Source organism: Mustela nivalis, assembly GCF_964662115.1.
Source record: "Mustela nivalis genome assembly, chromosome: 14".
NCBI classification, from domain to species: domain Eukaryota; kingdom Metazoa; phylum Chordata; class Mammalia; order Carnivora; family Mustelidae; genus Mustela; species Mustela nivalis.
Window position 1 is genome coordinate 38950949 of NC_139033.1, and position 72089 is coordinate 39023037.

A 72089-nucleotide genomic window follows, 5' to 3' on the forward strand; every position below is an offset into this window, starting at 1 on the left:
GCACACAGAAAACATCACTGCAGTATATAGAAATTGCATGGCATATAGATATTTGTACATCCATGCTTGGATCATAGGACTGCAGCATTGACCTCTACTTGTGACTTCCTGCCCCGGCCCCCTTTCTCGTTCTTCCCTCATAGGCAGCAGAGTTCTCTGGAATCACGCTGGGCATGTTCCCAGAATCAACTACGACTTCTCACTTTCTCTTGCTCTTAATGAAACTCCTAGCTAGCTAGTGTTAGAAAACTCTGGAAACAGAAGGAGCTATCCTACAGGGAGTGTGTCCAAGCAGAGCTTCAACTTAGTGGCGGCTCTTTTTCCAAAATGATGACACTTCCACAGACACGATTTCATGAAACCTCGTGGTAACCCTAAAAAATCAGCGTTACCATCCACATCTTAAAAAGAGAGGGAGCAAGGCTCTGAGGGTTGTGGGGAGGGTGCAAGTAACCCGGGGCAAAGTTATCACAGGCAAATCTGGGTCTGCTTGATGTCAAAGGCCAAAGACATTTCACCAGCCCACAGCGGCTGGAATTGTCTGGAGCTGGGATGGGTTTATTGGCTGAATCACAGTGTGTCGAATGCCCTTTCGAATGAGGAACATGGCTCCACTGTGGAATTACAGGCCCACCGCCGTGTTTTCTACTGATGTTCTTCTGCTCTATTCAGCTTCTGTAGGCTTTACGCCAATCAGCTGGCCTAGAACCCCCCGAAGCTGGCACATCCCTGAGCCTCTACTCATCCCAGGGCTCCTTCTCTTTGTCTTTAATTCAAACACATCATTTCCATTGTCTGGATTCTTCTTAAGATCATCCTATTAACTTAAAAAAAATTTTTTTTAATGAACATCTGGGGATCATAGATCAAAATGACTCTGTTGGGTCCTGGGAGGAAAGCAAACTTGTTAGCACAAGAACCTTAAAATCTCTTGCAGAGATAAAGCATACAAACAAACATAAATGGAAAGGGAAACGTTGGAACCTTTGAACACTTCCTGGAGACCAGAATGTGCATCAAAAAACACATATTTCAACAATTTATTATTTAGTTTAATAATAAAAAATAACACTTCTCTCCTCCCAAACCGGTTGGTGGTTGTTTTTTTTTTTTTTTTGTTTTGTTTTTTTTAATCCACATAACTCTGTAACCTGGGTATTATTATTACCCCAGGTGACAGATGAGGACACTGAGGCCAGGAGGCACTGTTAGGTAAACGACAGGTGGACAATATTGGGAGCCAGACCACCCGACTCCTCATCCTGAAATCAGCCCAAATTTTGCTGTGTGATGTGGTTGCTGGAATGAGTAAGCGACTTAACTCTCACAGTCATTCAGTGAGGTTTACAGAGAAACACAAAGCCCACGGGCCTTAGATCAAGTTACGAAGATCCTGCTTCCAGGAAGTGACCAAGACGGGATTAAAGGCAGAACACCTGACACCAAATCAGCACTCAGTGCCCTAGACCACACTTGTCTGTCTAGAGGGAAGCCTGAGGCAAAGAGAGCAGGTACCAAAGTTGGTAGCCCAAGGAGAACATCACTTAGGTGAAGAGATCACAGGGAGTGAATCCTCTGAAGCCTCCAGGGCAAGAGGGTGTCAATCAAAACGAGTCCATTCATCTCTCTGCCAGCACTTAGAACTGCGCCAAAGCTCCTCTGTGAATCGCTGGAGGCCAGACAGATAATGGCTCAGCCTGGCGGAAAGGCAGGTCACATCTTTGCCGGGGAACTTTCCAAGGGTCTTTCATTAGGTGTCCCATTATCATCGTATTTTAAGAGGTCATTGCAACTGGAACCAGACAGAGCAAATTTTATTCATTCCTCAAAGCTCTGGCGAGCACCTGCCGAGTGTTAGGTGTGCAACAGGGATCAAGGGATAACCCTCCCCTAGAGACTGATAGGCAGGAGGAGAGATGCCAGGGAAGGGTCACAGACAGGGGGGTGGGGGGGCGGGGAAGATGCTGGGGTAGGGGTCAAGGGACAGAAGGGAGAAAGAAGGGAGATGTGGGATAGTGGAGACACACCTGGAGTGCTTGAAGAGTGCAGAAGAGGGGCTGGGGGACTGAGAAAGCAGGAGAAAGTCATTCGAGAAGATTTCCCTTGTAGATACCTGGAACCGACAGAAGGCAGACTGCGTGGTTACTGCCATAAAACATTTTAGTCGAAATCAGGAGTCTAATGGGATTAGTTGTTTGTTTCTAACTGTGCTAGAGAACTTGGGAAAAGAAACGGAAGAACTAAGGGCTTTCAATGCCCGGCTCAACATCTACATAAGGGATCTGAAAGCTTTTTCTGCTGTCCTGAAAGATATGCTTTCTTCTTCTGGAGCCCAAGATTCCATTGGAAAAACAAACGGAAGTCTAATCCTTCAGGTAGCTGAAATGAAAGCGAATGAATATCCAACCTCCAGCCAGGGATCTCTTGGTAAAGTTAGGGCATTAACTGAGAAGGATTTGGATCCTGGAGACTGGGATGGAGAGACACTGGGATGTGGGGATAGAAACCTCCCTTGAGGGAGATGACTTCAAGGCACTGCCAATACTCAGAACCTAACTGTACCACCTGTTTTGCTTCAAAACATACACATAGACTCAAACTCCAGGTGGCCCCAAGGGTATACTGTGACCCATTAGTCAGTGGAATACACACCAAAGGGATGTTATGATTTTGCCAAACCATATTGACAGAAACCCATGTGTAGGAATGGGTCTTGAGAGTGCGGCATCAAGGAAGAAGGAATATATAATCAGGCCAAATTTATTGCTCTGGGCTCAGTAAGCAGAGAATCCAAATTCAGTGTTAAGTTCTAGGAAGGCTAGGAAGGGCTCTCGTTTGGCTGGCGGACTAAAGCACGGACCCAGAGCAGCCGACACGAAACGATGTGCAAATGGCAAAACTTCCTTGGCCTCCTGCAGAGGGAGGTATCCAAACGCTTAGGGAGATTGGAAAGCTAGTGTGGGTTACATCATGTCAAATCTGTCTGTTCACCTCCTCTGGGAGGGTCCAAAGGACATGAGCTTCACCATGGCATTAAGAAATACATTTCTGGGACCTGTACCCCAGCATCGTTCCAAGAATGGGGATGACAGGATCCAGGGGTGGCCAGGGCCAGATGGCAGTCATTCATCTCCAAAAATGAGGTGAGCCTGGTCACCGTGACGGACAGTAGAGTCAAGGCAGCAATCAGAGCAGTCTGACTCCCGGAGACCCAAGGTACCGGTAGGTGATTGTGCTGCCCTTGGGAGGGAAGTAGCCGGGGAGCCTGCCGGATTTGGACGTGATCTGTGTAAGAGGGAACGTGCAGGTTCTGGAGGACTCAAGCCTGTGCTGAGTCACCAGGATAGTCCCAGTCGCTCAGTCACATCCCAGATTCAAGCCCGTCCAGCGACCCGGAGCCAGAGGAGGGGCCCGCCACCCTGCCAAGATTCATATGGTCGCTCTTCCCCCAAACCTTTTGCAAAGGAACCTGGTGACATTTAACGGAGGGATCGTGCCTTGAGGAAGGAGAAATGGACTTTTTGGAGGTTACCCACACTGGCTCTGAACTGATACTAATTCCTGGAAACCCAAGAGTGTCATAAAATAACGCTGTGGAACTGGGGGAGATTTACCGATTGCTGTGAGCTTGCCAGCTTCCCCGTAGCTGAAGGCTTTTCTGAGGAATTCAGTGGTGATATGAACCTATGTGGGTTTTCTTGTATAGTGTAATCTGTTATTATTTGGAAGATCTTCATGGTGTAAAAAAACCAATAAATCAAATGACTGATGCATGATGTTACACATTCATGAATGAGTAAAAGATTTGTTCAAAGTACAAGACAGACCCCTGGGTTTTAATGTAACAGAGTATAGAAGTTCATTGATATGGTTCCAGAATCCATAAAGCAGCTAACTGTAAGATCTACTACTTGCCAAGTTTTGGTATAGTACCAAAAGCGAATATGCACAATCATTTGAGAAGGCTTTAAGTACCCTGCCCTTTTAAAATTCTGTATCTGTGAGGCTGGGTTTTCAACCAAAAGCAAAAGCCTGCAACACACTGAAATCAGAAGCAGACACGAGAATCCAGCTGTCTTCCATTAAGCCCGAAATTAATGAGATTTCCAAATATGTAAAATAATACTGCTCTTCTGTATTTTTTGTTTTGTAAAATGTTATTTTCCATTTAAAACTTGGCTGCTTTAGAGATTTTAAAAATTCTTAGCTTTAATTTCTAATATGGTAAATATATTAAAAGTTATTATAATCCCTGCGAATGAAAGCGCCTTGGGGTCCTCGGTCATCTCGAAAAGTGATTGTGAAGAGTGATTGGACGCCTGGGTGGTGCAGTGGGTTAAGTGTCTGACTCTTGGTTTTGACTCAGGTCATGATTCTCAGGGTCCTGATCTTCCGGTCACGGTATCAGGGTGGGGCGATGGAGCCCCTCTGCAGGCTCACGCCCAGTCTGCTTGAGATTCTCTGCCTCGCTCTCTGCCCCTCCCCCTGCCCAAGCACTCTCCTGCACATAAATAAAATAATATAAAATGTAAATACATACATACAATCTTTAAAAAAAAAAAAACATGTGCGGAGTGCTGCTCTGGATCGCCAGCCCTCATTTAAGTATATAAAATAACTGAAGACCAATGGCCAACTGGGCAGCTCCTAATTTAAGGAGCGCAGCTCATTTCTCATGCCAGAAATGTTCCTGTATCAGTCTGCTTGGGCTGCTGCGATACTGTGATCTATAACTAGAAATATATATTTGGTCTTTGTGTTTCTGACACGGAGCTCCAAAAACCCTTGGAATTTCCTAAGGGATGAGCGTGGTGAAAGTACCTTTTGTTTTGTTCTTGAGGTGACTTTGGGAATGCCCCCTGGTTGCCTGGGGGTGGTTGCCAGCGCCGTCAAGCCTGTGATTGGAAGGTTGGAACTTTTGGTCCCACCCCTAGCATCGCAGGAGAGCAGGGGAACTGGAGAGTGCATCAGTCCCCTGTGGCCAATTATTTAATCAATAATACCTCTGTAATGAGCCCTCCACAAAACCCCGAAAGGACAGGCTTTGGGCAACTTCCAGGTTGGTGAGCATAGGGTGATTCGGGGACAATGGCGCCCTTGGAGCCGGCCTGGAAGCTCCGAGCTCCTTCCCCACATACCTTGCCCATACCTTGCCTCCCACATTTCTCCCATCTGTCTTCCATCTGGTTCCTGAGCTATAGCCTTTTGTAATAAACCAGTAATCTAGTCAGTAAGACATTTCTCAGAGTTGCATGAGCTGCTCTAGCGAATGGACCCTGAAGAGGTCCTCTTATAGCCAGCGGGTCTGCCGCTCAAGTGACAACACGGGCTTGTTGTGACTGGCCTCTGAAGGGTGAATGTGAGGGGCAGGCAGTCTTGCAGGGCCGAGCCCATCACCTGTGGAATCTGTGGCTCTCTCCACGTGGTGCTCAGATTGAGCTGAATTGTAGGACATGAGGAGTAGTGAACAGCCAACACCCACTTCTAGAAATGGAAATGAGGTCAGGTCAGACCATACAGCAGCCAGATACCTGCGCGGTCTGCGTGATCCCGGATGAGACCAGCACGACGACCCATGACCAGCTGAAACTACTGACCCACAGAATTAGGGCAAATAAAATGATTGTCTTGTTAAACATAAAGGAGGAGAGTGGTTTCTTACGTAGCCATTAATTCTGAGACAACACCTTTGCCGGTCTTTTTAAGGCTACATCTTTAATTTTGCATCATAAATTTAAAATAGTGCAAAAGCATAAAATTTCTGGCCTATCAGAAACACGGACATTTCAAAGTAAAACAATTTTATCATTCTTTTAAATGTATCTAACAGAATTTAAAGGCAATAGCAATTTAATATCCATACCGAGCCTCTAAAAATTATTCAACAAGCTTTATTTAACAGGAGGTAATTTTATGTCCTACTTTTTCCTCCTTAAACTCCTATTTCCATTCCACTTCTGCTCCATAACTTTTTCCTAATTTAACATATTTTTATACTTAAAAGTCTTTATCACCCTGTCAAACACATCTGCATCAGAAATGTGTATAAAATTGAAGTTTATTTTTATTTCCTGTAACCAGAATGTTCTAATAGTTTAATAAAATTATTCTAGACTGAGCTATTATTACAATTATTGTTAGTGCACAGCTAAGCGAACTATCACAAATATTGATAAATAATTATTAGACATAAAAAGGAAAACCCAGAATCCATGGGGAAAGCATCTTTCATGAAGTAGGAGGAAGTTGCTTTTTCTCCTCTAGGTATTCTGGGTCTGAGGATGACCTTCTTGCTTTATCAGACAGGTCTTAGCATTGATTCCATCCCTACATTTTTGTCTTGGACTCGTGGGAACCAGGAAATCTTGTTTACCTGAAAGCCTGGGTGGGACTGGGAGGCCTTCTAGCGTGGCAGCCTCCCTCTGTCTCTGAGCTCCTTTGACGTCACGTGAGCATCTGTCACCAAAAATTACATCTAACGATCTCTCAGCTGACAATTCGATTAGGTCTCCTTCAGCGGGGATGAAGGCACAGAACCGGAGGCCAGCTGATTTGTCAAAGCATTTGGTACCCACTCGTTAGCATCTTTCATAATTCTCGTTTCTGGGAAAAAGGCTTTACCAAGTCTTACGGAACATCTCCCAGTAATTATACCCGCTCCTCTGCTTATCTTCAGAACAAGTTGAGAAAATAGAAATGTTAATGTCAATACACCTTAGTCCATACAATCTTGTTGACTGAAAAAATGCTCATATTTTAAAAAATGGTTTAAGTATCTTTTCACCAGGACCCTGGAGTTCAGAGGAAGGAAGGAAGGAAAGAATTGACCATGAGAGCTAATAAAATCTACCTTTCTTGTAAAATTCCATCAGCCAAACCAAACATATTTTCAGAGAAGATTTTTTTTTATTTCATTTTTCAACTCAAATAAAAGTGTCCCCATAACAACCATCTATCTCTCTTGAATTTTAATTCGAAGAAGAAAGACAGGCACAATCTTGCTACGAGGCTTCAGGATTTATTTCTCCCACACCCTGTGCTCGCCCTCATAAAACATTCTCTCCATGCATTGTCCATTCGTCCCTTCGCTGATTCAGGCTCTGAAGGGACTTACACTCTAGGGTCACGCACCAAGGTAAGACCTGACGGGTGAATGGTCCACTTCATTCCGTGAACGGTAAGAATCGAGCTGGGAAATGATTGCCGGCAGACAGGCGCGTGCTCAGCGTGGACACAGAGCAAATCGGAGGATCTGGGAATCCTCTCCCATGGCCCTGCCCGCATGCCTGTGCCTTGGCAAGTTTCCATAGACTTGAGTAAACTTGTAGAGCGAGTCCAGCACATCTTGGTTCAAACGTGTCTGTTGAGCCGATTATCGGCCAGAGACAGTGTTTTAAAAACAAATGTGCAAAGGTAGACAGGTGTCTTTGTTTTGGGTCTTCCTGGAGTAATATGAGAGCACCAAAGAGAGGCCTCAAAAATCAGGGAAAACTGCCTGGAGGAGGCAGGCGCTCAGCTGATTCTGGGATTCTAAGGCTTTAATGCTCACAGCTGATTCTTCTGCTCACTGAAATTGGAGAGCTGTTGCTATTGGCTTCAAGACCTTGAAATGAAGGGAGAAGTCAGTTCTGCTGTTACTAACATCCACATTTCCTGTGACCCTGCGTGGGATAAGTGATTTCCAGCCTGACTCCAAGGCAGAGGTCAGTACAATTCGACTTTAATGTGTTTTTCTTTTCTGTTTGATTTAAATGACGAGGATACCAGCCTTGTCAGTGGGGTCCCACCATTAACCACACAATCCCTGGGTACCGTAAGTGACAGCATTTATACTTATCACCTGTTTATGGGGGCTTGTGGGCTGATCCCCTAAATTCTGGTCTTTCTTCCTGAAAGGAATTCCAAACCTTGGGATCTCTTAAAAATCGAACACATAATCTCAGCCTCCAGAGGGGGGGGGTATGAAAATGCCAAACTATTTACCTCCTTTCTTTCCCTGTGGATCCTTGCCCCTACCCACCCGGGAACGCCTTTTCAATTTGTCCTAACTAGACGCCTTGGAAATGGGGCTTTGGCTTCTGCTGGAAGAGAGTTTCAAACCCCAGACCCAGCTATCACATGCTTCCCCAATTAAAAGCTGTCCCCGGGAGCACCTTGCCAGAACCCCCTAAGATAACGAGCCCCTGCCTCGTTACAACTCACACCCTCTCCTACACGAGGAGATAAGGAGATGTGTTGCTTGAGCCATATTTTTGGAAATTGCTAGTTAGTTGCAAAATGTTTCCTGAGGTAGGAAAAAAAAGCACCGAGGACTGTAATTATTGGATTGTTTCACTTTTGAGGCCAAGAAGCAGATGCTCCACTTTTAAGACTTGGACAAGTATTGTCACAAGTTAACTCCTCTCCTTGCCACCCTGAGCGTCCTGGTTCACTGACTTCCTTGAAGAGGCCCGCTTGGGAGACCGGTTGAACCACTGCCGAGGATTTGGTTCGCAAGGCTCTTTAAAAAGCTGCCCCGTACTGTAATCTGGTGCTAATCAGATTTCAGCGCGATGTCGCCAGGAAAAATTGGTATATATAATGCTAGACTAGAAAGGTTTAGGACCAAGTTCCAAAGATGAAATTCATTCTCCAAATTACATGCCTTAAAAAAAAAAAATCTTAGTTTGGGTAAAATAGAGACTTTGCTCCATGTCTGTACTCTCATGCTCTTCCATGTTTTATTCCAGAACTGGAAAATGACTTCCTGGGAGGAGAGCTAGTCCTCGAGTTACAAGGGGATATAGGTGCTATGGTAGGATGTGAAAACGCCCCCCACAGTTGGAAGAGATTGACTAAAAAATCATTCATTGAATGCATTTCCTTCCTACTTCTGGTATACATGTATTTGAGTGTCTAGTTCATGCTAGTCTCCGGGAATTAATTGTAAAAGAGCCCATTTTGTTGCCATCCACTTGGAGTTTGTTATCTATGGGAGTGACCTAGTATGAGCCAATCCATGCAGTCCCATGTCCGATGGTTTGTGCTGCTGCATGAAATATTCCATAGACTGGGTGGTTTGGACAAGACTGTTATATTTCACTGTTCTGGAGGTCGGGAAGTCCAAGATCGAGGTGTTGGCAGATCCCGTGTCTCGTGAGACCCACTGCCTGGATTGCAGACTGTTGCCTCATTGTCTCCTGACATGACAGAGAGCAGAGAAAGAGGAAGCAAGCTCTCCTGTGTGTCCCTTATTGTAAGAGTGTTAATTCTTTTCTGGAAGGCTCCACCCTCCACGCTTAATTGACTCTCAAAGACCCCACCTTCAGATGTCATTACTGTGGGGATCGGGCTTCCACACAAGAATTATGGGGGACTCACAAACATTCAGTCCATAGCAAGTAGTACATGAGGCCGTGGGACAGCCTGGGGGCAGGTATCTCTCGGGGAAGACTATGGGTAGGGTAGTAATGCTTAACGGGAAACCTGGAACTCTAGCAATTATCGGCCAAGCTGATGGGCCAGGAGTCAAAGGCATGCGGGTAAAGGTCAGGCATCCGAGGTCGAGGGCCCCAGGTGGAGTGGATCACCCCCCAGATTGTGCATTGTCCGAGGGTGACGGAGTGCAATGTTGGGGAACTGAAATAAAAATAGTCCTAATTCCTTCATTCATTCAGTGCTTATCACATGCCAGCCCTGTTGCTATTCCAGAGAATAAAATCACAAACAAGGCAGAATTATTCTAATTGTTATAACAAGAACCGATTACTCTTATTGAACTCTTGATATGTGCCAGGCACCTGAAATGCTTCGCCAGCATTATGTCATCTCATTCGACAACAGCCATATGAAATGGGTCCTTTTTGAAGTGTCACTTTACAGATAGGTAAACTGAGGCACAGATGACTTCAGTGACTTGCCCAAGGTCACCCTGCTTGTGGGTGGAGGAGCCTGAATACAGGCTGCCAGCAAGGAAAACTCCCTCTTGGTTCCTAATCACGGCTGGATTACATGCAAAACCTGGCACCCCAGGATTTGCAGAGATGTGGGACTTTTAAGTGCTAAAACCTGGAGAGTGCTGGCTACACCAGTATACTGGTTATCCTAGCTGAACAGGGACGATGGCCATAAACTGTGGGGCCTAATACGCTTGCTAAAGAATTGGGAATTTTTACCAGAGGCAATGGACATCGTCATGTAGGAAGATGACTCTAATAGTTTCTATTCTGGTGGGTTATACTCCGAGGGTTCCAACCTTCAGTGGTACAAATGCAGCCTGAGTTCCCCAACAGGTGCCCACCCATCATTCCTTGCAGTTAGCAATGTTAGTACTCAAAAATGTATTAGCTGCAGCCGTGGTATTTAGTCCGTTCGGTTCATCTGCTCTTGCCAGTGTAGAAGGCTGACTCCCCAAATATCACCAGTATAACCTATTGATAAGACAATGCTAAGTTTATGACTTAGCGTGGTAAGGGAGAACACTGCTTTAAGAAGCTTTGGTAGCATCTTGGAGGGGGGAGATAAGGTCAGAATGTTAGTGAGAATTGGAAGTTTAGTTTAGGTCTTTCAAACTGGGGGCTTCATTGGCATTGGGTAATGATCACCGTGTAACAGTCCGGGCTTTGTAAGGAATAACAGGGGGAGTATGTTGAGGAATGGGAGTCAAAGAATCTTAGGCTATAGACTCTTGAAATTTTCCATTAAAGATCTTAAGAGTCTTTCAGGACCCTTTTGGGAAATTTCTTGAATGAACAATCAAATAACTTGCCCAGAGAGGAGACTCCTGGAAAAGTAAAGCCATGCTAATGATGAAGAAATAGAAAACCATGTTACTGTGGGCTGTGAGGAACGGTTTCTGTCCCATGTCTAGGCGGCTCATTCTGAGCTGTGAGCACCTAATGTCTTTCACTACCCCTCCACCCCATGTTGGAGAATCTTCACGATGGACCGTTCCTTGATGAGACTCCCCTCCCCCACCCCAATATCTACTCCATGTGCTGAACTAAGGCTCCCAAAGATTCTCATGCTTAGAACCCAGCACAGGTGACATAGGCGGGGCTTCCCCCCTACATTGTACTGCACCCTCTCACCAGAGCTGGCAAAGCAGCTGCACCTGACTCAATATCCCCAAAGTCTCTTGATGGCGATTTCATCAGCTTCTGCTTCTCAAACTCTCCCTAGAGGGCCCCAAACCACCTCAAGCTTTTCTTTCTCTGCTTCCCAGTTCCTTTACTCTTTGAACCCTCTCTCTCCTCACCCAGGCACAGAAAAAGCAAATCTCCTATGCATATGACTGGGGGACTACTCCCATGTGGACACTGGTGTGTTTGTGTTGTGTGTTGCTGTGTAGGTGGGTGTATAGGTAGGAATCGGTGGGGAGGTGGACCATTATCTACACCAGCAAGTAGCCACCAGATGGACCCTCCGGTACTTATGCCACTCAGTGTTCTTGGAAAACCTCCCACTTCTCTCTAATTCAGCCAACACACTTTGAATCCTTCCCACCTCTCCTATTTCATGAGATGATTAGTATCAGCTTGAGTCTCTATTAATCTTGCTCCAAATAAACCTCCATTGTTCTATATGCTTTCTACAATCTCTTTGGAAACGTCCTTCTATTCAGGTTGGTTTCAATCATATTTTATCTTAAATTGTTCTCTACTCCCCCTCAACATCTTACTATATAAATTTTCAAACATATAAAAAGGTGAAAGAAATTATGTAGTCATACCCATATACCCATTGCCTGGGACAGAGGTCAGCAAACTTTTTTAAGGAAAAGATTGGAGAGTAAATATTTTAGACTTTGCAGGACATATGGTCTCTGACAACGACTCAGCTCTGCTAATGTAGTGCAAAAACAACCATAGACAATATGTAAATGGATGGGTATGGCTGTGTTCCAATAAAACTTTATTTATAAAACAGGCTGTCCTGATCCTTGACCTAGAATGTACTATAAATATTTTGCTACTTGTTTCATCACATGTGTATCTGTTTCTTTATCCATCTTTTTGTGATGCATTTCAAATTAAGTTTCAGGCATCAGTACACATCTCCCCTATCAGTTTTCATATGTAATGTTTCACACATATAATCTTTTTCTCCAAAAGGCTGTAATTTCTCAGTGACAAAAAGCACTCTTTTTAAAATCCATCTCAAAGTCTGAAGCCTTTCCTTATTTTCTGTAGTCTGGAGTAATTGTGCCTTTTCACCTTAATTCATTAATTCAGCAAACATTTATCTACTGTTTGCCAAGTCCATGAATGAGACTCAAAATAAAGGTAGACACTTATTATCTAATAGGAAAACAGATATGGATACAAACAAATACAAGCAATTAATTGACTTAAGAGAGTATGTGAACTAAAGCCTGGGGAAGTTGGGAGAGGCTTCTCAAGAAGTTCATGGTTCATGGTGGGATTCAAGAAAGAGTTGTGGGCACCTGGGTGGCTCAGTTGGCTGGGCAACTGCCTTTGGCTCGGGTCATGATGCTGAAGTCCAGGGATCAAGTCCAGCATCGGGCTCCCTTCTCAGCAGGGAGTCTGCTTCTCTCTCTGACCCTCCCCTCCCATACTCCCTCCCTCTCTCATTCTCAAATAAGTAAGTCAATAAATAAAATCTTAAAAAAATAAAGAGGGAGTTGTGCTTCCCCATAACACAGCATTGCTAGATCTATGACTGGGCTGATGCTTCATTAGGAAACCTCCCATAGGTCACTGTTGGGGATAATATTTATCTCTCACTCCTCATTTACCCACGCTGAAGGATCTCCCCCAGAAGGCTTGGGCCTGGTCTTCTGCTTCTTTTTCTACACTGGTAGTTCGCAAATTTGGGCACACATGGGAATCACGTGAAGGGTCTGTTAAATTACCAATGACTGAACCCAACTCCAGATATTCAGATTCTGCAGGTCTCAAGTGGAGCCCTAGAATCTGCATTTGTAACAATATTTCAGATGATACTCATCCAGGGACCACACTCTGAGATGCAGAAATAAGTTAAAATTTATTTAACATATGTTGCTTGGTTTAAAAAACCTCTTAGCATATCAAGAATCTATAAAAGGGATAAATGGATGAGTCATTCTTAATGGTGAACTGTAGAGGCGTGCCCATAAACGTTAGGAACAAAGGAAGGATAAGCATTATCACTGTTTCAGCTTAATAAAATAATGGAGATCTTAGCTCATGCAATAAAAGAAAGAAAACAAAATTTAAAAATTCAAGAAAACAAAAAGCTATAAATATAGCATTTGACAGAGGAGATCTGCAATAAATAAAAGTTTTTTTTTCAGATGATGCAATTTTCTGCATAGAAAATCCAAGAGCTTTTAAATTTTAAGAGTTCTGCAAGGTGGCATATTACAAGACTAATCTATAGAAATTGCTAGGATTTTGATTTAAAAATCTTATGGGAGAGGGGTGCTTGGGTGGCTTAGTTGGTTAAGGGATCAAGTCTTGATTTCAGCTCAGGACATGATCTCAGGGTTATGAGACGGAGCCCCCAGGGCAGGACTCTGTGCATGGCTGAGAGTTTGCTTGAGGATTCATGCTCTCTCTGTGTCTCTCAAATAAATAAATAAATCTTAAAAAAAAAAAAAGTCTTATGGGAGAAAATGTATTTGTAAAACAACAAACCGAACAGACCCATATATGCTTCACTAAAACCACTGAGGTACCTCCCCTTGTTCTGTCCATAGTGGGGGAAACATATCAGGCAATAAGGAGTAATTTGTAAATCTAATAAAATATGAATAGCAACTTTATGGAAAAAATAAAAAATAAAGGTTATTGAAGAATATAAATGAAGAAAGAAAAAGAGAAATATATCATGTCTACAGATAGGTAAGTTGACTATCATAAACATAGCTGTTTCCCCTTAATTACCAATGAATTTCAGTGTACTACAAGAAAAAATTCTGGTTTTTTTTTTTTTTTTTTGGTAGAACTTGAAAAATAAGTCCTAAATTATTATGGATGAAGAAACAGAAAATAGCTAAAACAAATTTGAAGAAAACTCATAGAAGATGCTTTATCAGGTGTAAAAATTCATTGTAAGTATTTTAGAGGACGTACTAAAATGCTCAGAGAGATTTTTAGAAAAATGGAACAGGATAAGAAAAAAAATTAGATACATGCATATATAAGCCTTCTATATCACAGAATTTATATTTTCTAACCAAAGGTACAACAATAAACAATTCAACAAACAGTTCTAGAACACTTGGATAGCTCTGTGGCAGGAAAGTCACATCTATCTAACACCACATACAAAAATAAATGCATTTATTTATTTAAAGACCTAAAACTGAAAAGAAAAACTTCATAAAGCTTTAAGAAAAAAATAAAAATCTATAAAAAATCTGAAATCCAATAACAGTAAGGCAACTCAGTAGAAAAATGGAAAATAATAACAGTTCACAGAAAAAACCCAAATAGTCAAAAAACCCAAGTAGTTAATAAACCCAAATAGTCAAGAAACTTGATTCACAATTTCACTAGGAATCAGAGAAATCTTCCTTAAATACACAATGAAATACTAAAGCAAACCCATGTAATAAAAATATATTAGTTAGGATACAGAATAATTGAAGTTTTCATACTCAGTAATAATGGAAATTGATATTACTTTGGTGGCCAATTTGTTGCTATTAGTAAAGGTAAGGAGAGGCCAGAGAAATTCTTGGGGGTCAACTTAAAGATGCTTAAGGGACTGTGTGCTTGTGTCTCTCTCAAATCCTAATGTTGACACCCTAATCCACAATGTGAGGGTAATAGGAGAAGGGGGCCTTATGGAGATTGTGTACTTATAAGGAAAGATACAAGACCTTGTTTTTCTCTGCTCTCTGCCACCTTAGGCTACAACAAGAAAGGCTACCATCTGGAAACCAGGAAGAGGATGGTCATTAAGAATCTGCCAGCCATTGTATGTTGAACGTCCAGTGTCCACGACTGTGAGACATAAACTTTTGTTATGTAAACCACCTTGTCTATGGTAATCTGTTATAACAGCTAGAGTAGACTAAGACAAGAATGTTCACTGTATCGTTGTTTATAGTAACCTATGGTAACAAATTAATTTTAACCAATAAGAAAGATGGGTAAGTAAATTATATTATAATCATATAATAGAATATTATATAACAGTTAAAATGCAATCACTGGTGACATATATCTTAATAGTTATGCTTCAACATTATGATACTGAATGAATAATCCATATAAATTATATGAATTAATATATAATTAGAAATTCATATATAATTATAGATATGAATTTCTAATTATATATTATATTCATATATAATTATATACATATATGTTTATAAATTCGTAAAAATGAAAAATCATATAAATAAATTCATATTTATACATTAGGATTTATACATTAGGACACCATCAAGGTAAAACTTAGAAATATTCAGAACAATATTATGTACTTTCCACTATTATGTACACATGTAGTATTTTTATAAACATGCACCAAAGGATAAATATCAAACTCAGGATAGTGGGTCCACTGGGGCAGAAAAAAAGAGAATGGGGTAAAAGAAGAAAACAGAGCATTTCAACAGCATCAGTAGTATTACTTCTTTTGAACCACTCTGAAGTAAATAGAGCAAAATGTTAAGATTTAAGCAAAATGTTAAGCCTCGAAAAGAAGAGGCAAATAAAGTAAAATGTTAAGCAAATACAGTAAAATGTTAAGCTGGCTAGTGGGTGCTCCTTAAATTATTTTCTACACTTCTCTTATGTTTAAAATATTACATAAAAATTTACAGGGGAGTCTGCTATATATATATTTTTTTAATTACTGAAGAGTGCTTGACAGTGTTATCATAGTTTCCGGTGTACAACATACTGATTTGACAATTCCGTACATTGTTCAGTGCTCCCACAATAAGTGTGGTCACCATCTGTCACCACACAATGTTATTGCAATGTTATTGGCTATATTCCCTATGCTGTACTTTTCACCTCCCTGACTTATTTGTTTTATCACTGAAAGTTGGTACCTCTTAATCCCCTTCACCTATTTGGCTCCACCCCCCGCCCCCCCAGAATCCAACACCCCTCTGACATCGTCAGTTTGTTCTCTGTATGTAAATGCATCTCTGCTCATTGCTCACTGCTCTTCACAGGTCATCCCAGTGCGGCCTGGTTTCCTCTCCTAGCAGTTGCTCGAACCTTCTCTCTCCTTAGGTCACCTGTGACTTCTGTGCTGCCAAAGTCCACAGATGTCTTTCTACTCTGGTCTTCCTGGACCTGTCTGTGGTATTTGACACTGATGCCATCCCTTTTCCTTCTCATATTTGCTCCTCCTCTTCCCCTCAGAGTTTGGGTTTCTTCCTAACCCTACTTTTTTCCTTCAAGTGCCTTTGGCAAGTGTCTCCTCTTCTCCTTGCCACGTAAATACCACTGTCCACCAGGACTCTGAGCTCAGTCCTCCACGACCCATGTACGCCCTCATGCAAACTCTGATACTCAGTCACAGACCAGACATTTTTACTCAGACATCCTCGGAGAGACAGACTACCTTACAGGGTGACAAGGACTTTGCAGATATGGTTAAAACTCTTGAGATGGGAGGATTATCTTGGATTATCTAGGTGGGCCCAATGCCATCAGTGAATTCTGTCATGTAATCACAAGAGAATCAGAGCCAGAGAAGGGGAAACAGAGATAAGAACAGGTGTAGGGCTTAGGGCCCTAAGCCCCAAAATGCAAGAGCTTCTAGATGCTGCAGGCAAGGTAACAGATTCTTTTCTAGAGCCTCTAGAAAGAACACATCCCTGTGGACCATCTTGGAATCCTGAACCCCGGATCAGTAAGGTGATGTGTATGTTGTTTTAAGCCTCTAAGTTCGACATGATTTGTTACACAGGAAAAAAGGAAACCATGTGCACCGACACTGGTTCTTCTCCACCATACCCTTAGTGAAGGGGTTCTAGGTCCCACCTTTTCACCACTTACATCCAAGGAGAAAGCAGGTCCCATCACTGTCACTTCTTCCTGGCTGTTCTCACCACTCCCTGCCTAGCTCCCTGAAGTGACCTCCTGGACTCCTGTGTGTGGCCAGTGCCGCCTTTGTCCGGTTCCCCCTGGATGCCCATACCATATCCATTCTGCCCAGGCTGCCAAAGCAGTGTTTCTGAACCATGCATCTGATCACAGGACATGTCGATTAAAACCCTTTCATGCTTCTCCGTTACTTTGAGGGGAAGGGTCACGTTCCTGAGGGGTGCGCACAAAAGCAGGATTTTCTAATCTCCTCTCAGATGGGTGTCTGTAGCCACTCCCTTTGCTCTAGCCAAACAGCAGCCTTAGCTGCTGTTAGCTAAGCTCTCAGCCAGAAGTTTGCATTAGAATCACCTAGAGAGCATGTAAAAACTGCACAGGCAGAGTGGTGAGTTCAAGCCCCACGTTGGGGGTAGAGATAACTTAAAATATTTGGGAAAAAAACCCCACAAAAATCTGTACAGGCACGGCCACTGCTTTAAGAGATTCTTGTTCCATAGATCTGGGGGCACAGAAGACCAGCTGTGTCTTTAGCAAAGCCCAGGGGCTCTTTGGATTAAAATGTATCGCCTGAGTGCATCCAGCTGTTTCCAGCACCACGTTCTCTCTCACTGTGCTCTCCACCCGGAGCCTCCCCTTTGGTCTCAGGACTCAGTATTTAAACCCAAGCGTTCTCCTTCTGCAGAACTTTCCAGTCTGTTCAGGTGCCCTTCTGAGTGCACTTTTGGAAATCATACTTGTGAGTTACCCGTTGCCCCCTGCCCCCCCCCCCCCACCTCACTCCTAGTCACGCCTCCTCACCAGCGTCTCAAGAGCAAAAATTGGGCAATCCCTAGTGCCTAGCACAGGAACGCCCCGGCCACCGCAGCCATGACCGCCTCGTCCCGCACCCTCCACCTGAAGTGCTTCCGCACGGACTGCACTTCTCATTTCCGGTCCCTCCTGTTCTGTTCAGATCCACTGCCTCACACCCCCGGGGCTGGCTTCTGATACTTCTCATCACACAGTAAGTCACGTCAAGCCCGAGGTTCAGCAAAGGCCAGAGGATTTAGTCAGATGAAATAGGTCAGCATGACTTGGCTCTTGTTTTCCATCAGCCAGACAGCCAGTCATTGCCAGTAAGCTGGGTTGGCCTTTTGGAGATGGGGCACTGGGGTAAGGGTAGTCCAACTGCCCTACTGGCTGCCCTCCCCCCGGCATCTGAGAGACGACCCAAGAATCTGCCAGTGAGTCATACTGAACGTTTTGCTGTCTACACACGGTGAGTAGAGGCAAAGGCTTAAGAGAGGGGCTAATCTGTAGACACTTAAGCAACTTTTTCTCTCTCAAGTCCCCTTTGCACCAATCTACAAGCTGTTGCTCTTCTGTTATATGCCCCCCCTCTTCCACAGATATGTTACTCAGGCTGTAAAATTAAAACACATAAATTATTGAACATAGTTTTATGATATTGGGTTAATTAGATAAAGCTTCCTCCTGAAAACACTCAGCAAATAACGCAGGGTTCTTTCTGTTATTATCTATTGAATGTGTAAAACACAAGTCCCCATTCAGCCTTGTAAGTCTGGACAGAGAAAGAACACTCCAGGGCCATTAGATTTAGAAATCCAGACCCTGGGGTCATTCTGACCATGTGTACAAGCAGTCCTACAATAATAAAACAGGCAGGCATTTAAGGGGAGAAAGCACATTGCGATGTGGAATAGTTTCCATTGCAAGTTGCCAATTTGAAATGATCTTTCTCTGACACGATTTAATTTGAGAACTACTGAGGTCATTTCCTTTTAACTCAGTTCTACATAAGCAAAACTACGTTAACCAGTTAATTCAATGAAACAAATAGTTGAATCGATTTTTTTTTTTAAAGAATGGAATTGACTAGTTATTTTCAATTAGCTGGCCTACTTTCTTCAAAGGGGCATGTAGGTAGGTAGAGTCCAGTGCTAATGGATATGGAGGGCACGGAACAGAGTAGCCAGCAAATCCTGTCTCTTGCCTCCGAGGGGCCCCACGCACTATGCAGGATTCAGAGTTACAGGATATGGGACTCTGTGCTAGGAGTGAGCTTGCGATCTACTTGGAAAGATGAGCCACCAGAGGATAACTAACGTGCAAGGCAGGAGAGGGAGAAGGAGCTCAGGCAATTTATAATTTAGAATGTTCTAGAAAAGAGCTCATGACTGGGAAGACTTTATGGATCAATTAGGACTGAGCGATAAAGTTTGGGCAGAAGTTGTGGACAGTGAGAAAAGAGAATGCAACCAGGGATAGGCTGGAGGATGGCCAGTATTGGCTCAAATGGTGGAGAAATAGGATAAATAAAAACGCATTTGAGGGGCGCCCGGGTGGCTCAGTGGGTTAAAGCCTCTGCCTTTGGCTTGGGTCGTGATCTCAGGGTCCTGGGATTGAGCCCCGCATCGGGCTCTCTGCTTAGCAGGGAGCTTGCTTCCTCCTCTCTCTCTGCCTGCCTCTCTGCTTATGCTCTCTCTGTCAAATAAATAAAATCTTAAAAAAAAAAAGAAAGCAATTGCATAAAATGAAGGCAAAACCCAAAGGGCCTTATTTCCCAAATTAGGCTTCAATATGGATAAGAGGTGCCCTCAGAGAGCACAGAATGAAGGCAAAGCTAGGGACATGTGCAGGGGTAGGTTTGTGGTAAGACCAACCACAATTCCTACTTGGTGAAATGTACCTCCGCCACTGGTCTGCCTCTTCATTTGCATCTCATTCCCAACCAACTGCTGCTTATCAGCTACACAAGTAAGAGGAACATTTTTACTTCTCTTAGATAACTGCCTTACAATTGTTCTTCCTTATGAGATACCCTCCTATACCCTACCAAGATAGAGATTAAAGAGAAAATTGACCAAAAAAAAAAATCCAGAAATTTAAACTTAAAGAATAGCATGAACATAGTGATGCTGACTCTTCATATCCCTATATTAATTTATACGTTTCCAGTTCTTCTCCAGGTGGTTCAGAATAATATCGTCTCTAAGAGTTGTCATGAGGATTAAGTGTAATGTTGATGAAAATGGATCTAACTTTAAACTAGGTACATACCACGTACCCAGAAGGTATCAGCTGACTTTTATCATAGATTGATGGGTCTTTGTAGTTACCTTTGCCAAGCTGTAATTTTTTTTTTAGTAGCAGCTTCTCAGATATCTATGGTAGATTTCTCATACTCCATTCCTCCACACACTTATCTATCCAGAAATGAACATAGTTACTTAGGCCTAGCCACTTAGTATATTCTGTCTTCCCAAACAGAATGTGTAAGTGAAGGCTGGACATGATCCAAGCCAATCAGGGATACCCAATTCTAGGATTTGAACTGGCATCGTTGGGGAGAAGAATCTCTTTTCCTCTGACCTTACTAATTGTATGGAAAACTTAAATTAGACTTGCTATGGGTCCCAATATATAGAATAATCCTGAGAATAAAGGTAATAAATACAGAACGGGGGGGTGGAGAGAAAGAGAAAGAGAGAGAAGGAGGGAATTTATGATATCTTTGGAGATTTTTTTATGAATCAGAGCAACTTTTGGGCTTTACATCTTTACTGGAACCAATAATTTTTCTCTCTGCCTAAACCAGTTAGAGATGCTTCCCTTGCAGTTTAAAGAATGCTGGCCATTGGAGAAAGACACCATGACCTCACTGTTCAAAGAAAGAAACTGAAGCCTTGAGATCATAAAGATGTATTCAAAGCCAGATGGCTGGTTAATGGCACAGAGATGAGACCAACCACCTCAAAGTTTTCATCTATAACATGGGCTCATGAGTCAGCCCTTTCCCTCTGGGGTGTGGCTGGCCATCCTCAATCCTTTAATCTTAGCAAGTTCCCCATTGCCATAATATCTCCAGCTGCAGATAAGACAAGACAATGCCCTAAATCTTCACTTTCCCAAGCTTTCAGTTTTCACTTGTCCAGGAAACACTCTCAGTATGACTTCTACCCTACTCTACAATTAACCTCAGAATTCCAAACTTCCTGTAATGTTCATCATCACGTCTCAGTATCCTGATTTTTTTGTAACCCCATGAATCTGACTCTTCCTCCTGAATATACCTCCAGAAACCCAGATACTCTCTCTATGATGCTCATTTCATCTGGAGGTCTCTAGGCAGTCTTAACTTCCTGGGACAACACGTCGAGGTCTTTGATCTGGACTTCTCCCCTGAGCTCAGCTGCCTAGTCAGTGGCTCAGTCTGGATGTCCACATACCCCACGGTGGCTTCTGTTCGGAATGAAATTCTTCCACATAGAGATAACTGTCTTCTTTTCATCAGTTAAATCTCAGCACAAATGCCATTTCATCTCGAGGGCCTCCCCCTCTACCTCGACCAAATGATCACTATACAGCTCCTACCCTCACTCTCAGATATTCCATTTTATTTATACTATTTCATTTATTCTAGAATAGGTATGATTTATTAATTTGTCTACACACTAACTGTGTTTCCCCCTTGTGCTAGTTAGATATTTCATGGAGCTAGGCACTCACTGACTTTTATCCGTACACATTTCTTATCATGTGTTCTCTAGGGCTCCAAAAGTCTCTGGGTCAGCAGGGTAGTTCTGGCTTGGCTGGGCTCACTCACATAGCAGCCCCTAGAGGTAACCTGGCTTTCAGCTGAGACACCTGGGCTCCCCTCTATATTCTCTTTCATCCTCCAGCAGGCAAGTCCATCCAGTCTCATTCACAAGGCGACAATAGAGTTCTGAGAGAGAGAGTAAAAGTGTGCAAAGCTTTGTGTCATTTCTGCCATAGTCTATTAGCCAAAATTAATTGCCAGGAAAAATTGCCAGTGTGTGAGTATACTACCAGAGGGCACAGACAGTGTAAAAACCTGAAGCCACGGGCAGTGTGCCATGTCCTTTAGCAGAATCTAAGCCCCTTGAGGGAAAGTATCTTGTCTCCTTAGCTGTATCCTCAGCACTTAAAACAGTGTTTGGCAAAAGGTATATATATTAAACACCCAAAGAACAAATAATCCAATCAAGAAATGGGCAGAGGACATGAACAGACATTTCTGCAAAGAAGACATCCAGATGGCCAACAGACACATGAAAAAGTGCTCCATATCACTCGACATCAGGGAAATACAAATCAAAACCACAATGAGATATCACCTCACACCAGTCAGAATGGCTAAAATAAACAAGTCAGGAAATGACAGATGCTGGCGAGGATGCGGAGAAAGGGGAACCCTCCTACACTGTTGGTGGAAATGCAAGCTGGTGCAGCCACTCTGGAAAACAGCATGGAGGTTCCTCAAAATGTTGAAAATAGAACTGCCCTATGACCCAGCAATTGCACTATTGGGTATTTACCCTAAAGATACAAACGTAGTGATCCAAAGGGGCACGTGCACCCGAATGTTTATAGCAGCAATGTCCACAATAGCCAAACTATGGAAAGAACCTAGATGTCCATCAACAGATGAATGGATCAAGAAGATGTGGTATATATACACAATGGAATACTATGCAGCCATCAAAAGAAATGAAATCTTGCCATTTGCGACAACATGGATGGAACTAGAGCGTATCATGCTTAGCGAAATAAGTCAAGCAAAGAAAGACAACTATCATATGATCTCCCTGATATGAGAAAGTGGTGATGCAACATGGGGGCTTAAGTGGGTAGGAGAAGAATAAATGAAAGAAGATGGGATTGGGAGGGAGACAAACCATAAGTGACTCTTAATCTCACAAAACAAACTGAGGGTTGCTGGGGGGAGGGGGTTTGGGAGAAGGGGGTGGGATTATGGACATTGGGGAAGGTATGTGCTTTGGTGAGTGCTGTAAAGTGTGTAAACCTGGTGATTCACAGATCTGTACCCCTGGGGATAAAAATATATGTTTATAAAAAATAAAAAATTAAAAAAAAAGGTATATATATTATAAATACATATGATATATTCAATATATATACACACGTATATACATATATACATATACATGATCATTTATGTCATATATGTGTATGTGTATATTATGTATATATGATAATTTCTGACTGACTGATTAGAAACCTGAGCTCCTTGCTTGGTGTCAAATGCCTTCTCTCCACTCTGCATTGTCTATGAACTCATTCAAAATGAAAATTGTGTATTTTTATACTATGACTATAATACACTCAATAGATGTAGTCTCTTTTTTAAATAGCAAATGTTTGGCTAAGAGGACATTGATAGACGCTTCTAGGGTCCCCACCAAAGAGGCAGAGGAAAGCACATAAAGGAGGGTTGTTTGGGGATGGACGGTGGGGTGGTTTGGAGAGAGTGGAGACAGAACTGCCCTGCTGGAATGGAAGTGCCGTAAGGACAGGGATGGTGTCTCCATGATTCATGGCCATGCCCAACGCCAAGCCCCATGCTTTGCACACTGGGTGGCTGATACTCCTATTAATTGAAGGAGTAAATGAGGAAAATGTGTGTTCCTGTCTAGGAAGCCCAAGGATGTTGCAGGGTATCACACACACACACACACACACACACACACACACACACACACACACCTCTGGGGAGTCATTCTGGGAAGGAAAGCCAGAAAGTTGAAATACAGGAGTTCTGAACTCAGACAAGATGTGTGGAGCAGGAGACTACATTTCCTGGCGATGTCTTGGAGAAGACAGAGGAATTTCAGGAGCATAAGAGAAAGGATGGGAGGAGAGGGTGATATTTGAGGCTTAGGGTGAGGCCTACCCAAAGGGAGAGGGTTGATTAACCGAGGAAAAGAATGCTGGTGCTGGTGTCTCCAGGAGAGGGAGAGAGACAGGTCAGTGGAATTTGGTCCAGTCCATGTCATTCTGACGGGAATCACACCAGCGTGAGCTCTTGTCTTCTCTCCAGACCCTTCCGAATGTCTTAATGTCCTACACCAGACTGAAACACTCTGATAGGAATTATTTGATGTGCTCTAATTTAAGATCTCTGCATGCAAATACTAGTTCCAGGCTGTGTGGGGGCCACCCAAAATTCAGGGTGGGGCCAGGGATATTTTGAACATATTTACCCTTCAAGTTGACCATATGTGCTTAATTGGGCTGGTGCTCTGGCCATGGTGCCATCCCCCACATGCCCTGAGTGGGGTGAAGATCTTATTGGTGCTTTCAAGCCCCAAGAGGCCTGTAGGGAGTGCCATGCTGGGTCCCATGAAGGTAAAACCAAGCTGACGTTGGAATTGAAGCTTATTGTTCCCAGCCTGTGCCTCTTACATATTAAGCAATTAATATCTGTGCCATCCTGTGAGGACACAGGAAAGCACGCACATCTTCACACATGGGCACCAGATGACTTGGATGCAGAGCTGTCTCAGCTGCTTTTAGCTTCCCTTGAAAACACCAGTGAAAGCAAGCATATAATGTGTTCAGAACATTTACCACATTCTATATGGGTTTAATAGAGAAGACCCTCACTTTTCTTCACCACGGCACTAGACTTCCTTTCATAAGTGGAGATCTGAAGGTTGGAAAGAAACAGAAAGAACACAGTATTCTTCTTTAGCTTCACTGTCTCCGTCTGTAAAAATATGGGGTGTTAAACCGATTCTACAGATACGTCGTGAGGATGGGAAATCACATATACCATGGTTTCCCATCATACAGTAGGTATTCCATAAATGGTGGCTGCTCCTTCTGCTGTTTCTATGACTGTCATTGTTATTATTATGATCTGGTACATGCAGAAATTTCTTTCAGAGAAGCTGATGACCTGTTCAGTAAGGTGAGGCCAGAAACACGTAGAGTAGGCAGCTGAATGAATCGCTTGGGCTGCGTCCCTACTCAGAAGACTACTGAAGACCATCCTTGGAAATAACAGTAGCTCACAATTCCATCTCACTTCTCCGTTTCCAAGAGCATTTGCAATATTCTCTGGTGGTTCAGTCACAATAGGCTCAGTTACGTTGCAGCAGTTGAATAATTTCAAAAATCTTTGTGACTTTAAAAGAACAAAGGTGTATTTCTCATTCATGTTCTGTGTCTGTCATGGGTTGGCAGGGAGATTTGATCACCAGATTTAACTTAGGAATCTAGGATGATGGAGCCAGACCATATCAGTTGTTGGTCACTGGGCCAGAGGGAAAGAGCTCTGGAAAGTCTAGAACTGACAATTAAATGCCTGGCTTGGAATTGACATGTGTTACTTCTTCACAACTCAAATATCTATCACATGACCTCCCTCACACCCACGGGGACAGAAGTACAATCCCACTATGTATCTGGAAAAGAGCTAGAAATTATTGGTGAAGGGTGTTGGTGATGGCCATATTTTGCTGTCAAAGCCATTTTTCAAAGTCGGGGAACCAATATTATCACTCAGATCTCACTGAAAAGGATAACTACACTTAAAGAGAAGGCCGTCAGGTGCATGGATGGAAGGAAAATGGTGCTATTTTTGCCAATCAGAAAATAACTTTCCATATCCTTACCAAGTGATATAAGAATTGAAATTCTTGGCCCTCGCTTCTTTCCCAGAGGTACTACCTATTATTTCTGCGACAAACTACCACTCTGTTCAAACCCACTTGTTTCTCTGTGCTTGCTTACTTCTTTAGCTAAGCATTTATAAATTGCTTCTTCTTGTGGAATTTTCCAAAAGCAGAGAACTGAAGAGTTACAAGGGACACGAAAAACTGGTTTTTGGGTTATCTGTTACTTTTTACCAAAATACCTCAAAGCTTAATGGTTTAAACCAACCAATTTATTTTACGCACTGGTGTAGGTCAGGAATTTGAGATAGATTTGGATGGGTGATTCATCTCCAACCCACAGGGCATCAGTTGGGGCAGCTGGGACTGGAGGAGTCACTTCCAAAATGGCTTCTTCCCCCATGTGTCTGGCACTGTAGAGCTCCTTGGCTTTCTCCCTCTCCTTATATTACTTCATATCCTCCAGGACCTCTCAGTAGAGCTTGAGCTTCTCACAGCATGGTGCCTCTGAGTAGCTGGACTATTTAATATGGTGGCTTGGGTCTCTAAGGATGAGTGTTTCAATGACCTCATTTCAGAAATCCCCTAGTGTCACTTCCACTGCATTCAACTGGTCAGGTGAGTCATTAAGGGAGCCCAGATCCAAAGGGAAGAGTTGAGACACCTTATCTTGATAGAAAAATATCCCCTCTGCCTCATTACCAAAAGTTTAGAAATCCTGAGTGGCTTGCCAAAGTTGAACAGGTCTCTAAATTCCCATCCAGTTTCCTGCCATTAACCAGATTTCCCCTTTCTCTCTTATTCACTGCAGGCTTTCTCTGGACAAGATTCTTTACTCATAAACATATGAAACTGGAAAGATGATCTCTAAGGTCGCCTTCTCTCTAACATATATTTATCGAGTCCTATAATTTGCATCTCTCCCTCAAATTTTCCTCAAAATTCTCCCCCATGAAAGCTCTTCTGATTAACAAAACCTGGCTTTAATCACACACTCCCCATTAGTGAATTTCCTCAGCACACATGTGGGTAGCTTTTGCACTAAGATCAAGTTCTGTACTTGTTTTAATGTGTCACAAGTCCCAATTCCCAGTGACTTCATCCGACATTGATCTCTTCCTTCCAAAAATTCCTATTACATTTTTAGTTCAAACCACAGAATTTGGCCTTTGAGGACATGGTGTCTTGCATTGCTTTTAAATTGTTTCATGTGTATAAGTTATGTCTTGCCAATTGGACCTTGAGCTTTATGGCGCTGTCCATGCTTTATTCTTTTAAGAACATAGCACAGTATTGGGTGTAAGAAGTGAGTAACAATGCCTATTGATGGTGTTTGAGTTTCTTCTTCACTTCTTATACTTACACATTACTATTCAGCTTGTCACTTCACTTTCTGATAGTTTACCAAGAGCAGAAGCTTTATTCTGGTACATTGGTATCCCTCTAAAGAATTGTATACTCTAGTGTATCATTCATGACCCAAACTTAATAAATTTCCCTAGGGTAGATTCCTCTTTCTGATTTGCTAATCCATGAGCTGTACCCACACCAAGGAACTTTTTCCAAAACTGCTCCCCCCAATTCTTTATCTGTATATGATTCCATGTTTTCTTACAAAACCAAATCATTATCAAATTAAGAAACTGAATATCAAAGCAATAATGTTATTAAATATACAGTCTATAATCCAAATGATCTAAAAAGTTCCAAAAAGATTTAAAAAGATCTGAAAAGATTTTTTTCAATACTTTTTTATTTATATGGTTTTGGGTTTTTTAATCCAATCTAGAATCATACATTGCATTTCGTGGTCGTGTCTCTTTAAACTCCTTTAGTCTTCATGAAATTGATATATTTGAAGATTTCAGGCCAATTGTTTTGTAGATCATGTCCAAGCCTTGACGGTTGCATATGTGGCCAAACATTTTGCATTAGAAAGTTCTATGGGTGATGTATATTTCCCACGGCCTCCTTAAGGATGCACAAAGATCCTGTCTGTCCCATTATCAGGGATGTTAACTTGGAATACTGTGTCACAGTTGGTATTTACCAGATTTCTCCACTGTAAAGGTACTCTTTCCATTTGTAATTAGGTGAACTGTGGAGTGATATTTTGAGATTCTGTATGTAATCTATCCTTCTACAGCTTTTCACATATGCTTTCAGCTCCCACTGATGACCCTTGGCCAATTAATTCTTACCAATGATGTTACATTTTTAGGTATTGTTTCAATCCCCTATTTTCCACATCGGTATAAACTCATGAATTCTTTCTTTAATCCAAGTATTGTAGCTCTCTACCACAGTTGTTTTTTTGATATTTGGCCAGCGAGAACGTCTTTAATCTGGGTACTAGACCATTTTGACGCATCTTTAAGATGCCCTTGGATTTCTAACGTAAGATTTCTAGGCTTGTCATTTTCCTGCCATATTTCCAGGGGACCGTTACTAGTGTTAGCAGAGAATAGTACTGAGAAGCCATGGTCTCCTTGTGGTTTCTGAGGTATAGTTAATTAAACTGAATTTTATGAAAGATAAATGTACAGAAGTGAAAATTCCTTTTGGAGGAGGACTGATGAGTTATGTAATTTTTGAAAGCTTTTACAGTTTCCTTTTGTTTTAGGTTGCAAGCTGGTTTGATATTCTTGGGTGTCTTGCCCTAAGAACTTTGTGTTCTTTCCTTTTCCTATCTGAATGACTAAAGAAATCATTATTTTTTTCTCAATTTCAGTAACATAAGTAGGATTTTTTTAGTGATGAATGTTTATCAGATTTTCTTATAACATGATATGCCCTTTCTGCTTTTGAAAAAATTTTATATTGTATCTATGAATATGTCTTCTTTTTTAAAAGATTTTACTTATTTACTGAAGAGATTGAGACAAATAGTGAGAGAGGGGAGGAGAAGGAGAAGCAGGCTCCCTGCTGAGCAGGGAGCTCTATGTGGGACTTGATCCCAGGACTCTGGGGTCATAACCTGAACTGAAGGCAGTTGCTTAACCAACTGAGACACCCAGGGGCCCTGAATGTATCTTTTTTTTTTTTTTTTTTTTTTAAAGAGAGAGAGAGCACTTGTGGGTGTGAGAGGGGGGCAGAAGGGGAGGGAAAGACAAAATCTTAAGCAGGCTCCATGCTCAGTGTGGAGCCTGATGTGGGGCTTGATCTCAAGACCCCGAGATCATGACCTGAGCCAAAATCAAGATTTGGATGCTTAACCAACTAAGCCACCTGGGGGCCCGCCCCCCACCTTTTTTAAAGGATTGCACTCACAACCCTCAGACTGAGACTTGAGCTGAGATCAAAAGTCAGACACCTAGCCGACTGAGCCACCCAGGAACCCCATGAATGTATTTTTTTTTTTCTATTTGTTTACTTCTATGCTTTATATGTACAAATTATTTTTATATGATTACCTTTAATTTCATAATCCAATATATTTAATCTTCTCATTTTTTCTTAGTCTGCATTCACTGTGATGTCATGCTCCTTTCTTCTGCATTATTGATAGATTTCTTCCAATGACATTTGTTTCCTTTCTTAATTCTCGTATTTGTTATGGGGTTCTTTTGACTCTTGATTTGTTTCCTTAGCTCTCTAGTCTCTCTTTTCCACTCATTTGGCTGTTCAACCCCTTAAACTTCGAGATTCTGTTTTGAGTTTGTGTTACTAAGCTTTCTTAGTTGCCATGAAGACATTGTGACTATCTCTATCTTTACTTTTCTCGGTTTCCTCTTCCAGGTTGTTGCCTTTTTTTTTTTTTCAAAGATTTTATTTATTTATTTGACAGACAGAGATTACAAGTAGGTAGAAAGGCAGGCGGGGGCAGGGAGGGGGGAGGGGGAAGCAGAATCCTCACTGAGCAGAGAGCCTGATGTGCGACTCAATCCCAGAACCCTGGGGTCATGACCTGAGCTGAAGGCAGAGGCTTAACCCACTGAGCCACCCAGGGGCCCCTGGGTTGTTGCCTTTGTGCGTATTTTGCATCCTAGTTCCTTTTGATAATTCTTATGCTTGCTGTATTGACAGAATTGCCATGTTGTGTCTCTCTATATTGTTCATGCTTGAGCAGCACTCTGTCAAACTTCCATTTACTCTGACATTGTGTGAGTGACTTCTTAACTCTGTTTTACCTCTCTTTCATCTGTCCTTCCCTCTCAAGGACATCCTGAGGGCTGGGTATTTCTTCTTTTCTTACTTCTGTGCAGTGTTAGGCAAACTTTTTTTTTTTTTAATAGACTACCTGAATTAGCTCTCTACTCTGAGACACTCTTTAAAATCTCAAAAGTACATTCACCTAATCTTGGCATTCATCCTACTCACATGGAGAATATTCTCAGGTGTGAAGTCCTTTCTGAATTTGACCCGAGTCCCAGGAGACTTCATTTCCACAGAGAGAGATAGCTCCATCCTCTCCTTTCCACGAAGCACCCTGCTCCCTTACCTCTTCCCCCCACTTCGAAATTGATGGAGGTTATGGTATCATTCAGTATTCTTCTTCTCTATTATTATGTTTATTATTTTAAAAAAGATTTTATTTATTCATCTGAAAGAGAGAGCAAGAGTGGGGGAAGGGGCAGAAGGAGCTGGAGAAGCAGGCTCCCTGCTAAGCAGAGACAACCCCCAACCCAGGGCTCCATCCCAGGACCCCAAGACCAGTCCTGAGCCAAAGGCAGACACTTAACCAACTGAGCTACCCAAGTGCTCTGTGTATCTATTATTTTTAATTGAGTGGGCTATTAGTAACTGTTTTCAAGATTTCTCAACCTCAAAAATATGACTTTGGTTGGGGGTGACATTAAGAGCCAAATTTGTTTCATCTCTGCTCTTAAATATATTGTTCCTTTCTTAGGCCATCACTTTTGAAGCTTAAAATATTAGGTAGGTTCTTTCCTTACTTGGTGGCAGCTTATAGATTTTTTTTTTTAAAAGATTTTACTTATTTATTTGACAGACAGAGATCACAAGTAGGCAGAGAGGCAGGCAGAGATGGGGGGGGGGAGCAGGCTCCCTGCTGAGCAGAGAGCCCAATGCAGGGCTCAATCCCAGGACCCTGGGATCATGACCTGAGCTGAAGGCAGAGGCTTTAAACCACTGAGCCACCCAGGTGCCCCAGCTTATAGATTAAAAAAAAAAAAAATTGTCTTTAATTAGATACTAAGGGAGTAAAAACATGTGAGGCTGTTTCACTCTTTGTAACATGGAGATTCTCCCTTCATCTCTCTTCCCTCTCTGGTTATACAATCAATCTGTGCCCATTGTAGAAAGTTTAGAAAACAGCCAGGGGAAAAGATAGAGTGTGAAAGAGAAAGAAAAGAAATAAGGCAGGAAAAGATCACGTGTATCATGCCAGATAGTAAGTATTATAATCTTGACAGGTTATAGCTTTTTCTACAACTATATTTTTAAAACCAAAACTTGGATTACAGTGTGTTTAACATTTTGACTCCCGCTGTTTTCATTGGACTCATTTGACCCAGTAATTGCTTTTTTAAAGACTACAAAATACCCTGTATATGGACTTTCCAGAATTTTGTCAATTATTAACGTGTTGTTGTTTTAGGTTATTTTGGTTTTCAGTATTCTACACAATGTTGCTCTGAGCATTTTTATTGGTAAATCTCTGTCATCAGCTGATTTATTTCTGTCGGCCACAAGGTTGAAATCCAAGTCACTGCATCCAAAAGTTAGAACTTTTAGTCTCCCAGTGCACTTGCCAATTTGTTTTTTTCAGAAACATTTACCTCGTCTAAACAATATGAAATAAAAGGGTCCATCCTACGCTGCCCGCCTCACTTGACTCCTGCCTTGCTCTATGAGGCTTTACTTGTACTTGCCTTTCTGGCCTAGACCTTGGGGTTGCACACAGTAGGTGCTCAGTGGGCGCATTCAGGATGGATGGGCGTTCACGTTCCTCAGGGTCGTGTTGATTGCCTTAGTCTGTGTCTTAGCAGGTGAATAAAGACGACAGCTGAGGAGGTCAGGTATTGGAGGAGTGGGGACTCTCCTTCACAGCTGGATGCCTGGACAGTCCTTGCAGGCACCAGTGTCCAGGGGCGGGGGAGATGTGAGGCAGGAATGGAGACCCGCTCCTACAGGCGCTGCATCTACAAGGAAAGCAGGCTGCAGTCCTAGCCCCGGGGAGAAGTGCAATGGCACCAGACTCGGTCCTGATAGGCAGGTCTTTTCCCATGTGTTCTCTGGATGCCCTTGCTCCGCGAGCCTGTCCCATTTGTGTTGACCACGCAGACCATCTCAGGAGGCAGCAGCACAGCAGTGGTCACGGCCATTCTCAGAAGCCAGGTCTCAAGCTGCTTGAAGAGCAGTTCTGTGAAGCCGCCGCATCTCCAATCCTTACCTGCGGGGGAGGCTCTTTATTTCAACCATGACTAAGCAAAACTGCATTGCAGTTGGTGTGCCGTGGCGGGCCACCTAATGTGTGCAAAACAGTCTACGAGCTCCTGAAGTCACAGTGATGAGCAAGGCACAGTCTCTCTCCTTCACTGGCAGAAAACCCCACTCTCCTCCAGGAGACGGCAGAACAAGGAGCGGAATGGTGGGGCGGCTTGTGGGAGCAGAGCAAGCCGTGGGACAGGTGCACGGCTGAGGGACCACTAGCCCGACAGCCCCGGCGGCCCAGGCCAGCAAGGGACTCCGTATCCTTAGTCCTCCCTCCACCTCCAGAGGGTTCTTCCGTATTACAGACAGGCGGTGATGAAACCTGGAAGGGACAAGCAGTCCCGGAGGGGCGGGGAGAGGTGTGCTGTGGACGGTGCCTGCGAGGCGCTGATTCCAGCTTCTTGGGAGCTCTAGGTCTCAGCCCCATTTGGCAGAGCCAACCTCTCCTTCCCATGAGCCCTGCTGCCTGCAAACACTGGCTGTGAGGTCCATTTCTGACACTTCCTCTTCATTTATTTGCTTTTCCTTTCGGATCATTCCTGAGCCCTGTCAACATTTTTTTTTTTCATCCTCACTATTGCCAAGCTAACTCACATCTGAGATTTTCTAACTTGAATTTATGTTTTTCTTACGCTGCTTATATTATTTTCTTAGTGCCCATTAGCTTGTGTTGAATTATTAAGTTGTGGTTTTTCTCTGCTCTGTGGCCATCATTTTTGGCCTGTCTCCGTTTTGTGTAGGTTTGTCATTCTGAATTATCCTTTTTTTCCCCTTCTGCGGTGGGCAGAATAGAGTCCCCGAAAAGTTGTCCGCCTCCTAATCTCCAGGACCTGTGTGTGTTTATGTTGTTACATGACAGAGAGGCATCACGTTTGCGGAGAGCATAAAGTTTGCTTTTCACTTGGCCTTAAAAGAGGGAGGTTATTCTGATCAGCTGGAGTGGTACAGGGTGACCACAAGGGTCCTTTCAAGTAGACAGGAGAAGAGGTAGAATGAGAAAGAGATTTGAAGGCCTCTAGATGCTGGGGAAGGCAAGGAAACTGTTTCTTCCCCAGGGCCTCCAGAAGGGGACAGCCCTGCCGACATCTTGATTTTAATCCAGCCAGTCCCCTTTTGGACTTCTGACTTCTACAACAGAAAAATAACACACGTGTTTTGCTTCAGGCCACTGAATTTGTGAAAATCTGTTACGACATCAGTAGTAAACGAATACATCCTCTTACACTATCTTTGCAGGAAGTCCCAGGGTGGTTCTCTTCTGTTACCTATTCGAGGTACGATGAGCTGAGGGAGAGCTGCTGGCCCTGCTTGGGCTCCCCCAGGCCCTAGTGAGCTACAGTCTTGCCGGGGACGGGGGTTGGGGGGTAGGGGAGGGATTCCCCACCCGTGCGTGGGCTCCTGCTGCAACTCCTGAAATGAAGTCAAAGTAACAGAACCCTATTATTTTTACCTTTAATATTCCAGAAAGTATATCACTTAGCCTAGACTTTGACTTGGGGACAAATAGGAATTGGAGAATATTCTGCTTCTTTCTCAGTTCCTTTTAACCCTCTTCCATCTTCGTCAACGGGCAAACCCTTTTTGATTTTTTTGGAGGGGGAGGGAAGGAGAAGAAAAAAAAAAAAACAGAAGAAAGAAGCTTAGTGAGTAGAAGAAAGGCAGGACAGAAAAAACACAGTCACGTTCATCAGCTCAGGTTTCAGATGAAGGTCAAGCTTTCTACAGCTATGACTGATCCTCCCACCCCCCCCAAACCCTCTTGACTTTCTCTTTCTCAGTCCGTGTGTGGCCCTGGAGCTCTGGAAATCATTCAGACCCCTGCATTTTGATAGAATTTTCAAACAAGCAGGCTCTTATGTTGAAAGACTGAGATGAGAGCATGGACACCATCCGCGCCACCTCCCATCTCTGCCCCTCCAATCACATGCAGTGTGTGCGTGGTGGTGTGTGTGCAACGCACACTCACGTCCACGCACACACACCCATTCACCCTCACGCACACCCCTGTGAATTACCAGGACGAGTTGAAGGCAAAATTCCTCCACCGACAGATGAGGCCGGTAGAATGTATAAAGAGAGTCTTGTTATGCACCTCCTGGGCTGGAGAAATGCAAATGGATCCAAGTCCTAGCGCGAGTTCCGAGGAGCCGCAGGGCGTCGGGCTGCGGCTTGCTTATTACTTGCTTATTACACTCAGTTGCCTGTTGTTCCCGCCGTCACCGATTTGCACCTGCAATTACCTCGTCACACCTGGGAGCACACAGGTTTTGTTGATTCCATTTCAGGAATGCTCAGCCTACGTGTTTCCCAGAATAAAGAGCCTTCCAGAGTTCTGAATTCAGATACTGAGGTGACAATTACTTGTGTTCTTGATTGTTTAAAAAAGAAAGTAGGAAAAGAGAGAGAGAGAAAAAGACAGAGAGAAGCTGCAGAAACAAAAGAAAAAGTAGGCAAAGTCTCACACCTCCCTTCAAAGGAACTGGATTTGCCAATCTGGGAACTTTCAGCCTCTGTTGCTTTTGCTTTTAAGTATCAGTGAATTCAGCCCCCCACTAACAAGATACAGAAATTCCACGAACAGCTCGCAGGACAGACTCTGTCATTTTCGACAAAGGCGGCTGGAAATCATTTACACCGCAAGATTGTCTGTGGTGATAACAAGGTATTCGAGAGGAGAATGAGTCTGAGATAATCTTCAAAAGGTTCCCTAGTGAAATCTGCCCCCACTCTCCAGAAGATTCCTCTGGAAGAAAGCAGATGCCAACACGTCACTTCGGGTTGTGGAGACTGACGTGATTTTCTGCACCTGTGCTCGAAGCTGCCTGTGATTTCTGGATGCGGGGAGTTACACGAGAGGAGGCTGGAGTTCAGTGGGCGCCACAGGTCAAATCGTCTGAGGGTTTTGCTAGCCAGAAGTGCATGAACCATACTTCCCAATAGGGCAGCAAGTATTTCTTCTGGGTTTCTTCACACACGGTTGAGTGCAGTTTGGACCTGGAAGGCCCAGCAGCAGCTCCAAGCTGCAAAGATAAGTGGCGAACATGGAAAGGGCTTTCCTACGGCCTCTGAGTATATTGCAAATCTCAGAAAGATACAGGCTCCAAGATATTGGCTATTGGAGTAAGACCGTCAATATCTGTGAGGCTCTGCTAAGACTAGAAATCGTTTCTAGATGTTCAAAAATGCATTTTTATTAATAAGAACAGTGGTTCAGGGGCACAGATTAAATCATACTGAATACATGCCACACCCTTCCCAGGCGATGCGACTTTTTAAAAAACTCCGTGCAGTGGTGACTGTTAATATCCGCACATCACCGATCGGGATGCTGAAGGCTGAGGAACACTGGTACCTTTTCCAAGGACTCATGAGTACTCACTTTTAGAAAAAGTATTGAAATTCAGTAAGCTCGACTCCAGAGAACAAACGCTTGGACACCGGACCTACAGATAATTTGTAAATATGTATTTGTGGAGAGAAAGGTAGTCTTAATGAGTTCTTTTCTCTTGGATTCGATATTCGACGTTGACCTGATACTGTCTCGGAGACACGGGGATGTCACAGCTGGAAAGATGAACTGAGGGAGGGCCACTGAGAGAGATTCATTTTGAGTAAAATGCTGTTATTTTCAAAAATGTACTTCCTGAGCCCTTTATGCATATAGAAGCATCTTGATATTCCCTACGCAGCCTGGAGACCAGCTAATAATGTAATAAATTTATGCACGGGAATCTTAGAGGTTTCTCCACGGACCCATGGAATGAGCCGTCAGATTCAAGCTAAATTTCCTGCATTTCACTCAGCAGAAAAGATCAAGGAATGTGGACCGACTCCAGGAAATCCAAGATCCGTCGACAAGCTCTATTTTCATATGGCCGTCTTTCAGAAGGAAGACATCATGGCGCAACAAGGTGGACCTGGCATTATTCCACTCAAGACTGGACACATCAATGGAATATTTCTCCAGGGCCCATTTGTGCTGTGTCAGTTTTTTCGTTGAAGAAATGTGGTTTCTGCTTTCCCTATTTACTTTCCCTCTTTTCTGAAAGAGACTGTAAATTCACAGTAGCAGATGGCACCTTCTCAGAAACCCTGTCAGGCAGACCTGTAGAGCACAGAGGGACAGGCTCAAGCAGGCGAGACAAAATCAGCACGAAAACCCCGTTTTAAAGGAACAGTGTAGACGTTTAGAGACATTGCCTAGTTCCTCAAATCAGCAGGCATCGTTGGAGGATCTATCTGGCAGCAACACTGTACTGTGGTTAACTGCTGGTGCAAAGGGAGAATGAAACAATGGGAAAGAGAAATTATTCCCTTCTTCAAGAGACTTCCACTTCTGTGTGTGAGACGGACATGTGGGCCAGTAGCGAACACACAAATGGAAGCGCTGAACAGTTCTAACTGTGGGCTGAGAAGTAAGAAAGTATAATCTTGCCTGGTGGTTGCTGATAAGAGGGCAGTCGAGAAAAAACAAGGAGTTTCACGGCGTTGACATTCGTGTGCTTAGAGTACAAGATGTGAATGATTAGAGGTTGAGGGGTTTGTTCAAACAGTGAGTTTGGTGATACTGACACTGACGTTACCACGGAGTGTCCACGTCCCACAGGTAAGCCATGGGCCTCGGGAAAACAGAAGGGGCATAGAGCACCCTTGCAAGTACATCCTAAGAATGACAGGGGCCATGACCACTTTTTTTTTGCATGTGAGGCTCACCATTAATATTATTTCATCCCTACGTGATATTTGCTTATAATCAGCAATTCCGAAATTAAAACATGAGGTCAAATGTTAGCAAAGAATGATGAGGCTTGATGTCTTATTTCTATATGCGATTCGTTGATTCATTCATTCAACATTTCCTGCGTGACTATGACCAGACCTCATGCCTAGCACCGGGGCTACAGAGAGAAATAGCTTCAATCTCACATTTGCTTACTATTATAAAATAAGAGATAAACAAACGTTTTTCGCTGAGGACCTGGTGGGGTGCAGGGTAAGGGGGGTTCCACACTTTTGCTCTTGCTTCCCATGGTCCTCAGAATTGAAATGGAGCCACGCTTGGTAACCCAGTATCTAGGAGATCTACTTCACCATCTCCCCGGTACAGAAGTCACCTTGGGTTTTACGGCCCATTCCTTCTACAACATTTAAAGTTCCATTTTCCCGACTTTCTTCCAAATATTCCATCCATGATGTATGTTTGGGCTTTTCTCTTTTGGACCAGCTGGTTGTTTCTCACTCTTACAGGTTCAAAAAGTAAATTCGTCTTAAAAATGTCATGATTTCATGACAAATCCTTCACGTGAAATGGTGGACCTGAAGGAATGAGTGATTAAACCAAAACTGTTGTGAGGGTCCCCTGACAATGGCTTGGTTTCCGTAACCTCTGTGATTTGACATCTCCCAGCACTCTGCAACCCCCATCCTCTTCTGCTGCTCATCATACCAGCTCTGTTTTCTATTTGGAGCATCTTGATTTTTCAATAATCAGCAGAGTTACTGGTCTAGCAACTTCCTATGTCTCCAGTCTATCAATGAGAGTATGTGGAGATGTCCCAGCTCTTCAAGGGCACTGAGATTGACCACAATATTGATTGTATATGATCAAAGGAGAGAGAATCCTCTGTACTCACCCAAGGGTGGTCACATACATGGCCCTTGACTTTATGGGAACAGGGAGAACCCGGCAGGAAGTCCTGGGGAGACGAAGTTTGGCAGGCTCCTAGCCTGATGACAGCAAAGACATTTATGGCAGAACATCTTAGAGAGTTGGAACTTTGTGAAAAATGACTTCAGGAAGTCGTTTCAAGGAAATAGAAAGTCTTTGCTGACTCAACTGAGCAAATCCCAGATGGAGCACATCTCTTCAGCCCAAGTGTCAGGGATCTGGTAGCTGATCGTTTTGAGTGTATTCCTTTATCTTGAACACACTGGAAACAGGACAACATTGCCTTTCCTCCAAGCTGGTTTGAAGTTTCTTGTTTGGTCAGTAACAATAATTGATTAATATTCCTGCCATGTTCCTATGTTATGGGAACAGAGAGGATTTGGGATCATAGACTGTGGGAGGTAAAGGAGACTTCGTGATGGCATAATCCACGTTCTTTATATTGTAATCGATAAGGCCAGAGGTACTAAGTAACTTTCTGAAGGGTACAATTGGTCAGGGACAGTGTGAGGGTGAGAGAGCGGGCTTCCTCAGTCCTAGTGAAGCAGTGTTTTATCTGTGACACGCCAACTCAGCATGCGGAATGGCAATTGAAGATTCTCCTCAAGCCTGAGTTACTTTCCAACTCCCAAAGCTCTGCTTAGTAAGACCAGGGCTCCAGAGTCCTAAACTGCCTAGCTTCCAAATAAGTGAGTAGATCTTTCAAATTAGTTTTTTTTAAATACCACGTTAGATCATTATACTTCTAGAACAGTGCTATCCTGTGGAAATAGAATGTGAGCCATAGCTCCTATTTTCAAATTTTTATTGGCTACATTAAGAAAAGCAAAAAGAGATAAGTAAAATCAATGTAATATACTCGATTTAACTCAGGATTCCAAAACACTATTATTTCAACAATAGAATCAGTATAAGCTGTTACTGATGACATAGTTAACGTTTTCAAAAATATTAAGTCTTTGGAATCTATTGTGTATTTTATTTCAATAGACACATGTGGCTAGTGGCCACCCTACTGGGCAGCCCAGCTCTAGAACTTGTCCTCCTTCTGTGGTCTCCGCTGACTTCAACTTAGAGGGGAACTTCAAATGGTTTCCTTTCTGAGAAGGGTATTTTCTAAATCAAAACCAAAAAGATAAAATCATGTCTTGTTTTCAAGAATGAGAAGCAGCCCAGAAGATGCAGTTTAGAAATCAACATATTCAAATTTCCAGTACATTTTAGGTTTTTTTTTTTTTTTTGGTTGTTGTTGTTGTTGTTTTGAAGTGAGGGTGTAGCATATTGAAATTGGTACTTGAAAAATGTAAAGCAAATGGAGACTGTGGATAAGCCACTCTAGAGAATAAATACTGATTTTGGAATAAGCTGCTCCACTGCTTCTGGGTCAATGGCCATGGTTCTTTTCCTCTTGCCAAAACCCTCTCATGTTTTTGATCTGTCACTATTGGCTAGCTGATATGGTCTCAATAACCCTATTAGACCCTCTATGGCTCTGATGCTACAAATCCCTTGAGAGTGTCCTCTACAACATGCATTTTTCTTACATAGGCAATATTCTACTTTCCTACATAATAAATTCCTTTGAAAATAGAATTTCCCAAAGTTGAACAACAGACACATAGTATTGGTTGAAGCAGGGAGGGAAAGTTAATTCTTAGCAAATTTTTCATAGAAATAGTCCAGAAGGTACCAGATTATGAGGCTGAGAACTTTTTGGGCTGGGGGAAAAGGCGGAAGTCGGCCATGGAGAGGCAGCTTGTGGCTCCAGTGGCCAACTAGCCTTGGTCAACAGGAGACTCTCAGCTCTTAGAGGCAGAGTCACCATGTTGGTTCATGCCTGTGTTTGTGAAGCCTGGCACATTATGTGGCCATGTGGCAGCTTTGTAGAAGATTGTTAATGAGATGAATAAAGGACTAAGGAAATCAAGCCCCACATAATTTGTTCTGTTCTCTTCCAACCTCTTCCCCCTTTTGGATCCTCTGACTACAGTCATGGAAGACGGGTTGGTAAGCCCTGAGCCTTTAAAAATTCACACTTTGGCCAGTGAGAGGAGGGTCTTTCTTTCTTGTCTCTCAAATCAGGAATTGGAAGGGGCTGTGGCGACTACCTCTGGCGTGGAAAAGGACCCCCGCTCCAGTGGTGCCTGACTCTCCAATCCCCCTGCCTTAGTGCCTTACAGTGGGTATCCTGAGAGGTGGGAGGGAGGGCAGTGGGGTAAGATGGCGTCAGGCCTCTAGGACACTGCCTCCATCCTCTGGTTCCAGCAGTGGCAAAGGCTTCCTGCTTTGTGTTTTCGTCACCTCACCGTAAGCATGGCCAGGCCTCTCTGATGTGGTCCCAGCACATCTTTGACTCCATGGTGTAGAATGGGGCTTTATGACTCACACAAAAATAATCTGGAGGTGTCAAGGCATTGAAACCCCTTTTCTAACAGGAGACAGAAGCTCGAGGACAAATGCTGATTCTTCTGTCTACATATAGGTGGCTGGCTTGGACTCTCTTCAGCACTGTCCCGCATCAAATGCCCGCGTCCTAGATCACTGGGTGGCCCACTCTCTAGATCACCTCTGTTTTGTCTTTCCCTCCTTCTGTTTTTCATTCCCCCACCACTCACTCCACTGCTCCCTGTGGACCTGTCCCAAATGAACTCCTCGCCAGCTTTGTCTCAGGTATGCCTTTGCGGGTGGCAGGGGGCATCCAGGCTAAACAGGGATCCTGCCCTGATGTGATCCAACAGAAGTGGGCTTCAGGCACCAGTCAGTGCGGAGGCTCAGTGGAGACGCACTGGGCATGGGCTTGACTGATGGGGGAATGGGGAGCAGGATTCAAATATGGCTCTGCGTGAGGGTTTGGACATTGTGTGTATGTACGTTTATGGGGTGCTGGGAGGGAGAAGGGAAGCTGCTCTGAATTTCCCGCATTACAAACACCCGCTGACAATGAGCCTCATGGCCTTAGTGGAAGTCAAATTTTCCTCCCAAGGTCCCCTCCTTCCTATAGCAACTGGGTCTCTCAGAGAGTTCTTTTATGCCAACTGATGTTGAAAGCCAATTTTTGGCTAGAGACAGATAAGCTCAGGCTCAATATTCAAAATAGAGATGATAAGAAAGTTGAGGCTACCTGTAGCCCCATAACTGGTTGTGGGGAATGGACTAAATCCCTCTCCAGAGTTGTTTTGTCCCTTGTGAAGCACTTAGGGTGTTTAAGTATATGCGTAGGGGTTCAGGGAGGAAGAGAGACATCTGTGTGTATGTGTGGGGGCATGAATTTAATTTTCAGAATGTGTGCTGAGTGATCTAGCAGATCTTGGCAACTTATTCAGAGCCAGGATAAATGACTCAGGTGGGGCAGAGATCTGGCAAGGGGAAGAGATGGCCAGATTCCGTATCATAGACGACCCACTTATTACCCCAATCTCTCTCTCTCTCTCTCTCCATCACCCTCCAAATACACAGTGAATAATGGGGCAAGAGGTAGCTCCAAAGAAGGGAGAAATTTTTTGTAAAGGTGATAATAATGTCCTTTCTTCTGTCAGCTTTGAGCCAGTCTTGCTTGGGTATGTGGCATTGAGAACAGATGCCCAAAGAGATCAACAGCAAACAAATAAAAACCAGCTTCCCTAAGCTTATCTCTGGAGAAAGAAGGATAACTTCCTGCCAGAGGAGGTTTGTGAGCCGGCCGGCCAGGCAAGTCTAGGATTCAGTTCCACCTTGCTCTTGAATTCCTTCTCCCCAGGCCTGGAAAACACACCCTGCCCTAGGGCAGTCTGAGCACCACCCAGCCTGCTCGGAAGGAGAGCTCTAGGCTTAGCCACAGGCTTCTTCAACACCAGTGCTTTGACAACATGGTTTTGGGCGTTGCTGATGCCTGGGCATTCGCCTCCACCTCCTCTTAGGGACTCTGGACGTCACTCTCAGGCTGGTCCAGGAAGCTAGGCCCATCGAAGGAGGCCTACCGCCTCTTTTGCGGTGGGCTGCCCCCTTGACGAGCTCTCCGCCTCTGACCTGCTCCTGTGTATTTCTTACTTGGTCAGTTATGGGACATGGTTTGTATCATCAGCCCTGTTCCCTTTCCAGGATGTCGGGTTGGCCCAGTCACAGCTCAGTCCAGAAGACCACCTTAAGAGGGGCTATCCTTGTAGATTTCTTTCTCACCTGGCTGTGGGGTAGCTGTCGCCCCCCTGTGCCCTGATTGCAGCTTTGCACCTCTAGCTTTGCCCCAAAGACCTCGCTGTAGCTTTTCCCTGGGTTATCGGCTCAGCCTGCACACCCTACATTCATTCCCAAGAAGCTTTAGGACAGACACATCACATATGCAATGCAACATTTGCTCCAAGCAACAAAGAGCGGGGTCCCATCCACGAGATGAAATCCTCGACTCCTTTTAGTTCGCTCCAATGAATGCCTCAGGCCTGATGAACATCTGTGGGTCCAAAAAACAAGCTGCCGGAGACCGGAAGGTGGGTCGGAGTACTTCAGAAGTGGGATAGGACAGGAGGCTGCGAGGTAAGGGTCCGGCTGGATTCTTGGACTGACCTGCACGTTCATGACCCACCCATAGACCACTCAAAGTACCTAGCCATCCATGGTCACCCTGGAACCAGGATTAAAGAGTACAAAATGGCTCATTTACTGCAGAAGATGCCCTAGTCCCTACGGCTGTGGCCAGCTAGCCTCTGCTGTCATTTGATAAGTAGTACATTTTGGGGCCATCAACTAAAGTCACATTCAGTAAAAAGTAAATGCTGACTCGGGAACTTATGGGGAGCTTTTTTTTTTTTTTTTCTTTGAAGAATTGCTTGAGCACTCTCTTTTCGAAAACACCGGGAAGTTATGTAAAGAGAGATGAATACATTATAGTAAGTTTGAAACTGCCTCCAGCCTGTACGTCAGGCTAAAAACATAGACATTCACTACTGTTTTCCCTCTGTTCACCCAAAATTTCACTTGTCAAAACAAGAAAAAGATGAATTTATCATTGTACCAAATGTAAAATGAACTGGAAGCCACAGCTCAGCATATGTCCATCTCGCTCGTAAAATCCTCGTGGATCTTTAAAGCAAGATGGGTGCTTGCTTTTTTTTTTAAACTTCTTGAAATAGATGCAGACTGATTAACAAAGGAGTCCCAAATAGTCCCAGGTGACAGGCTTATTTCCCACAGGGACCAGCCGACATGCCTTTCCTCCGCCATCACTGTCCGCACCTCTAATGTCACTCGCCCTCTTGTCAGACACACAGCTCCGGGCCAGCGCCAGGTACGCTGAGAAGCCAGCCCCTTCTTTTCCAGCTGAAGAGCCCACAGCGGCCCCTATGAATGACATCACCTCACACTAAGTAAATATTGCATCTCCTAGTCTGTGTGATCTCCATGTTCATATCAGACACTGCCAAGCGGGAAAGAATTTCAGCGTGCCAGCGTTTAAGGTGACAGTGTGGCGTAGGTCTTGGAGGGGACGATGACACAGCTCAAAGGTGGTGAACCACATCTAGCCAGAGCTTCTCACTTCAGGTGGGGTTTGAGGGTGAAAACCCTTGTCGACTGTGCTGACTGCAACCGTGAGAGCGTCGTCAAGGTAAAAAAAAAAAAAAATCAGCTGAGTATCTACCTTCTGCAGAATGAACACATTTCTCGTGGATTTAGGAATTAGGTGTTTTATTTCCTTTTAGGCAACTAGGAACTGGTGCAGAGAGAGTCTTCGTTTGTTCACCTTCTGTAGAACTTACTGCAAATAAAAAATCCTTTTAAACATATCCTCAGGGGGTTGTTTCCAAATGTATTAGAAAGACTCTTTCTATAACTTTTTCATGCATTTTGGACTTTTGGAGGAGTTTTTTTTTAATTCAGGAGGGAAGTCTGCGAGCTAGGAAGTCGTGGCCGTTTGAAGAGCCTTGGTGGCGGTCCTCAGATTCCCTTTACTGAAGAGGCCCTTCTAGTCCCCGAGTTTCGGGAGAAGAGACATTACCCTCAGGAAGCTTGTCAGATGCCAGAATGATGCGTGTTTCTTCCCCCTTCCCCAGCCTGTCCCCATCACGGAGCGAGCGAGTTTCTATCCCTCTGGCTTCTTCCTCCTTATAGAAATAAAACTCTTTAATTAAATCCTGGAGAGGTGTGAAGCCTGAATTTCACCCTATACCACATCATCAATATTGGGGAGAATTATTTTAGGGGAGACTGAGGGGGAAAGAAAGAACTCCCAACCTACCCCCCCCCTTGATTTAATAAAGTCTCTTAGCCTCCTGAGCCCGCTGTGGTTTTCTTGAATTGCACAGCTGTTCCACAGCTGGCAACAACCTAGATCAATGCTGATCTTTGGCCAAAATGAAATGAAGGACTCAGTAGAACAGAAAGTTAGTGCAGAGTCACTGGGGCTGGCTGGGGTGGATTCCTCCCCATGGAAGACCAGAAGCCCAAAGATGTACTGGACCTTTAAAGGAAAAAAAAAAAAAAATCTTCAAACAATTGGCTTTGGAACAGATGCATAAGTAAATCCACCCGAGAACTACTGTTTCTCATCTTTCATCCGTCTACAGGGAACTGGATTCCTCTTGGAGGATTTCAGGCTGGAAGCACGCTGGGGTCCCAAAGGGGAAAGCAGGATCTACGTTATCTTGCAAGCTCCCACCCTGCCGGGACTAAGGAGGCTGATCCAGAAGGCAGAGAGGATGAGCCAGAAAAGTCTTCGTCTTTCTTTCGGGATCTCCTTCTTTCTGCTCTTTTGAACCAGGAAAATCTCCTCCAAGTCCTCAGGTTTCTTAATCTTTCCTTTACTGTGTATCAGGGGCTGAGAAGGCTCACTCAAGTTGAGAGGAAGTGAGAACACACTGGATAGATTTCAGACACTAGTGTTGTTGAGGATCATACTGGGCAGCTCCCTCCTCCCCCTGCTTTCTTCGACTCTTTCTATTTTTTACTACAGTGTGGGGCCCTATCTAGCAAAAGAGGAAATAAGGGGCAAATGATCTCATGGAATGCTGTAGGTTCTTAGTGAAAGTTTATATCCTGACTCATTAGTAAGTAGCTGGTATTGCCTAACACAGTTTATAAGTATATACGGGATAGAAAATATTGATATATTTGACAAATTACAGGTCACAGTGCATGTTTTCATGAGAAGCTCTGAATTCACCCCTTTTGGGCAAAGCTGTCATGACCATGTACCTGGGAAATAAAAAGACAGTGAGCTTGGACGAGCCGTGACTGCCAGGCCAACCGTGGATGACCTTTCACAAGTGGCTTGGTGACCTGCTGCTGTGGAGAGAAAAGCAGAAGTCTGCCCACCTTGCACACCCCCGCCACAGGCTAGGAGAACTGTGGTGAACTGAACTGGTGCCTTCCCTCCTCAGCCAGCCCTTTCAGCCACGAGTTCCGGCATAGCTCGACCCCTCTGCTCCGAAGGCTAGCCCGTCCTCCACAGAGCAGCTCCACATTTTAAGGGCTTCAGGTTGGCTGAAGTGGTATCTCTGCAGATGGTACAAAGAAATCTTTATTTTTCAAAAAGATGTATTTATTTATTTTAGGAGGGAGGGAGAATTTTAAGCAGATTCCGCACCGAGTGTGGAGCTAGATGTGGGGATTAATCTCACGACCCGGAAATCACAACCTGGGATGAAACTGAGAGTTGAATGCTCAAGCGACTCTACCACGCAGGGGCCCCAGGAGTCTGTATTAAACAGGAAATTCCTCTGGGTGATTCTAATGATTAACTAGCTCAGGTATCTCGTGCTTCAGCTGAGTTTTATGAACTTGACTTATTTCATGCTCTGGCTAATAAGCAGTTGGAATCTTATTATTTTTATTTTATTATTATTTTATTATTTATTTTATATTTTTATATATTATTATTTATTTTATTATTATTATTTTTCTGCCTTTACTAACTTTTCTGGCCACGACTCTGATCTTCCTTCTTCCATTTCTGTGTGAACAAATTTTTAGTCTTAGCCCCTGCTGTTGTTTCCACACTGTTGACCTCATGCACTAGACAACTTCAGTTGCCTTCCAAGCATCCTCCCCTCCATCTATCGTCATACCCCAGCTTCTCTTTGGAAATTCACTTTCCCTCTCTTTTCTGCTTTTGAGTTTGGTTGAAATTGTCCTCACCTCCAGTTATAGGGGTGATACCTGATTGGCTTAAACCAATGAGTATATTCTATTCCCTCCTTGGGCATAGAGTGATTCATTCAAGGATGGACAAAACAGAGAAATAGAGGTCAGTGACTTCACAGGTGTTTGTAATACCTGGAATAGAAAAGTCTGTCCTTATTTTATTTGAAATACTGGAAGGAATGCTTTATTTTTTTCCTGCTAGATGCGACAAAGAAGGAAACACTAGGAGAACCACTGGCGGCCATCTTATGACTAAAAGGGAAGAATCTGCCAAGAATGAATTCAACACTGAAGACGCAAGGCTGACAGGACAAAGAGAGAAACTGTATCCTGGTTCTGTTTGCAGAGCTGTTGTCCTGTTAGGTAAATATTGAAATAGTTTAAATTGAAAGATGATGGAGCCTCAAACCAAGACAGTGACAGTGAGGGAGATTAAGGGGGTATATTCACAGAATATAAGTGTGAGAAAGATAGTTATTGATGATGCAGGGAAAAAAACATCAGTCCTTGGAGTAAGGTCTCCAACATGGCAGGAGTGGATGGGGTCCAGAGTGTTGGTAGAAAGCTAAATCTTGGGTAAGGAAAGGTATACTGATACATTAAATAAGGGAGGGAAGGAAGAAAGAAATACATGACTAGTTTCGTTTTCAGTTGTTAGTTCATTCAATCATTCGATCATTTGCTCATTTGACCAACACTTACTGCCAAGTATTGAGCTACATGTTTGGGATATGACATTTCTCCTTCATAATCCTTCCCCACAATTAGCTAAGCCAAGCTGAAATTTCCGTGAAGATTTGGAAGATGTACTTGCACAATATATCCTATTTTCTGAATTCTAAATCACCCTAAGCTAGTTATACTGGAATTTGATACATCTTCTCAGAGACACATTGACATTCCCTCAAAGCCTTAGAGATTCTGTGAACCCAATACTTCGGTATAGATTTTGGACCACAACCATATTACCTTTTTTTCTAATGAGACCACTGTCTTAACAAAGGGGCTCCATGTTTTTCTTCCCTGAAAGTAGCAAACCCTCAAATCCTTCAGAAGCTAAAGTCTCTGCTTTAGCCAGCCTTACTAGATAGGGTTCGAAGGGCCTGTAGTTAGCCAGCTCCTTCTGGAAATCACATTGTTTCAGACAATGTAGAGCCCTGATGGGTGGAGAAGCAAGAATGCTTTCAGTGGTCTCGTTTGCAAGCCTTTGATGTTTCTTCTAAGTCATATTGTGTCAGTGGAAACGTTGGTCTGAGGAGACTCTGGCAATTCTTTCAAAATGCACAAATGTTGAGTGTGTGTTTTTAATGGCTTCAAGCAATTAAAGTAATTTAGAAATAATTAGAAGTAGCAGCTCACTAAGCCAAGAAGGCTGAGGGCCGGGATGGCCACTGGCTTGTTCTTGTGCCTGGGACAGTGTTGTGAAAGGGATGCTTAGGTCAATGGTAGTTCCTGTTGAGAAAATTCAGGCATAATCTAAATCAGCTGCTGTCTCTGTGGTGCAGATGCCCCTGAAAATGGGTTCATTAGAAATTAATTGGGAAGAAAAAAAAAAAGAAAGAAAAAAAGAAATCAATTGGGAAGAAACGTGGTCCCTTAGGAAAACAACAATTAAATACAAATGCAGGAATGAGCATATTAAATATATAAACACACACAACAACAGCAACAAATAAAAAAAATGAAGTGATATCTTTAAACTAGAAACTTATGGAAATTGAAATCAAGCACCCGAAGTGTTCGGTCCAAGAGAACTCCCCAAGGATACAGAGGGAGGGGAGGTAGCTAGTGCAGAAGGGAAGGAGATTTCATGTCAGAAATCGTGTAGACAACGGTCAGCCAAGGATAGAAAAGGATGGATTAGGTACGCCGTAAGCACATTAAGATGATAAAAAAAAAATGTTCAGCCTCAGAAGGAATAAAACAGTTGAAAGATCATTAACATGAATCAGAGATTAATCGAAATAAAACTTAAGAAGGCTGAGCCCGGGTTATCTGCTATCAATGGGACTTGTTTTAGCAGGGAATTTCAGAGGATTTATCACCAGATAATATGGATAGACAGTTGCTTTAAGTCTTTAAAGGGATATAACCAAATGAAGTAATCCTGCACAATGACTTTCCTTTTACAACGACCCACATTCAAGACAAAAAAAAAAAAAAATATATATATATATATATATATAAGCATAAGAACATTGTGTCTTTTGCAAACAAATATGCAAAACATATCCTCTCTGTGCTTCATTATTCTCCAACTCCAGAGAAAAATCAGTTTTGATCTCTTTCTTTGAAAGAACCAAATTTGAATTTGAGCGGCACTTCTCGCCAAATGAATTCATCTTTCAATTATGTTAGAAGTTAGAAGGACACACAGAGGGGAAAAAAATTCAAATCCTTTTTCTGTTGCCTCCAATCAATCCAAATCCTTTCCATTTTAAGATAGCAGCAAAAACTTGGATATTCAGAAAGTCAGTTTCACCAGAAGCTTGAGTTTCTGAATTCACAACAATGATCACAGGCAATTACAGCCTTTACCTTTTTCCATTAACAGCAAGAAAAAGACAATTTAAACAAAACCAAAAACTCTTTTATGGCTTTCCCCCACCCACACCCTTTATGAAATTGACTATCGTTCCTTGCTATCTATATATTTGGTACTTTCATCACAGGACAGATAATGAACAAGGATTCTACTTTTGACCTAGTGGAAACATTAGGTTCTTATGGTGTTGCCTTCCTCTTTTTCTTCCCTCAAATGTGCATAATATTTATGGTGCATTTTTGCTACCTGTCTTTCCTGAGAAGGGACTCCACATGCCTGTGAGCTTCCACTTTCCTAGGTTAACTGTCAAGGTCCAGGTTCCAGGGTCCGTGTCCAGCTGCAGGGGCATCAGCAGAGGCAGACCTAGGGCTGAAGAGCCTTAAGGAATGACAGACCTCTTTGGACACATTGGTGACCCACCGGAAGTGTGTGTTACAACCCAAACGTCAAGTCAGGGGCCAGCCATGGCCCTTAAAATGAGAAATCCTGGCTGGGCTGGGCAGGGCCTGTAAGATGTTATCTTGACTCAGACAAAAGGGAGACAACTTTCATGGATTTGGAGGAGCCTCTCTGGCCAGCAGCTCCTTGCTGCTTCCCTGGACACTGACAGGCTCTGCAGAGACTGAGATGGTTGGCTGCTGAGTCCCAGCCCTTGGAACCTGGGAGGCAGCACACCATAGTGTTTAAGGGCATACACAAGCTTTGGGTTCAAGCAAGCCTGAGAACCAGCCCTTTCAGATAGGGCCCTGGAAGCTTGTAGAGGGGATAATAGCCTGGAGAGCCAAGGCTCCTAATTTGCAAGAGCTGGGTGTTTTGGAAAACAAAACAGCAGAAGGAGTACAAGCCTTCAATTTATGATATAAAAAACATATTGGAAAGAAAATTCATAAAGGGCTCAACTAGCTTGTCTGCAGAGACTAGACAAAGATTGTCTGAACTGGTAGAGCAGAAGCTAGAGGGAGAGAAAAGACAGCTGACATGTGGCTCTTTCTCTGAGAAGGGGCCCTATTCCTTGCCCACCAGCCTGGAGTGGGGTTAGGCTGGATAGCAAAAATCCCAGACAAGTGGGCAAGTGACTCTCTGCCTGAATGTCTGAAGGGGGTTGGGGCTTTGAGAAGAAGCCCTCCATGTCAGCATGGGGTGTGGATGGACGGCAGAACTGACTGTCAACAGGTTGGACGCAGGCAAGGCAAAAAGGAGGGGTATTGGCGAGGTTAGAGCAGATGGGCTAGGGGACATCCTTGCAGACAAGAGAGGTCACCTGAGGACTGGATGTGGGTTCCTCTTCATTCGTAGATATGGATGCCTTCATCCCCACCGCTCACCCAGTTCAGGGGAAGAGCTGAGAGGAGGCCATCTTGGGAAATGTTAATTTCAAACGAGAAAGCACAGAGAAATCACGGAAGTGACTGAACTTACTTGGCTATAACTGGATTGAGTATCTTGCCAGTAGGCTACACAAAGTCTTAAAAGATAATTTAAGTTCCTTTATAGAAAAATAATCAAATTTATAGTTTTTAGGTACCCAGGTTTGTGGCTTGCAAATTTTGTATCTGGTAAAGAACTCAGTGTAGTGAACCTTTCAGTGGAGAATCATGGAGACTTTTTAAATACCTGATGACTAGAAGTAACATTTCACAGTAGAAAGAAGAGACCCAAGCTTGTAGTTGGGTAACGAGTCAATGGTGAGGAGAGTTTTCAGTGAGAAGAAGAAAGTAAGAAAAATGAGGTCATGATTGTAAGACAACCATCAAGAAAGAATGGATTCGAGACCCATTCTAGATATTTAGAAAGATTTGACAACCATTTCAATGTAGAATGCAAAGTGAAGAGACTGTTCTGACATCAGAAAGGTCAAAGTATCTGGAACAAGGTGCTAACATCAGCGAATGCAGAAAAGCAGGCGACTGTGTAGAAAATGAGGAGCTGGTCTTCCAAGTTAATTGAAAGCAAGAGAATTTTGTCGATGTACAACTAGATGTGCAGACTTGTCCATGAGCTTTCTTGGCAGTGGTTATGCCAGAAGGGGGGAGCAACTAAAATGTCTATCAGTTGATGGGTAGATAAGTAAAATGTGGTATATCCACAGTATGAACTATTAATCAGCCATAAAATGGAATCAGTGCCGATGCACGCTAAAACATAGATAAACCTTAGAAACATTTTGTTGAAGGAGAGAAGTCAGTCACAAAAGGTCGTATACCGTATGACTCCATTTTTAGGAAATGTCCAAAATAGGGACGTTTTTAGAGATTGAAAGCAGAGTAGCTATTACCACGGGCTGGAGAAAGGTGTGTATGTGCCAATGGCGAGGGACAGCTCATGTGTACAGGATTTCTTTTAGGAGGGACAAAAATGTTATAAAAGTGATTCTGAGGATGATTGCACAACTCTGTGAATAGACTAAAAAACATTGAATTTACACTTTCAGTGGGTGAGTTGTATGGTATGCAAATTATCTCTCAGTTATCTGTTTGTTCTTGTTTTTTAAACAGATGGGCAGAGAGTGTCCAGACCGATTTGGCAAGTACTAGGGCAGAGTGTCAGTCTTCTCTTCGCCCAGAGCTGAGCACATAGAGGCTCAAAAGCAATTTGTGAGATGGGTCAGGTAGGCATTATCATTTTACCTACTTTTAATGCATATTTGGCCAAAGTCAGCATCTAAATCTAAATTCAAATATACGATTGCATAGAGGTGTTCCTTGAGCATATAAGAATGTCACCATCTTCCCCTCCAAGGGGATAAATAGACAGGAAACTGGGTTAAGGATGCTTTTATAAAATAAACTGAACTATTTGATTTCTAATGGCCGGGAATAAAGAAATTGTAAAACTTTGGTTGTCTTACAAATAGCATCCTACAGAGAGTAGAATGTCAACAGTAGGCTAGCTGGTGTGGTCAGTGCTCCAGATTTCTCTTGTTGCAGGTGATCCATCTGGATGGATCAGTGTGGTTCAGTGACTCGCCCAAAGCCACTTGGGCTACTTGAGTGGATGTTAGACACCAGAACTAAAGACCTTTTGAATGTAGAGTGTTGTTTTGAGTCCATATTATTGGGGAACATTTCAATGCTCTTCTGAATTGCTGACAACGGGCCATTAAATTTACCATCAGAAAACAGTACCCTGATTCAGAATTTGAAGGAAAAAAATAAGTGGCTATGACAATTGCATTATTTGAAAAGGCAGAGGAAATTCTGGTCCCAGAGATGTTGAAGATCAATAGATTCTCTATATCCCATAGTTGTTTTCATTTCCCTTTACAGTAAAACCATCTTGAAACACTAAACCCTAAACATAGCCTGTACATGACAGCAAAGAAACTTTTAGAAAAAGAATAAATTGCTGAATGCAAGCGTGGACTGTAATTTCTTGACATGGAATGGAAGCAGATGCGCCCAACTTAACATGTCGTTATTAAATTCACTTCCAACTGGCATTTTCTTCTTCTTTTGTGAGAGGGAGGGGTCTTGGCACAAAGCTCTCTTTTCTGTTAATCAGGCAGCTCTGTTTTTGTATATGCCATGATAAGTTAATCTTGGGCCATACATAATTATGAATAAAGGTTTAAGCTATAGACCTAAGTTCTGGATTTTGTCTCCGCTACACCTGGTTTTAAGACTAGGCTGTTAAGTCAAACCACCCCTTCTAAAGCAGTCGGCTGTAATAGCCTGCTATATCTTTAGCATCCTGGTTCCCCACTTATTCACATATAGCATAAATTTGCGAAAGGCAAGCAGCTGACACGCACTGAGTACCTATTATGGGCTGAACATGGGGCCAGGCTCATTGGACGCATCATGGCTAATCTTTGTGAGAGCCACGTGAGCTCGGCATTTTCTTCACTGACAGAGCAGAGGAATCATCCCTCTCAGAGATTAAAGAACTCGCCTGTAGTCACAATCTGGAAGAAGCTGGAATTACAAAGTCCTGACAGTGAAGGCTGTGCTATCTCTGTTCTGCATGGAGACGTGGAGGCCGTCTCACCCATTCCCTCCATTCCCAGTAGAACTGGACTGAGGGAAGAGAGCACACAGGGGAAGTCACAGGAAGCCTGGCCTGAATGGGAACTGAGGCTACCTCAGGTTGGGGGTTGAGGGGGAGAGAGGCCTCGATGTGGCTTCACCAGAACGCAGATGACGAGGAGGCAAGAATTTAGACATGGCCCAGGACATCGCTTGTCAAGCTAAACAAAGATGCTGAAAGTCCATGCTTGTCTTTGTGTTTTGAGGCCTATTTTTACAGTAGTGGAGAGGAACTTCCAGGGTTCTCCACAGTGCACGGCGCATTCTCCCGTGCTCGTCAGGGAGAGAAGCATGGCACCCATTGCTCAGGGATCTAACTTTAGGGAGCCGTGAATATCTCTTCCTACTGGACCAAGGACACATTAACTTATTTATCCATGAATCTTGCCCTTCTCTTCTTACATGGACCCTCCTGTGGTAGGGGTTAGGATGGTGGACTTGTCTTTAGAATGTTTATGGTGGAGATTTGGTGCGGATTTGGGGTAGAGAACCTCTGTGACTTACGGGAAGTGACCTCATTTCTCCGTGACTCAGCATCTTCATGTATAAAACAGTGGACTCACCTCTTAGGGATGTCCTTGAATACAGGTAGGGTCCCAACTCCTTTCTAGCAGAAGGAGGTTTGAACACTTCCCTCCCTGGTCCCCGAAGGGCTTTTCTCCTCTTCTGCCTTGTGATCCCACATTTTTGGGGCTGATGGGCTCTGAGCAAGTCCATGGCTGGGGAACTCGGAGCAAAGCTCAAGGGGAGGTCAACACGCAGGTCTGCTTCAGAATGGATCCTTTGAAGACTGGAGTGTAATATTCTGAGCTGCGTATTAAATGCAGGCCGACGGGACTTGGGCCGAAAACGGTGATATATGAACACTTAAAAATATACAAGTCACTAAAAGGCATGGTTCAAATGGCTAATAAATTTGGAACAAATACAAAGAAATACTTTTCCATGCAGAGTGTGGTCGACCTGTGGAATTCGCAGCTGCAGGAGGTAATTGAGTCAAATGGCGTGGGTGGATTTCATAAAGAGTTGGTGTGGCAGACAGCTGCCTAGGCAATGCAATTGTGCTGTTAAAATTATGTACTGGTTAGGCATTCACCACTGTAGCAAGGGGACAGAAGTCTCTGGAACTAGAGGCACAATTGGGGGTAGCAGCTATTTTTATGAGTGAGCCCTTTATTTTTCCAAACTACTTTCTCACATCACGGCTCTGAGTTTAAAATAAAAGGGGGGAGGGTAAAGAGGGGTGTAATATGAACTTTTCTGGGTCTGTTTGGAAGAAAGTCACTGAGTATGTTTGTGGGTTTTCCTAAAAAAAGAACAATGATGCAGTATCTTTTGACCTCAGGTAAGTCAAACTCTCAGGTAATTGCTTGTTTCCAACTCAGTTTTCCAAATTGAACATTCTTCAAAACAGCCCAGTCAGTTCCATGTGGGTGGGGGAGTAAAGCTATTTTTTGCCTCGAAGGAATTTTGCTGGTGCTTTTGAGTCAGGTGACTGGACAGGTCTTCAGGGGCTCCTGGTCCCTCAAACCCACCTGGTACTTTCCTGAATCTTTCAGAAGCTCTCTGGGGTTGCTGTAACTCTGGTGCTATGTATACTCAGACAAAGAAAGCAAGAAAGCAGGACAAACGTCTAGAGATTCGTAGGGCATTTCCCTTTAGGACTAGATTGGACAGGTGCATCTCCACGAGAGGCCCCAACATTCTGCTTTGTAGATGAGGCTGGAATGCTCATAAGGACACACCACCCTTCTCTCTGTCTGCTTATTCTTGGCCCTGTTCCCTTATTCTCAAATTCTGGCATGAGCATCACTTTGGAGGCAGTGGCCCAGGTTGTCAACCCTCATTTTTCTGGCGTGTTGTGCCTTGGGGCCGAGAGGTAAGCAAAGGGTGATGATGACAATGCGCCTCTCCAGGGTTCTCTGGGAAGCATGGGGTGAAGGCTTTGGGGTGGCTCCCCACTTGGGAGCTGCCGAAGGTCAGCCTGGATGCTGATGTTAGCCCCTGGGTCCAGGTTGTACAGCCCTGTATAGACTTACATTTTATAAAATGAACACTAATCCCTTTGACTGGTCCAAGGGGAGTCCATGCTGCCAAATTTCATGAAACAAGACTCTTCAACTCAAGGGAAGGGTAGAACTCAGTGTGTGGCTTTGGTCTTTCTGTCTGTGTGAGTTTGCACTAATGGAAATCTCTCCTCCTTGGGTACAAAGCCAGGGAAGTCTTGTGAAGGACTATAGACCCCTCAAAGACAGATGATGGACAAACCTGCCATCATCTTGGGTCTGTCAAAAGCTTCAGCTCTTTCGCATGTTTCTGAGTCAGTAAAACCAAAAACATATTTTTCCGAACACATTTCCACCCTCCCATCATTTAAAAAATCCTGTGTAATTTAAGGGAAATTCAATCCATATGCTTTTGATTTGTTTACACTTGTATCATCAAAATATGTTTTTAAAGAGCTTGTGGAGATCCCAAAAGGCTCCTTAGCCTTTTAAATGAGCCTTTTAAAGCTTTTTTTCCCTCATAGTAAACAGGAGGTTGCATGTTGCCAAGGGTAAATGAACTTGAAAATGAAGAGGTTTGTGCTGGGCTCAGAATTTTAAATCTACCACTTCTGCTTGGGTTTGAAGTCTAAAATCGGCTCCCAAAGACTTATCTTGCTTCAGAGGATAACTTCATTGTTATCCTCCAAGAGATGAACCAGGGATTTGGTCTGTAATACCAGAGCAGGGGGGGTGCAGAGAACCTTCTTTCAAAAACAAAAAGAAAAGGGAAGGATGACGTACCCATGTCCTTTCTCCTTTCAAAGAAAAGAAAGAGAAAAAGGAAAAAGATGAAAAAGAAGGAAAAAGAAGGAGGAAGAAAAAACCCCACTCTGACAACCCAAACGGTCCCATTCTTCCCAGGGCAGATGACCCTGCCACGTTACCCCAAGAAAGTAATTGACATTGACTGTATTTTCTTCTATGTTTGGTAACATTTGTGAACTCTTCTTTGCAAAGCTCTCTGTATCACCTGGAATAATCTATCCTTAGGGTTGAAATGGCTTCATTTTATAGGCAAAAAACAAACAAACAAACAAAAAACTGAGGGCCGTTTACAGAGTTAGCAAGGGTCAGCGCTGGGAGTAGAGCCATTTCTGGTTTCTTACTCATTCTACCTCCCTCTCAGGCCCAGGCCCATTTTGCTGATGAGAAAAAGTGAATAATGGTTAGAGTGATAACCTCTTCACACTAAGGGACTATCTCTTTATTCTGGCTTCTTGTCCAGATTGTGTTTGGCACAGAGGAAAAAGTCCTTAATTATTTGTTGGGAGAAGAAACAATTAGATTTACGGATGGATTCATGGATGAAGAAACTCAGAACTAAAAAGTCACATACACCACCCCCGTGCACACACGCACACCCTCAGGCATCCGGAATGCGGTTTTTCCTGAATTATTTGAGTGACTTCTATCTCTCTGACTTTCCTGTCCAGCCCCTTACCTGGCTTGGCCAGATATTTCAGGCCAAGACATTTCCAGAATGATGTCCCCAGCCAGTTCTTCCTTTGTATCAGAAACCACTGTCTTTAATTTTGTGACTCAAAGAAATGCAATAAAACAAAGCTTGCGGATTATCTCATCGTCATTACGGAGTGCGCCCTGTCTGATCTTGACGTGGCTTTAGCCCTTCTCGCAGAGGGATGTGGCGGGCTAAGAACCCCCGAGGAAAGCCTCCGTCTGGGGTTGCTACATTGGCTAAATTCAGACCCATCAGTGAGTCTAAAACCTGTGAACAGGATTCACAGATCTGTGCCTGCGCTGTCATTTCTGATTTTAATTCAATGGTGTGTGTGTGAGGCTTTCATTTTTCTTAGGAGTGTTTGGCCTCTCAGAATAGTGTATTTAAACATTAACGATTGTCCTTGGAAACGGAAGAGGAAATATAAGCACAACTTTTGTTTGTCTAGGCTCAATAACAACAACATTCCCCCCAAATATTGTTAATATGTCAGGTAAAATTTTGGTGAAGGTGTATCTGTTTCTCTCGCGAGATACAAATATATAAATATATGTTTTTTCCACATGTTCCTATATACCCCAAATTCACACAGAATAAAATCATTCTAGCATGACCTGAGGTAACAGCAAGTTTCTGTGAATTTTAGGAGCCCTCTATGGAGCTGGGAGTGGTTTTCTTCAGAAGACCAGCAGGCAGAGAATATTGATCACAGAAAGAGCTCAGGAGGAGCTTTTCCTTCTAGAGGCAAGAGTCCTAGTACCCATCAATGTTTGTTTTGTTGTACCCTCTTTGGTTTCACTTTACTTTATTTATTCTATTTTTTAAAAGATTTTATTTAATTTTGAGAGAGATAGAGCAACAGAGAGAGAGAGAGAGCGAGAGCACAAACAGGGTGAGGGGCAGAGGGAGAAGCAGACTCCCCCGCAGAGCAAGGATCCTGATGTGGGGCTCCATCCCAGGATTCTGGAATCATGACCTGAGCGGAAGGCAGACCCTTAACTGACTGAGCCACCCAACTGCCTCTCACTTTACTTTAAAGATTCTTATAGTTGGAGGGCTAGAGCTCGCTTGAGGCAATGTTTCTGTAAGCTTTCTCAAAATGAGATCCATGGGAGGTGTGGACCTCCATCTAGTTCTCCCAAGTCAGCATTTCCAGGGCAGAAGCCTGACCATCAGTATCCTGAGCAAGCCATTGAGGGAACCTGAGAGAAATGCTGACCTACTATGTGTGCTTACACCTAGCTGGTTAGTGGCCAAGCTGGGTGAACTCTGAGGCCCCCTCATTCTAAACTGTGCTCTTTCTACTTTCCCCACCTGTGTCTTTGGTGGGCAAAACTGGGCTTTCTGGAAAGGTCCATGAACAGGAGTTAGAAGTTCTGAGCCTGCGTGGCATTGCATGAGTATCTTAAATTCTCTTGGTCTTGGTATCCCCGTGTATAAAATACAGAGTTAACAGGAGATCTCAGAGGCCTCTTCCGGCTTTCCTGTCCTGAGACGACTGTAATCATGACTACACATCCCAGAAAAACAGGGGCTTCTTACTGATCTTGGAGCCCCTAACACCTAGTACATAAAGAAGATCAATAAATGTTTGTTGAAGAAAGAAAAGGTTATGAAGGCGGCACATTGAACTGTGTGTGGTCCTCAGTACAAAACCCTTTGCATGCTTATGTCTTCTAGACTTGCGTGTGTAAAAATCATTTTTATAAAAGGAAATCTGTTGTTACAGAGCAGTATTTTTACGAAGGTTTGTTACAAATTTGGGCATTTGCTTTCGCTGGCACATCCGTGAAAACTGATTTGAGTGGTTTAAACACGAGTCCCCATCTTTAAGAACCCCTAGGAGAGAAACTTCTTCCTTTTCCCGAATGTCCAACCTGAAATACCGAGACCTTTAAGCCACATCCTCTGTTTTCTTTAAAAAAGAAAAACAGACAACACTGTTGTTTTCCATTTAGCCTTTTCACATGTCCTGGAGAACAGACTATTTCCAGGGAAGTATGTTACAATTTAAAGCCTTACAACATCAAAATTCACTTAAAAAACCGGGGAGGTCAGCCCATCCTCTGCAAGGCTGCTATTAATTTAAACCTCCTGTGTGGATACAACACAGGTGCAAGGCTTTAAAGGAGTCAGGAAATGAAGTGATGGAAGACATCGGGCACTGGCCTGAAACATGACTTCATGAATTGCAAGATGGCCAGAGCAGGAGCAGACCCAGAAGAGAATCGTGTGGCTAGAAGTCTACAGGTAGAGCTGGCAGGTCGGTGAGCATTCCTGTGTCCATCTGGTCCACACTTGATGGCTTCACGGGACGATAGAGGGAGCTGAGAAGAGCCAGGCTGAGGAGGGAGAGCTGGAGGAAAGCAGCGGGTCATGAAGTCTAATTCAAGCTCTGCCCTGCCTTGGTCTTGATCATTTTCAAAGGAGGTGTGATTCCACAAGGCTGCAGCCTCTGGCACATTCCTTACCCATATTTTGAGAAAGAAAGATCATCAAGAAAGCAAGGGATGTCAATGTGTGATAGTTCACAGACCTGAGGGAGGGAACCCTCCCGTTTTTTTAGTAGGTGGTTAAGTTCTGTGATCCATTTGGTCCTTTTTCAGGATTTTAAGCAAACGGTTAGGAATGAAATTGTTAGCACCAGCATTGTGTCAGAAAGCCAAAATTCATGACTTGTCACTGGGTTTGTGACAAGACCCGTGGGGGTGTTATTTGTGAAATAACACTGTCAAGAACGCTCCCAGGAAAAATCAGAGCACACATGAGCTGTCCCAGGGACCACCGGTTGATTTTAGGTTTTTATTAACCTTTTCCAGGCAGCAATGCAAATAAAGGTTTAGCTAACTCGGAGACTCATGTTCCAGGAGATGCCAGAACAGGGAGCTTTGGGAGAACATCTGAAGGTCACCAGCCGGCCCTCAAAAACAAACCATCTTAACTCCATTTCCAACCCTTCTCTTGTTTCCCCATACGGCACTGACCTCTCCAACTTATTTCCCATTTCCAAAGACTGGAATTAATGTGTTTGCCTGTACACATTTCCAGTGATTGTATTCTATTGATAATTCTGTTCTCTCAATCAGATACAAGTCCCTAAAGGGAAGAAATATCCCTCCTCTTTTATTTGTACTCAAGCATCTGGTACCTTACAAAATGTCCCGCATGAGCTCAAAAAGTAGTTGCTGACTTGACAGATAAGAAAACCTTGTCTGATCAGAGTCTGCCTGATACGGGCATACCTTTCAGAATTTATCACATTGCTACATTTGTACCAATGCCTTGAACGGACCCATGAGCTACAAATTTGTTGACAAATATTCCAGAACACAGTGAGAGAAACCTTAAAGCCCAGAAGAGGAGTTGGGCTGAAGACAGCCACCGAAAGTGGGTTATCCTACGTGTTTGTATGCTTTCTCCATGAAACTGATGGTGGGGATATTGCGTCTCCTTATGGGAAGTCTATAAATATTTATGTAATAAAACTGGGAAGATATTTTGATTACTTTAATTTTGATTTAGTTTCAATTTGTGATGTCCTGTACTTTATCATTCATTCTCTCTGGCTGAGAAAGAGACCAAGTTTAGACTGAACCTTTATTTGTTCATTTCAAAACCTGTGTCTCAGCCAGATGTCCTTGGCAAATGAGAAGAGCTCCAGACCTTCATGATGCTGAGGGCTTGGTACCTGAGTGTGCTCACCGAGCCTGGATAGCAACATCATTCATATGTTTCTTCACCTTCCCCTGGTTGCTGAGAGTTTGGCGAGGCCAGTCACCAACAGCCCACTAAGATCAATGAATTGAAAACCAGAGGTAAATAAAAGTGTAGAGTAGTAACCTCCTAGACAAGTGGGTCAAAGAGCAATTGTAGATGACATGAGAGAATTCATATTTTAGGCCTTTGGCCACCCAGACTTCTAAGAAACAAGATATCCAAGGGGAGAGAAAAATGAAGCAAGATGCTCGCCTGACAAGCTGAGAGAGCCAGTGAGCTGTACATCAGACCAATACAGATTTGGGAGGTTGTTATCCTAAGGAAATCACTCCTACACCAAAATATTGGTCTTTGGAATTAAAGACGTGGTTTGCTTGTTAGACAGATTAATAACATCCACAGATGAATAAGTGCCTCGGGTGCCTTATTTCTCAATGGTTCATAAGTTTGGCATTATACAAAAAAAAGGACATGGTGGTATATTCTTTGCACACAGGAGAATACCAGGTATTACTTCCATCTTGGGGAGTTCCTAGAATTATCTTCTCTTTGGGGGGTGGGGCTTCTCTAAACTGGAAGAACATGAATTATTTGCAAGGTTGAATTCTGCTTCACAGTAAATAGAAAGACACAGGGCAATAGGGAAGAGGCAAGGTGAGTACTTCTCCTTCCGTGTAATGGTCAGCAGAACCCAGCAGACAATATGCGGATGGACCCAGTTCTCACGGCCTCCATGATGGCTACCTCAAACCAAGCCATAAACATCTTTCATCTGGATAATCGCAGTAAGCCCCTAAGGGTTACTCTTGCTTCTTACCTCACCTTCCTACCCTTGTTTCCAATACAGGAGCTTAAACAATTCTTTCACAATGGAAATCAGAAGGTGTTAAACTTCTGAGCTTCCATAGGATTGCTAGATAAGATATGGGATGCCCAGTTAAATTTGTATTTCAGATAAATAATGAATAATTATTAGCATAAATATCTCAAAATTTGCATGGAGCATATTTACACTAAAAAGTATTTGATTGTATTGCTTTCCTATTGCTGTAGCAAATTTTATAAACAGTGGCTTAAAAAAAAACAACAAACAATAACCGTGAGTTTATTATCTTAAAGTCCTGGAGACCAGAAGTCCAAAATGAATCTCACTGGGCTAAAATCAAAGTGTTGACAAGATTAAGCTCCTTCTGGATGCTCTAGAAGAATTTCTGTCTCGTTGAATTTTCTACATCATAGAGACAGCTTGAATTCCTTGGCTTGTGACACCTTCCTTCATCTTCAAGAGCAACAATCACATCACCTTGATCTCAATTTGGGCCATCTCATCTCCTTCTCCAACCCATCTGCCTCCCTCTTGTATCTTTTAAGGATCCTTGTGATGACATTGGGCTCACCTGGATAATCTAGAATAATGGTCCCATCTCTAGACATTTAACATAATCGTTTCATATCTGCAAATTCCTTTTGGTATTGAAGGTAACATATTCTATATAAAGAAGTAAGTTCTGGGGATTAGGATATTGGCACCCTTGGGGAGCCATTATTCTGCCTACCACATTGTTTAACTGAAATTAAAATTTCATTAATATTCTATTCTTTTATTTGCTAAATCTGGCAACCCTCATGCATGGCTTCCACCTTACTTAGAGGAAAAGGCTACTTTCCTCTCCTGGACTTGAGCCCCACCCCCCAATGGTATGAACTCTTATTCACTCCATTCTAGGCACACTGGCCTCCTTTCTGTTTCTCCAACCCTTTTAGGGATGCTCCCTTCTTAGAATCTTTTCTTGGGATTCTCTCTCTCCTTTTCCATCCCATCTCTGCATGTCCCACTGCCTTATCACCTTTGGGTCCCTAAAGAAATGTCAACTTTCCCAGGAAATTTTCCCTGAATACTCACTACCAACCACTAGCACTCCCTAATCTTCCTCATTTAATTTTTCTCCATACCACTATCCACGATCCAAAGGGTGATGTGTTTTCCTTACCTATTTTGTTGATGGTCTCTATTCCATCTATTCCTTGGCCAACACTAGAACACATGGTCCGAGAGGACTTTATTCCCTGATGCATCTCCCATAGCTGAAGAGTCCCTACCACAAACTATATATATATATATATATATATATATAGTTTGTTGCATGAATAAATGGGAGAACAAATAAATATTAGCTGTCTGGAGGGGATGGAGTTATGGCGCATCTTCATCTTGCCAGACCTAAGAAGTACATGATTGCCTTAATTTTCTACATTGAAGGGAAGCCAAAACAAACTCTTTTAATAAGCTCATCTAAAAATAGGAGTTATTCCTGTCTCATGATTCATAGGAATCTATTAATGATTATATAAGATTGAGAGATAAGCAGCTCTTACTGCTTTTGCCACAGCAGCCCCTCCCCTGCTCATGCATCCTTACGCTGCTGAGCCAGAACCAGCACGTTTCTCATTTGAGCTGCTAAGCTCTGTTCCAGAGAGTTAAAACTCTCATGTGGTCTTTGTGATTAAACTAATAATAAAAACAGACAATCCCCAAGAAGTAACTTTTCAAACTTTTTCAATTCCTGTTTTCTTAAAGGTGGAGTACTACTTTATTAAATCTACCAACTGTGAAATTTTTATAGATTCGACTGGTACCATTCTGGGGGATGGAAATGAGCCTTTTTCTTAGGGGCACAGGTCCTGAAGGAGAAATGATAGAGAAGAAGGAGAGAGAGGACTGAGGCTTTCCTACAATATAAGCCTTTCTAAGAAAATATCTCCAGGAGTCTGGTATTGATATTTGGCAGATGTAATCAGAGTCAGGTAGAAGTCTTACTGATTGTATATTCAAGACCAGCATTTTTTTTTAACAATATGACAATAAGGCTTCCAAGAAAGGCAGCAGATTTCAAAATTCTCCCAAGCAAAGGAAATAATGACAAAGTTCTTGGAACTTTGTTAATATTTGGAGGAATGAGTGAGTGATGAAATTAATGCATCCATAAATAAGAACTGAATCATGACATTAGGGATTACCCTGGGGAGTATAGCATCTGTGACTCAGCACATGTATTGTGTCTTGCCTTTGTTATAATTTTTAACATAGACACCGTCTTTTATCTCAGGATATAACCAGATTGAAGCCAGACAATTTGTAAAATGCAGACAGTAAACATTTATGTAGACAAGGGTGTCCCACTTTCCAAATTTCTCCATGATTTATTGTAGAATCCCAAGCATTTCAAATGAATACATTATTTTTTCTCCTGCTGACATGGGAAGCATGTGACAGATCTGCAACTTGATATTAAAAAAACACAGTTCGGGTCAAAGTTATATACCTTTCCCCCCTCCTCCAGCCAACTAGGTCGCCTTTTCTCCAAATTTTGTATCATTTAATGGTGGAATATGGCACTTTGACCCTTGCTTGTATACTGTTACATATTTTCTGTCTTAAAGTGTAAATCTTGGGTATCCAACTAGACTGGTTGTGCAAGGTTGTGGGAGGAGCTCAAGCTTTGGGGGGTGAGGACCCACAGGGAAATCCTGAATCTCGCTACTTAGTACGTGCAAGTCATACTGCATATATAGCAAAACATTGAAGACATTTCCTCCGCTAAGCAGCCCTAAAAGGATGTGGTTCTTATAGCGTGGAGTATTGATTTCTTCTTCAGAAACATAAAACATTTTCCCCTTTCAAAGAACCTGTACAAACCAGGTAATAAATGCAAGCATACTGGGTTTTCACTTATTGGCACTAGAAAACAACTTGCCAAAATTCAAATAATGTGGTCCCACCAGGAAACAACATTTGTGCTTAAAGCAAAATATTTTCCTTTCTTGCTAACACTCATAACTAAGCCTAGCGGGCCTCTGCATTTTTCCAGGTACTTCTGGGACACCAGCTGTGGGAGGTGAGCAACATGTGTTTGGAATGTGGGTGTGGTCAGTAAGCAAAGGTGTCCCCAAATTCAGATATCGCTCTCCCTAACTGTTGGACTAGAAGATGCAGCTCTGCTCTTCTGTGGATTTGGAAGCAGGGATAATGCCACTCATGATAGCAAATTTTTCCAGTGTATCTGCTTTTTCTCCCCCAAGTCATACATGTGGTTATGGACCATTCTGATCGACTTTTATTGGCACCTTGAAGTTTTCAAATGCCTGCACACTTACACATCTATTCTTCATATGTAAAAGCCAGATCGTGTTTGTGTTTTAAATCAATTGCCGATCTTGTTCACACAATCATCTCTAAATGCCTTTTTAGCTGGGGAAGAGTATGAGCTGGGGAAGGGTACAATACGGTCCCATCGTCATCATTGCTGCCATCGTTATAAACACTTATAAGAGCTGTTACAATAAGCATCCTATTTATTGAATTTAATTAATTAATATTATTTCATTTCCATGCCAACTTGGAGAAGCAGGTGCCCTTACTGTTCCCCTTTTGCAGCGGAGGCCACCAGGGACGGGAGAGACTAGGTACTTGACCAGAGGCCAGACAGCGAGTACTTGGTCAGACAGATGAATCAATTGTATTCATTTCCTCGGCTGCCAGAACAAAGGACCACCAACTGGATGGCTTCACACAACAGAAAGTTATTGTCTCACAGTCCTGGAGACTGGAAGTCCCAAAGCAAGGTGTTGGCAGAACTGTACTCCCTCGAAGCCTGAAGAAAGGATGCCTCCTTGCCTCTTCCAGGCTCTGGGAGCTCTAGGCGTCCGGCAGCTCTCAGCTGTCCTACCTCCAATCTCCACCTCCACCCTCACAAAGCTTTTGCCCCTCTGTGTCTTCCCGTGGCAAGCTCCCTGTGCATCTGTGTCCTTCTCCCCCATTCTCCTCTTGTAAAGACACCAGTCAGACCGCATTAAGGTCCGCCCTCATGACCTCATCCTAATGAGATCAAATCCGCAAAGACTATTTCTAAATAAGATCGCGTCACATTCACAGGCTCTGGGGGTTTAAGACTGCCATGCATCTTTTTCTGGTAGGGGTTTTGGGGGCACAGGGCTGTCTATGGTGCAAACCCAGTTGTAGAATCCATTCTTTTTTAATGGGCTCTCCCTCAGGCAAATTTCTAAAAGGTTTTGCCAAAGGGAAGCGGACAGACTCTCAAGGGACCTCCTCTGTGGAGAAGGGTGTCCATTTAGGTCCATGATTTCAGACTTCTTTTATAAGCACTGGGTTTTATAGGCACCATTCAAACCCATCACAAAGAAAAGTCCGTTCTAGGTTCCGATTTGGGATTCCTTTCTCTCCCAAATGTTCACACAAGCTCTTTGGCCCCTGGTGGGTCTGGAGCGGGAGAGAGCAAGGACTTCTGGTGGCCCACAGCCCAGCATAGGCTGGGGCCGTGAGGAGGGAGCTCCGCGGCTGCTCCCTGGTGGGCAGGGGGCGAAGCTTGCTGAATCGTCAGTGTCTACGCACTGCAGCTGGGAGTTCTTCACCTGTCTCAACTCCTCTGGGCACAGATCCCTGCCACTAGACTGCTGGGCTAGCCAGACTGAGATCTTTTTAAAGGTTAGCAAGTTTGTCTGTTGCCATCTGTCTTTCTCTCTGTGTGCACGCCCGCTCCTGATTCTGTACAATGTGCACATTTAGAACTAACTTGGAACAATGCTGAGGGAACAAACCTCAGCTCTGGCTTTCAGTCACCCCCTGGAACCCAGGGGCACAGGGATTCCTGAGACGCGTATATCATCGAGGGAGCAGGGACTCATCAGAGAGCACAGTGATAAGAGCAACTGGGAAACAATTTTACAGCAATAGGAAGCCACGGTGCTCCAAACCCCTAATTTTTCCGTGGACGAAACTGAGGACTACAGAATTCAAGTGCATGCCCCAAGGTCACACAATCGGTTAGAGGCAGAGCTGACACAAAGTCTTAGGTCTCTCTGGTTCCTGGTCCAGGACCCTCTTCAATGAGCTAATGAATCAGTCCATCTTATAGAACTTTTCCATTTTCAAAGGGCTTTCAAAGAGCGTTTCATTTTTAACTCACCTCAACGTGGTAATAAAGAGAATTGGTTGGACTCCATTAAGAGTAGCTCAGCATACAACGTATGTCCTTCTTTCAAACCGATCTGGATTTCATTCCGCAAATGTCCTCTCTTGGTTTTTACGTGTTTATATTTATTCCTCTGTACCTTTGTATTCTGTTCAGGGTTAGCAAAGTCCAGAATTTGTTTTCTACTCAATGGATGGTTTGGTTTCTGCTGAGGGTTCCATCTTCCCCAATGCTTCCTCAAAGTTTCTCCAGCAAGAGACCCCGAGGCTACTGCCCAAGCGCTTGTAAGTGGCTGATTTCATTACTTGAGAATATTCCAAGTAATATTTGAGCGCCTCTGTTTCAGCACTCATCTTTCTACCCCTGCTGGTTGTTGCTTTTGCCATTGCTTTGCCAGAAGGTATCAGACGAAGAGCACGGCATTGGGCCATATGTACGTGCATTTGAACCTGGCTCTGCCACTTGCCAGCCCCTTGACCTCTCTGTTCTCATAGGGATGAATAAAAGCAAACAATAGAAGATATGCAACCTTTTCTTAAAAAGGTACCATGATGTGTATGTAGTAGGATGTCAACGGCTGAGTGCCTGGCACATAGTAAGTGTTCAGTAAGGCTCACTTCCCTCTGAGAGCCATATATGGAAGTGCTGATGGACCAGGCTCCTTTACCTTGGCTGATGTTTGAGGTTATTCAAATTATAAAAACAATAAAGAAGGCGCACAGTGTATCAACAGTCAGAGGAGTGACTTGACATTTTCTGAACTGGCTGTGAGGATGGGGACAAAGGCAGAGCAAAAATCCCAGGACAGACTGCATGATGTCTGAGGGCTTTTGCAGCTCTGATACGATGCGATGCTGGTGGTGTTGCTTATGAAGTCTTCTTAGAAGGGCCTGAAACAATTCAGACAGTAAGAGGGAGAGCTGAGGGTAGTCGGAGAACTGTGTGTTACTGGCGAAAAGAAAGAAAGTTGTATCTGTTGTACGTCCATCATGGGCCAAGCGCTTCCCCTTTGGCTTTCACAAACATTATCTTCTTTAGTCTTCGGAAGAAACCGTGAAGTAGCAATTACTTTCCCATCTCTCAGATGATGCCGTTGAGTAAGTCTCAGCTTGTCTTAGTAACCTACACGAGTTGTACCTCTGTGTTAGAGAGAAGTGCGAACCCAGGTTTCTCATTTCGTGATGTCTCTTGGCAAGGCTGGGCTGAGCGCGATGCAGGTGGGGCTGACGTTGAAGGTTTGCATGAAAGGATTCAGGCTGAGCGCGGGAGGCCCTGTCTTTGCTCCCTTCACCTGAGTGCATTAGCAGATGGCTTCAAAAAATCACCAAAAGAGGGGCACCTGCATCTCCCCATTGGACATTGTTTGGGATGATAAGAGACAGGAGTAGAGGGTCATGGGCAAGGGGATTGAAATCAATAGGCCAGATGTCCTTGTTGGAGGGTGTGGCCAGATGATGAGCTGAGTAGGTATTGCTGAGGACCTCGAGATTCACCTCCCTGATGCTTGGAGAAAGCCAGATAGTAAGTACAGAGAGCATGGGAGCTCATACTCATAGTCCGTCGGGGCTTATAAACGGCTCCAACTCAGTTCCAGGCGCTGAATTCAACAAAATGGCAAACATTATTTGGAAATGAGAGAATGTGATTATGCATAATATTTACTGGTTCTTTAAAATTACTTAATTTTTTTTCCATCCATGCAATTTATTTCTTTTAAAGACAATCATATTTGGTGTGTTTGCTTCACAAATGACCTGTAAGACATAAGTATTCATACCTAGATTTCTTGAAGGAAAAAGAAACGTCCTCTCAGGATTATCTGCTTATACAAAAATCAAATCTTTGTAGGGAATTTTGGGAAAGTTATAGTTTAACTTGGTAATCTTACTCTTCAAATGACCTACTAAAATATTTTTCTGACACATTTGAAATTGGTGATTTTAGCTTTTAGAGGTCTTGAAGACTGTAAGTGTTGTATTTATTTATTTATTTGAGAGAGAGAGAGAGAGAGAGCATAAGCAGGTGAAGGGGCAGAGGGAGAGGGAGAAGCAGACCTCCGCTGAGCAGGAACCCAATGTGGGACTCAATCCCAGGACTCCTGGATCATGACCTGAGCTGAACACAGACTCTTAACCAACTGAGCCACCCAGACGCCCCTGTAAGTGTTATTTTTCTTTTTAAATCTGAATTACTCGAACTGTGGTTATTTTTCTCCTTAAACTTCATGATCAATGTGGGAACAAATGCTGGCTTGCTTTTCATTAGATCAAACCATTCTGTTAAACCATTGCTAACTTCCTTCCAGCCCAAGCTAATAAGAACCTACACCTGACTTACAGGAATCTTCCCCTTTTGTTTGCGGAGCTAGTTTGAAGCCCAGAGAGTGGCCTGAACCTGTGGGGTCCTTGGGTGTCGCCCCAGATGAATGGTATCTCTGAGCTTGTTTGTTAGCTGGGTTCCTATTTTTCTCTATCAAGGGAGAAACGGTCTCAAGAACCAACATAGGAAAACATTGATTTTTCTTTGTTCTGCTTTTCTTTTATTTCCATTTTATCAAATACCATCTGGAAAACATGGAGAGATATAATGTATGTGAGATATGAACGTGTTCAGCATCATCACTGGAATAAAGAGAGAGTTTAAAGCACAGTAAAGGGAAAATTATAGGATGAGCTGGTGAATTTTAACAGGCTAATGATAGGACCACCAGCCAGTTCAGAGTGTTCCTGAAAATTACATGTGCATTCAGCTGTTTCTGCTGTATTAATTGTCAGATTTTCGGATTTATGTATGTACATTATCAAAAATACAGAAAGATACCACAGTAGTTAAAGTCAGGCGGACTTATAATTTCTATAGCATTTATACAGCAAATGACCATGTGTTATAGACAGTTGGCCTAGAGATTAATTTATTCTCCTTCCATAACTTAGACTGAGGGCTTCCAAGTTTATATTATTTTAACCCAAGTTGCTCCTGGGGATTGGAAGAAAAACACGTGGTTGTTTTTGACATCACCGTGCTGTATTTTTGGGATGCTCGTCTTCAGCCAGTAAGATCTCTTCCTTTGCAATACCTCTATAGGGTCTGATCATTGATGCCAACAAATTTCTCAGAAATGGTCTAATTTATAATGGTGATGGTTTGGGGATTCAGGACAACTAAGATTTAGCTGTCTCCATGCCACCCATTCACCTAGAAGTGGGCGGGCACCTGCAACACTTGGAAAGATCACATCCTTCGTGGACTTTGAGCATTTGCGTCCCCGGGTGTTTGGGGGCTGCCCCTGGACAGCACTCATTGTTATGAGTTCGTGGTGTTCTTGGGAGGCGTTCGAAGTCAGCTGGTGCCCTGCTGACGAGCTGCTGAGGGCAGCATCACATCGACATAATTTCGTGATGCGTCTGCACGAAGGGCTTTGGTGCCGTTTCCAAGTGAGGTAAGCACTTTTGAAAAGAGCCAGGGCAGACAAAGTTATCTGCTGGTGACCATGTTGCATAGAGCCTTGTGCACTTCCGCTTCGTGGACAGACTTCCTTCTTCGTTTCTCCACCAACGATTCTCTCTAGTGCACACTATGGGTGTGTATTGTTCAACAGTATAGAAATTAAAATATAGCCAAAGAGATTTTTCTTTCATATATCATTAATACCATAAACCAGAGGGTTTCCTGCAAACAATACATGAAGTATTCTTTACTAAAACAGTGAAGTTTATTGGTCTCGTTAAACTAGTTTATTGGTTTCATTCGTTAGGGACACTCTAGATTTAAATGGATTTCTCAGTATTCATTAGTAAGAATAATATAGTTTTCTCCACTGCTCCTTCAATTAAAATCTGAAGATTTGTATTCATAGGGAGGAAACAGTTTCCTTTTGATAGAGATACCCCTGTTGGACTGAGAGTGATTGCTGTCCCACTATTTGAGGATGATTCTGGACCAGAACCCTTGGGGATGGTGGAAAAATCAATCTTCTCTTTGCTGTGCAGGAGAAAGGTCTTTCCTCCTGTAGCTCTAGCTTTGTGGGAGCCCATGAAGCCAGTAACCCAGTTCCACCCTGTCCTGTGTCCCTATGAGAAAGTTTCAAATTGCTCTGGGCCTTGGCCTCCTTGTACAAGGTTAGTGCCTCTCTCTCCTGTCTGAGGTGAGGATTCAGTGAGAATGCGAATGGAAAAGTCTGGCACAGTTTGCCAGCATGTAGGCAGTAATCTATCCATGTTAGTTTCCTTTTTCCTTTAAGAAATAGCCCATGTGACTAACCTTGAGGGCCAATAAGAAGCAGCCTCTCCCAGGGGAGCTCCAACCATCATAGACTCACCTGACAGGTGTGCGTTCACAGGTAACCCCCATACCCGGAAGTTTCCTCATTACCCACCATGCACTTTGGCATCTTATCTTGGCGGACTACCCTTTGAGTGATGGATGAAGCCTGCAGTATGGTTCTGCAGTAGCCACTGCTTCTCTCTGGGGGATGATTAAACTTCAGTGCCCCATTGAGACCGACCTTGGGCATGTTAGCTGGTTTGGCCAATGACACAAGAGGGGAAGTGGTGTGTGTCCCTCCGGACAGAAGCCCGGCAAGCCGCTCTGCGTGTTGCCACACTCTTTCCTCTGCCCCATTCGCAGGTCCAATTCCAGTCTGGACCAGCCCGAGTTTCACACTGAGGGTCACACTGCTCAACAGAATTCCCTGCCCCACAATGGATTCACACCAGACGGGCAGTAGAGGTGGTAATCATCCTTGGTGGTTGTAAACCCCTGCAGTTTGGGGGTTGTTTGTTAATCAGTATAATCTAGATTTGTAGACTGATGCAGGTGACCATGATGGGTTTTAGGTCCTTAAAATATTGCATGGAAATTGAAGTCATGTTGGGAAGAGCAGTCATTCCAGGCTCACCACTGGATATCCGTGAGTGGGGAGGACTAAGAGATCCAGAGAACAGCACTCTGTGTGGCTGTGGCACTTTAAGGGGACGTAAGGGACGGAGGTGCTGAAAGGACTGGGAAGGGCCTTGCCAGCTTCTTTCAGTGGCCCTTTGCCATTGACCCAAGAGGGTGGAGGCTGCAGGTGAGCCCCTGGAACAGAGCTAATACGGACCAGGAAGCACAGATCCCCAAAAGGCCCCGGTGGGACGAAATAAATCATTCATGTGTTTAACTTTTAGTTTTAATGAAAACAAAGTCTTAGTCCAATGTTTCTCAAACGTTAGCTTCGTAATCACCCACAGGGACTATAAAACACAGGTAGCTGGGCCCCACCACCAGAGTTTCCTGTTTAGGAAGCCCGAAGTGGGGCCCAATGATTTGCATTTCTCACAAGTTCCCAGGTGATGCCCACGTTGCTGGTGCGGGGACCAAGCTTTGAGCACTACCGCCTTAGTCTCACAAGGTAAACCAGGGATCCCCTCGTCCAAGTGAGAGAAAGAGACAGCTGAGGAGGCAGTGACCACCTTGCTCTGAGTCAGGCTTCTCCCTGAGCTGACACCTGGATGAACTGACCCAAGCTGGCCCACTGTGCCTCCTGCCCCAGGGTCGATGCTCCAGAGGACACTTTCAGGTGTTCGGAAGTGTCCCCTCCATGTTAGTGAAGGACGTGTCTCAGTGTCCCATTCAAAAGTCTGATGAAGGGAATGAGGAGGTAACTGGCTCAAGCTGTGGAGATTTTAGGTGTCCCATTCGAGCAGAGAGCTGAGGAATGGGGAACATTTTCTCCCATTCCTGGGCCACCAGACACACAGAGCCCCGAAAGTGGGGAGTGTGAAAAGCCATCCTGCTATGGAGCCCAGTGGAAGTATTAGGAATACAGAAAAGAAATGTGTGTAAACAGAAGCAAGATGAAATGAATTCTACATTCCAGAAGGGTGAAAATGCCATGGAAGTTTCTCTCTCAGTTCAGCAAGGGAAGAAATCACAGAATCTGTGAAAATATTTAGGTAGCTTAATGGGACTATTGCAGGAGTTCAGTTTTTCCCATTTGTGGTTTGGGAACCAGAGAGGAGAAATGATCCAAGCTCTCACATAGTCATTAAGAGGCACCCGGAAACAGGAAATGAACTACCTATTAAAAAACAGAATTATGTCAAAATAATTTTAAAATTGTAAAGTTAATTCAGAATTTCCCAAGACAAGGTTAACTTTGGAATATACCATATGCAGTGATTTTAAAAGTTGCATAGCTTCTTTAAAAAAAGGATGGAATAACTAGAAAATATATATGGTTACTAAGCATATTTATTCTTGAGGGAATGACAAGACTATGCCAGATAAGGAAAATTCTTACTTCTGAACTGAATCTAATTATCTTCACAGGTAAAGGATGGTTTTGCCTCTCTTTTTCTAGTAGTAACTTCCATCTTGTGTCCCCTCTGAGTCTCGGGATGTTTTGCCAGCATTAGATTTCTGTAAACCTCATAGAATTGATAACGGGAATGGGACCTCCATGTAAATGAAATGTCAAGGAGACTTCTAGGTAAATAAAATGAGCAAATGATGTGCTGGAAAGTAGCATAACTTTTTCATGAAAGAATCTTCCATTGCTCTACACATAGGACTAAAGTGACTCTCCTCATGTTGACAAGCCATCCCAGTGAGGATGAGGAGACCCTCAGTGCAATAGACCTAATGTGGGACAATATTCATGTAAAATTATGTGTCACCTAGATAGAGGGAAAACCCGCAAGAGGGCTAG

At 43.4% G+C, this 72089-nt stretch overlaps 1 long non-coding RNA gene across 3 annotated transcripts; it reads left to right on the plus strand.

The window, feature by feature from the left end:
• The first annotated feature begins 17920 nt into the window (after nucleotides 1-17920).
• On the plus strand, nucleotides 17921-55773 carry LOC309848279. 3 transcript variants are annotated; one of them, XR_014302937.1, is made up of 4 exons: nucleotides 17921-18006; nucleotides 45820-45980; nucleotides 50629-50770; nucleotides 55461-55773. It is a non-coding gene; the product is annotated as an uncharacterized lncRNA (long non-coding RNA). The 3 variants fall into 3 exon arrangements; XR_014302938.1 differs by lacking the exon at nucleotides 55461-55773 and having other exon boundaries at nucleotides 50629-51627; XR_014302939.1 differs by lacking the exon at nucleotides 55461-55773 and having other exon boundaries at nucleotides 50658-51627.
• The last annotated feature ends 16316 nt before the right edge of the window (nucleotides 55774-72089 follow it).